The sequence below is a fragment of the Varroa jacobsoni genome, unplaced genomic scaffold (genome assembly GCF_002532875.2).
Source record: "Varroa jacobsoni isolate VJ856 unplaced genomic scaffold, vjacob_1.0 contig02463, whole genome shotgun sequence".
NCBI classification, from domain to species: Eukaryota; Metazoa; Arthropoda; class Arachnida; order Mesostigmata; family Varroidae; genus Varroa; species Varroa jacobsoni.
Genome location: NW_019214819.1, coordinates 1 through 52,636, shown reverse-complemented (window position 1 = coordinate 52,636; position 52,636 = coordinate 1). Strand labels below are relative to the sequence as shown.

General features: G+C 40.4%; 2 protein-coding genes and 1 long non-coding RNA gene across 5 annotated transcripts; 1 reads left to right on the top strand and 2 right to left on the bottom strand.

Moving 5' to 3' along the window:
* Window positions 1-4,953: 4,953 nt before the first annotated feature.
* Window positions 4,954-10,322, bottom strand: LOC147751849 (uncharacterized). Of its 2 annotated transcripts, none has more exons than XM_086973325.1 (2): window positions 10,007-10,322; window positions 4,954-8,576 (listed from the first exon to the last, which is right to left on the bottom strand). In XM_086973325.1, the coding sequence occupies exon 2, from the start codon at window positions 8,541-8,543 to the stop codon at window positions 7,383-7,385; it is 1,161 nt and encodes a 386-aa protein (XP_086829451.1). In that variant the 5' UTR covers window positions 8,544-8,576; window positions 10,007-10,322; the 3' UTR covers window positions 4,954-7,382. The 2 variants fall into 2 exon arrangements, with proteins under 2 accessions (XP_086829451.1, XP_086829450.1); XM_086973324.1 differs by lacking the exon at window positions 10,007-10,322 and adding an exon at window positions 9,535-10,000.
* A 1,905-nt stretch (window positions 10,323-12,227) lies between these two features.
* LOC111272507 (uncharacterized) lies at window positions 12,228-16,676 on the bottom strand. The gene is made up of 2 exons (XR_002687558.2): window positions 16,372-16,676; window positions 12,228-12,770 (listed from the first exon to the last, which is right to left on the bottom strand). It is a non-coding gene; the product is annotated as an uncharacterized LOC111272507 (long non-coding RNA).
* A 127-nt stretch (window positions 16,677-16,803) lies between these two features.
* LOC111272506 (uncharacterized) lies at window positions 16,804-52,617 on the top strand. 2 transcript variants are annotated; one of them, XM_022854002.2, is made up of 21 exons: window positions 16,804-17,677; window positions 27,572-27,759; window positions 30,380-30,458; window positions 31,540-32,096; window positions 35,533-35,663; window positions 36,353-36,560; window positions 36,969-37,115; window positions 37,326-37,500; window positions 38,226-38,407; window positions 39,848-40,222; window positions 40,666-40,841; window positions 41,127-41,226; window positions 41,449-41,555; window positions 41,868-42,168; window positions 42,545-42,748; window positions 44,196-44,933; window positions 45,784-46,130; window positions 46,486-48,886; window positions 49,151-49,418; window positions 49,643-49,768; window positions 50,060-52,617. In XM_022854002.2, the coding sequence occupies exons 4-21, from the start codon at window positions 31,905-31,907 to the stop codon at window positions 50,077-50,079; spliced, it is 6,198 nt and encodes a 2,065-aa protein (XP_022709737.1). In that variant the 5' UTR covers window positions 16,804-17,677; window positions 27,572-27,759; window positions 30,380-30,458; window positions 31,540-31,904; the 3' UTR covers window positions 50,080-52,617. The 2 variants fall into 2 exon arrangements, with proteins under 2 accessions (XP_022709737.1, XP_022709736.1); XM_022854001.2 differs by lacking the exons at window positions 27,572-27,759; window positions 30,380-30,458.
* The last annotated feature ends 19 nt before the right edge of the window (window positions 52,618-52,636 follow it).

The window sequence follows — 52,636 nt, the reverse complement described above, 5'->3', positions numbered from 1 at the left end:
CGAACAAACTTAGTCGGACCGAAACCAGCAACAGCTTCATACGACGGGGCAATAAAGCATGAGTTCATCGGTCTGCCGTTCTGGAAGAAGAGTGACAGATGAGTTTTCACTTCGCGGCCGCTGATATCATATAGTGCAAAAATGCACCTCTTCTTCATCGGCCACGGTGAGAGCGAAGTGTTATTAGACATGGTCCTGACGAACACGTCGACATAACACTCATTGTCATGTTCGCTGATTTGACAGAAGAATCCGCAGGCGTATCCGCACACCTCCCAGGGCTCAACGTTACTCGTGATGGTCTTCTGTCTCGACTTCTCGTGTTCGTCTATGATCTTCTGCAAATCGACCCAGAAGTATTTCTTGGTTGCTACGCCAACCAGAGTGCGTAGTTGCAATTTCAGACTTAGCACCTCATCGCGTAAACTGTGAAGTAAGCTCTCCGCTCCAAACGGACCATCTATTGATCCTTTTGAGGCTACGTCAGTCACATTGTGAGACTCTGCAGACTCCCACAGATGCTCCTTTATTTGCTCGAGCGTCCCCTCCCTTCCGCAGGAACACACGAAACGCATCTGTCGAAGCAAACTTGGCTTTATCTCGATGAGATCAGTAGTGACTTTTTTTTTGCATTCGAGACAGAACGCCTTCAACCCTGCACCTTCTTCTTCCTCTTTATGAACAATTGCGCACCCAGTACAAAAGGCATGCCCGCATGCGCAGAGATACACTCGTGGAGAAAACATGTTGCAGGCATCACAAGGCGTCAAGCGACGGCCGAGACCGCCCAGCGGTTTTAGATGGACCCGACCGGGGCACAATGCAAAAGGTAGATCGCGCACGACCAGTTGGTCCTTCATCTCAATGAGGTCTGCAATCACTCTCCGTTTGCACTCGTTGCACATAACACGGAGTTGACCGTGTTCTTCCTGTTGAACGACAGCACATCCCACGCAATAGGCGTGCCCGCAGGCAGCAATATAGACACGTGGACAAAACATATTACATGCATCGCATGGTGTTAGTCGGCGGCCGACGCTGCCCACTTTTGAGTGGCTTTTTTCGGTTGAGGCAGGCATAGCGGCGCCAGGCAGGTGCTTGCTGGCCTACAACTGGAACAAACGAACGCTACGATCAGGCGGGAGTGTCATGTTTGTTGACACCGATGGCGACAATATGTCCCACATAATTATAATAATGACAATAAGTTAACTGTTAATTGTAGCCAATCATTCCCAAGCTGAAATAGGTATCTTAGTTGACTCGCTAACAAGTTGAAAGGTTTATTTTATGACTTTTCAAAACAAAAAATTCAAAACAGATGTTGGCCAGCATTTGCGGTTTGTGGATGGCCAGGTTTTTATAAGTGCGGTTAAAGAAGAGCCGCAACACGTAATATGTAGTTTCAAATAAATTAACAAGGGTACGTGTTGTTTGTATTCTATAAGTAACCAATGCTAACTCGGAAGTAATTACAGTAGGTGATTTTTGTTAAAAGCAATACACACAAAGGGAGAGAAAAACCCTGTGTTTTGCTAGGCTTTCATACAGTATTTAATCATGAATGCAGACAACACACGGCGGCACGCATCTCTCGAAAGCCTTTGTGAATATATCTTGAATATATGAATTGTTTTGACTCTAACGCTTCCATTCCTACAAATTTGTTAACAAATTATTAGAAATGACCATTGTTCTGTTATCGTTTCAAAATATATAGGAAATGATTTAGAATATCCACCACAGTAAAGAAGCTTCACCACATTAACGTACAAAAACATCACGGCACTGGCGTGCATCTCCAACAATACTTTCAATCTAACGACGATCGTGCATTTACGTTATTTAAAAAGAAACATCCTTCACAAGTATACATTTGCTGGGTAAACAGTTCCAAAAACCGTTGTTAGGCTAAAGCGAATAAACTCTTGTTAACTGTAGTAGGCTCAATGGTTACAGGAATTCGTAATGTTCCCCACGCAAGAAAATCACGATGAAGATCACCATGTCGCTGTTGAGCGCAGTCTGAAGAACTATTGTCGTTTACGATTTCATACCTGAGACATAGGCCATGCACCATGCGCCCGTGAAGCAGCTCGAAAGTTCTGGAAAGTTAAGTTGCTTTTTGCTTTGTGACAATTTCACCTTACAGCATACAGGAAGCTGAAGTTAGTTGTCACCACGGTATGGATTTGAAAGGTGCAAATAAATGCCTTATTGATGTATCCATCTAATCGCTTTGCAATGCGAACCGAATGGTCTTTTGCCCTGTCGCAATAGTGCATGGGACCGAACTGGGCCTATCCCAAATGTTGACATTTTAAAGAATGCATAAGAATACCATTTGTTTCGTAACAAGAGAGGAGCATTACTTGCAAAATTGATCACACCCCACTGAATCTGACGGAGATAGCCTCACACAGTGAAGATCCCTATCTTCGTTTAGTACTGCGATGTTTAAATTTTTCAAAGCAACACTAAACATTAGCATGGATTCCCATTTCTTGAGAATATCAATATCGCACTTACGCTCTAATCTTGTAATCAGATTTGTGTGCGTCGCGGCAGGGACGCTTCGTTGTATCAAAACAGATGAATAAGACAATACTGTGTGTATCCGATTCCGTGATTTCCCGAAACGAAGTTCAGGATATAGCGACAGCAACGTTTGCATTCCTTCGTTACTGCGTAAAGCACTATCAGGGTATTCAAGCGATCAGAAATCTCGATCGTAATCGAATACAGCGGAAGAGAGCAATAATCTGTCGACGGCCGTCATGGACTTTCAGCGCTCAAAAGAGTCAATTATTGACTAGGTTACACTTCGGGCGTGATCCAAGATAGGCAGCACAACAAACACTTAACCACAGCTTTAGAGAAGATATATACCGACCTATAACGTAGAACACCGCGAAACGAGTAGACTCTAAATCCTCCTTTAAATCGTCAAGGTTGTACTGATGGCAGTTTGATACGCAAGCGTGACGCCGCTAAATGTATTGTAACCCATGGCTAGCATATGGATAGCGCGAAGTTGACGTTGATTACCGTCTTTGTTTATGATTTATCCGTGTTCTGCAGACCATCGAAGCTCTCTGTGCCAATACAGTTACATATTTTTACTAAAGAATTTACTTTTTAATTATTAAGTATTTGTTAACTACCAATAAAATCAGAAGTGTGTGTGTGCACGCATGTTATTACCGATCGATTTACAGAAAGATCGGGTTGTGTTTACTAGTTGCAAAGATCGTGCTCAGCGCACGCAGTATATTGGCCACGCAGTATTTAGCAGGCCATGTCTTGCGTCTTGCTATCATGGTGCTCACATCGAAGTCTTTACTTGATGGTTCGGAATTAATTATACCTTATTTTCTCTTTTTTATTTATTTATTATCTTATTTATTTATTATATAGTCGCTGTTCTCAAACAGATAGCTTTGGTAGAGATTCGAATGCTAAATTATAGCTATTCGTGATAGAAAAGTTCCTCTTTTCAGTCAAGATGGGCATGAAAGTCCTGTCCTTGGATTTCAGTTGTCCACAATTTCAATCTATAATTATAGATTTACAAACAACTTCCCAATTAACATACCCATTTTCTGTGTGATGCCCCTTGCCTGCTACTTATTTTTGTATGAATGAATAAAATGTTCCAATGAACGAATTTCACGTCTTTTGTTCAAGAGGCGCATGCTGCAACTATCATATCTTGTAGCAAGTGCCTGCACACGAGATCTATTTATCCCGCACACTGATTATACAATGCCGATTAAACAGACGATTTCTAAAATTAAGTCGATTTTATCCAAACGTACTAGTCTAGATGCCATATTGGTTCTAGAAAATTCACATCTTAAAATCATCTAACACTTCCATGCAACGCGCGTAGCTCATTAAATACCAACGGTAGTAAACTTACAATATTAAAATTATCTAAATGACTTAGCACAATGTGTAGTAAATCTTATTAACTGTGAATAGAGTTCTTTTTGAATTCACTGGATGAGAAACGGTAAGCGAATCTAGGCTATGCATTAATAGCTCGAATAATTTCTATCTACGTAGTTTCCGCATTCAGACAATTGAGTTAGTGACGTTAGATCGCAAGCTCTGAGAGGACATCTACATAGAAAGCTGGCGGCGGTGGAAATCAGGTTTATGCTATCAGACAACGGGGTCGAAACGCATAAAACTATGGAAAATAAGGTAAAGATGCTCAACAAAATGGCTTTATGGAAATAAATCATTAGTTCGAATGGCATCGGATCCAATCGTTGATACAGGCGATTACAAAACGCATTATGGAAACTACCTTGGGCTACCTAATTAAGAAGCGTTCTATAAAACGACAACTGTAGGTGTTCGCAAAAAAGATAACCTTCAAGCCAAGATAAGCTAGCAATGATTTTACTAACGCGGTGTCGGATACACAGCAATAGCATTTTGACCGTAGTTTGGGAAAATATTTCCTATAGTTCAAGTTTTGTCCAGATGCCAAGCTACATTTTTCTGGTCAACCAGACTGAACGACTGTTACATTTAGATAGCCTGAATTGAAATACTGTAGTGACTGTAAGGTTCAATCGGCAATTGATCAAAATAAAAAAATTAATCAAAAAAAAAAAAAAAAAGTCTATTCATCCTGCTTTCTATTGTAATGTATAACACAGGTGTGAGTTACTGCAATATATATACACCACAGCACTGGTAGGCTGGGAATTTTTTAGGTCTTTGCCGGATGCAGGTGTTGAGAAATTTCATAGAATGGTTATCACTAGAAATGAGCAATATATATATGAGAATATATTTACATTCACACAAATATTTCTAATAAGACGATAATACTAATAGTGCGCTTATAATAGTGAATAACATTATATATATATATATATATACATATGGCTTCGATTTTGTTTGTTTCGGTATCAAAGGTTGTCATTAAAGGACAGATTTTTTTTCGTATTTTAAACCTATTTATTAGGCAGCGCAATATTGTCGAATGTGACCATATATACATTTTTAAATTGTCAACTTTTTACATATGTAGCACCAAACGACAACGCGGTAAGCTCAACGTTAGTGATCGCAAATCGGGGTGTGTACGTCACCGACACGATTACGATGTTGAGGCAATACGCGAATAACAACGATGATTAAGAAAAACGGCAGTCAAGAACAAAAGCACGAAAAACGTCATCATCACTATCTCGAGCATAGGACAACGGCTGCGAACAACCGCAGTAGGCGACCGCTCGATTCCTTGCTCGGACGACCGTTCGATAAATAGGTTATAGCCACAACTACTTGGTCAGCTCGGTCTCCTCCTCGACAGCACATATGATCTCCTCGCGTCATCCTTACCCACGGCGATGACATTCAGCGGCGCTCCTACTCGACTTCCAATACAACTACCTCAGCCGTCGTCGCCGCTGCGGTCAGTACTGTTCTGCTTTCGATCGGACCCATCGGCAGCACAAGGCAGAAGCAGGCACCCGCTGCCCGCCGGCCTGGCTGACAGCTCTCTCAGCCGACTCGCCCGCCGTCCGCTGGTCGTGCGTTGTCCGTCTGCCTAGGTAGCAGCTATCTTCGCTATCGCATAACAGCCAGCGACGCCGCTCTCCCTCTCCATTGTGACACTCGCCCAGCAGCTACCCGCGCGCCCTCGAGCGGCTGATCCCGGCTGCTGTACTTGGGTAGTCTCGTGGCGCGCCTGCGACGGTGGTTCGCTGCTTGCTTGTCCTCAAGAAGCAACAGAAAGCCAGGTTAGTGCCTCAGCGGAGCACGACGCTACTTTCTGTGCGTTTTCCTGTCTGTGCGCTGCTGTTAATCCTGACGACGACGACTGCGGCTGGATAGTATTCAACGACAAGAAAGCTATTTGACGACTACAATAGTGCGTGCGAGCGCGTGAATATCTCCTGCTTCCTTCGTTGGAACAGCGAGTGCCACGACAGACTGTCGAAAGCGCTGTAGATTCTGACTTTCTCCGTCTTGTGTTAGGGGCTGGTCGCCGCTGCATGCGAGTACTAATAGAAGTGGAGAAGATTCGCAGGAGTAGCACCAGAGGCGCAAGTTGGGACAAATCAAACATCAGGATTTATTGTTTGAGTAATTTAGTGGCTTTATGATTAGGTTAGTGCGTTGTTGTTGGTCCAGCAAGCGTACCAGGGCTGAGCGAGTTTAGCCCGACGTCGCCCCGATTGTGACGACGTTGGCCGTCTTTTTCGTAGTCGGCTACGAAAAGTTGAGCATAAAACGCCGACGACCGACAAAGATAGTAGAAGCCAAGGAAGAGAAAAGCATCAAATTCGTTTGCCGGACGGATTGTGCTGTCTTGCGTGCAACAGTTGCGACCCCGAGGGAAGATTTTCTCAATCTGCGCTTTAAGTAAAGAGGCATACGCAGAAGTCCCTTATGATAAATGGTTTCCATCGAGCTTCCACTGATCTGGCGTTGCAAGAGCTTGTGTGGTAGGTCTTCTACACCCATCATGATTCTCGGACTCTAATTGATGTCATTAGTTGGTAATAGTACAATACTAAGTATTAAAATTAAACTGGGAGAAAGGCTTCAACAGGAGGCTTGGAAATTTCTAGCGGGACGAAACAGATAAATCGCCTGAGAATAGACGACGTCCGTAGAGCGTAACGGCAACAGTACTAATTCCCTAGTAGTATTCGAAAAACATGCTGAAGAGAACGACCATCATTTTGCGAACGCTTAAGAAACGTTAGGGCTACAGGTCACGCAAGGCTTCACTAGAGAAATTACGAAGTAAAATGACACTTGCATCTACCACAAATCAACCTCGTGCTCCTGTCGAGGGAAGGCACATTTACTATAGTTTACTATAGTGATGGTCGGGATTGTATTATGAAGGTGCCCCTTAACCTCCAAAAAAAAAAGTCTAGGAATCGTCTCTAAAAAGAGAACAATATAATTAAATTGCTCGGCGGCTATAACGGAAATGGAAAATCATCTTCAGATGGAAAAAATAAAAAGATAACAATGCAATTAAAAAAATCGAAATTTTATATAAAAGCCTTATGTTAGGTGTTTTTGTATCATTAAGCATAACAAAAAAAGCCATTGTTACTTGTGTAATTAAATGATTGTTTTTAGGAGCAGAAACTAGTAACAAAACAAACCCGCAACTTCGTTAACCTCAAGCAAAAGTTCTAGCTATTCTATTATTTGACTTGATTTTTTGCTGACTTAAATCCAATTTGTTGTTGCAATTTGATTTCTTAATAATCACACAGATTCACATTACTTGATAATATTCCCAAATTTTCAACAATGTTGGCGAAACGCAAATTTTATTTGATTATCATTTGCCTGCACCTGATAATCGTTTTAGTTTCCATGTAGCAATATTCTTACGGTTCTTGAAGTTCTGCCGAAAAGCAGGCTCGTCCTTCAAAGAGTAATTCATCCGACCTGTCGCGAATATCGGCCACTCGAACAAACTTAGTCGGACCGAAACCAGCAACAGCTTCATACGACGGGGCAATAAAGCATGAGTTCATCGGTCTGCCGTTCTGGAAGAAGAGTGACAGATGAGTTTTCACTTCGCGGCCGCTGATATCATACAGTGCAAAAATGCACCTCTTCTTCATCGGCCACGGTGAGAGCGAAGTGTTATTAGACATGGTCCTGACGAACACGTCGACATAACACTCATTGTCATGTTCGCTGATTTGACAGAAGAATCCGCAGGCGTATCCGCACACCTCCCAGGGCTCAACGTTACTCGTGATGGTTTTCTGTCTCGACTTCTCGTGTTCGTCTATGATCTTCTGCAAATCGACCCAGAAGTATTTCTTGGTTGCTACGCCAACCAGAGTGCGTAGTTGCAATTTCAGACTTAGCACCTCATCGCGTAAACTGTGAAGTAAGCTCTCCGCTCCAAATGGACCATCTATTGATCCTTTTGAGGCTACGTCAGTCACATTGTGAGACTCTGCAGACTCCCACAGATGCTCCTTTATTTGCTCGAGTGTCCCCTCCCTTCCGCAGGAACACACGAAACGCATCTGTCGAAGCAAACTTGGCTTTATCTCGATGAGATCAGTAGTGACTTTTTTTTTGCACTCGAGACAGAACGCCTTCAACCCTGCACCTTCTTCTTCCTCTTTATGAACAATTGCGCACCCAGTACAAAAGGCATGCCCGCATGCGCAGAGATACACTCGTGGAGAAAACATGTTGCAGGCATCACAAGGCGTCAAGCGACGGCCGAGACCGCCCAGCGGTTTTAAATGGACCCGACCGGGGCACAATGCAAAAGGTAGATCGCGCACGACCAATTGGTCCTTCATCTCAATGAGGTCTGCAATCACTCTCCGTTTGCACTCGTTGCACATAACACGGAGTTGACCGTGTTCTTCCTGTTGAACGACAGCACATCCCACGCAATAGGCGTGTCCGCAGGCAGCAATATAGACACGTGGACAAAACATATTACATGCATCGCATGGTGTTAGTCGGCGGCCGACGCTGCCCACTTTTGGGTGGCTTTTTTCGGTTGAGGCAGGCATAGCGGCGCCAGGCGGGTGCTTGCTGGCCTGCAACTGGAACAAACGAACGCTACGATCAGGCAGGAGTGTCATGTTTGTTGACACCGATGGCGACAATATGTCCCACATAATTATAATAATGACACCAAGCTAACTTAATTGTAGCCAATCATTCTCAAGCTGAAATAGGTATCTTAGTTGACTCGCTAACAAGTTGACTAACAAGAAAGATTTATTTTATGACTTTTCAAAACAAAAATTTCAAAACAGATGTTGGCCAGCATTTGCGGTTTGTGGATGGCCAGGTTTTTATAAGTATGGTTAAGGAAGAGCCGCAACACGTAATATGTAGTTTCAAATAAATTAACAAGGGTACATGTTGTTTGTATTCTATAAGTAACCAATGCTAACTCGGAAGTAATTACAGTAGGTGATTTTTGTTAAAAGCAATACACACAAAGGGAGAGAAAAACCCTGTGTTTTGCCAGGCTTTCATACAGTGTTTAATCATGAATCCAGACAACAACGGCGGCACGCATCTCTCGAAAGCCTTTGTGAATATATCTTGAATATATGAATTGACTCTAACGCTCCCATTCCTACAAATTTGTTAACAAATTATTAGAAATGATCATTGTTCTGTTATCGTTTCGAAATATATAGGAATTGATTTAGAATATCCACCACAGTATAGAAGCTTCACTACATTAACGCACAAAAACATCGCGGCACTGGCGTGCATCTTCAACAACAATACTTTCAATCTAAAGACGATCGTGCATTTACGTTATTTAAAAAGAAACATCCTTCACAAGTATACATTTGCTGGGGTAAACAGTTCCAAAAACCGTTGTTAGGCCAAAGCGAATAAACTCTTGTTAACTGTAGTAGGCTCAATGGTTACGGGAATTCGTAATGTGCCCCACGCAAGAAAATCACGATGAAGATCACCATGTCGTTGAGAAACTGTTGAGCGCAGTCTGAAGACCTATTGTCGTTTACGATTTTATACCTGAGACATAGGCCATACACCATGCGCCCGTGAAGAAGCTCGAAAGTTCTGGAAAGTTAAGTTGCTTTTTGCTTTGTGACAATTTCACTTTACAGCATACAGGAAGCTGAAGTTAGTTGTCACCACGGTATGGATTTGAAAGGTGCAAATAAATGCCTTATTGATCTATCCATCTAATCGCTTTGCAATGCGAACCGAATGGTTTTTTGCCCTGTCGCAATAGTGCATGGGACCGAACTGGGCCTATCCCAAATGTTGACATCTTAAAGAATGCATAAGAATTCCATTTGTTTCGTAACAAGAGAAGAGCATTACTTGCAAAATTGATCACACCCCACTGAATCTGACGGAGATAGCCTCACACAGTGAAGATCCCTATCTTCGTTTAGTCGTGAGATGTTTAAATTTTTCAAAGCAACACTAAACATTAGCATGGATTCCCATTTCTTGAGAATATCAATATCGCACTTACGCTCTAATCTTGTAATCAGATTTGTGTGCGTCGCGGCAGGGACGCTTCGTTGTATCAAAACAGATGAATAAGACAATACTGTGTGTATTCGATTCCGTGATTTCCCGAAACGAAGTTCAGGATATAGCCATAGCAACGTTTGCATTCCTTCGTTACTGCGTAAAGCACTATCAGGGTATTCAAGCGATCAGAAATCTCGATCGTAATCGAATACAGCGGAAGAGAGCAATAATCTGTCAACGGCCATCATGGACTTTCAGCGCTCAACAGAGTCAATTATTGACTAGGTTACACTTCGGGCGTGATCCAAGATGGGCAGCACAACAAACACTTAACCACAGCTTTAGAGAAGATATATACCGACCTATAACGTAGAACACCGCGAAACGAGTAGACTCTAAATCCTCTTTTAAATCGTCAAGGTTGTACTGATGGCAGTTTGATACGCAAGCTTGACGCCGCTAAATGTATTGTAACCCATGGCTAGCATATGGATAGCGCGAAGTTGACGTTGATTACCGTCTTTGTTTATAATTTATCCGTGTTCTGCAGACTATCGAAGCTCTCTGTGCCAATACAGTTACATATTTTTACTAAAGAATTTACTTCTTAATTATTAAGTATTTGCTAACTACCAATAAAATCAGAAGTGTGTGTGTGTGCACGCATGTTATTACCGATCGATTTACAGAAAGATCGGGTTGTGTTTACTAATTGCAAAGATCGTGCTCCGCGCACGCAGTATATTGGCCACGCAGTATTTAGCAGGCCATGTCTTGCGTCTTACTATCATGGTGCTCACATCGAAGTCTTTACTTGATGGTTCGGAATTAATTATACCTTATTTTATGTTTGCTGTTGTCAAACAAATAGGTTTGGTAGAGATTCGAATGCTAAATTATAGCTATTCGTGATAAAAAAGTTCCTCTTTTCACTCAAGATGGGCATGAAAGTCCTGTCCTTGGATTTCAGTTGTCCACAATTTTAATCTATAATTATAGATTTACAAACAATTTCCTAATTAACATACCCATTTTCTGTGTGATGCCCCTTGCCTGCTACTTATTTTTGTATGAATGAGTAAAATGTTCCAATGAACGAATTTCACGTCTTTTGTTCAAGAGGCGCATGCTGCAACTATCATATCTTGTAGCAAGTGCCTGCACACGAGATCTATTTATCCCGCACACTGATTATACAACGCCGATTAAAATAGACGATTTCTAAAATTAAGTCGATCTTATCCAAACGTACAAGTCTAGATGCCATATTGGTTCTAGAAAATTCACCTCTAAAAATCATCTAACAATTCCATGCAACGCGCGTGGCTCATTAAATGCCAACGGTAGTAACATTACAATATTAAAATTATCTAAATGACTTAGCACAATGTGTAGTAAATCTTATTAACTGTGAATAGAGTTCTTTTTGAATTCACTGGATGAGAAACGGTAAGCGAATCCAGGCTATGCGTTAATAGCTCGAAGAATTTCTATCTACGTAGTTTCCGCATTCAGACAATTGAGTTAGTGACGTTAGATCGCAAGTTCTGAGAGGACATCTACATAGAAAGCTGGCGGCGGTGGAAATCAGGTTTATGCTATCAGACAACAGGGTCGAAACGCATAAAACTATGGAAACATAAGGTAAAGATGCTCAACAAAATGGCTTTATGGAAATAAATCATTAGTTCGAATGGCATCGGATCCAATCGTTGATACAGGCGATTACAGAACGCATTATCGAAACTACCTTGGGCTATCTAATTAAGAAGCGTTCTATAAAACGACAACTGTAAATGTTCGAAAAAAAGATAACCTTCAAGCCAAGATAAACTAGCAATGATTTTACTAACGCTGTATTGTCTACGATACACAGCAATAGCATTTCGACCATAGTTTGGGAAAATATTTCCTATAGTTCAAGTTTTGTCCAGATGCCAAGCTACAACATTTTTCTGGTCAACCAGACCGAACGACTGTTACATTTAGATAGCCTGAATTGAAATACTGTAGTGACTGTAAGGTTCAATCGGCAATTAATCAAAATCAAAAAATTAATCAAAAAAAAAATGCTTTTTATTCTAATGTATAAGACAGGTGTGAGTTACCGCAATATATATACCACAGCACTGGTAGGCTGGCAATTTTTTAGGTTTTTGCCGGATGCAGGTGTTGAGAAATTTCATAGAATGGTTATCACTAGAAATGAGCAAAACGAATATCTTTACATCCACACAAATATTTCTATTAAGACGATAATACTAATAGTGCGCTTATAATAGTGAATAACATTATATATATATATATATATATATACATATGGCTTCGATTTTGTTTGTTTCGGTACTCTATAAGAAGAGCATCGTTAAGCTCGTTCTGAAGATGTCGACGTAACGAATCAAAGGTTGTCATTAAAGGATAGATTTTTTTTCGTATTTTAAACCTATTTAGGCATCGCAATATTGTCGAATGTGACCATATATACATTTTTAAATCGTCAGCTTTTTACACATGTAGCACCAAACGACAACGCGGTAAGTTTAACGTTAGTGATCGCAAATCGGGGTGTGTACTCCCCGTGAAATCAAGCCATAACAAAAGAAAATTTGCTGTACTGTTCGAGTATCATAGGAGGTATAACTTTATTGATCATTAGGATGGGGGTTATTGTTGCTGAGGGCCAATAGAACCCATTGATGATAGTGAGGTCGGTGACATCCAGTGGCTCCTTGTGGCTTCGTATCCCTGCAACGCGATTCTGTCTACAATTCAGTTAGTTGAAATTCAGCCGTTGTCGGTGGATGAACGTAAAAAGAACTTTCTGTTAGCATCGAATTGTTAAATTGTGAGCTTCTATCGGCTTCGAAGATCTGTGGTGTCGCTAGTTGTATGTTAACAATACAAGGGATGCTGGCGTAAGAGCGTATTTATTGATTGTTTATGATTAGTATTGTTTACTCATATATAATATATTTATAAGTTGGAGAGGCTTGCTTTTGTGTTATTCGGTGTTGCGAGCCCATAACGCTGTTCAAGCTTAGAAGGAATCAAAATACCTTGATGGCTGGTTGCTCTTGCCTTAATAAGTGAAACCGTAATACATAAAATCGCAACGCATTCAGATAATAACGAACCGATCATTTTATCAAGTTCATGAAGTAATAATATGTTCACTTACCGTATCCACACCATATCGACATACTATTTCGGCTATTGGCTAAAGGTAACGACAAACTAAATTTGGCAGATTTAATTAAAAATGAAACATCTTCCAATATATATATATATATAATAGGATCATGTTTACTGTAGTTCGTTTTACCTATTGTCTCACCATGTAGGTTCAAATAGAGACAAACCTTATAAACTTCGCATTAGGCGAAGGCGTCTTCAGGAATCGATTATTCACTTATTTAGGCTGGATTGAAATTTTTTTTATTAGGATCTATGCAAGTAATAGGGGCATTCCAGGTGCATACATTTAACCTGATAGTCTTAAGTCTTAGGACATTGATCTTAGGTCTAGGAAAAGACACAGAAAGCGCCACAAAATGCCTGAAGGACACTTAAAGGAAATACTTCCTTTGTTCCATGGATAAACTTATCTTTTTCCGTAACACCAAAAGTAGCTGAAGAGTAGTTGTATTCTGCAAAGCGGTGATCGATCGGAAGATTTTTTTAAGTAGCTTTCTGGCTCAAAAAGTACTAATCTGGGGTCTGGACGGGGGGAGGGGGGAGCCAATTCTTTTTTGACGTTTCAATTAATACCCAGTCCTTGGCTATTTGAATAAGCTGCGTAACTGATGTGTTTCTTCCTAAAAAAAAAATGTTGTTAGAAATATTTGTTTTATTATAAAACACCGAAGGTTGCCTCATTTATTTTTTACTTGTCTTCACTGACACTATTTCATTAGTGGATCTCATTTTTAGAAACAAAAGAAGGACAAAAAAGATTTTACGAAGTATGAACGAGTCGTATCCAAAATCATCTTTATGCTTGTTCTAAAGAAATGCGTTAATCAGCATTATAGTGTTTTATGAAGGGCGACTAATTAAATATTGATAATTTTACATCCACTATCACCGTTAGTCGCTTCAGATTTATCGGCGATTAACTAAGATTTATTTTGTTGGCAAATGCAATAGCATAAGGTATTTTGGGACACCCTGAACAATTGAAAGAAGGCAAAATACCTTATGCTATTACGCGTCTATTTGATACTACTTGAAGTCAAACATGCGTCCTTCAGTGCTGAGCTGCTTCTGGAAAAAAAGCATCATAACGCGAATATTCAAACAGCCAGGTTTGAGAATATGAGAAGTTCAGCGTGCGAGATTACTAGTAGCGCGTTTAGTAAATGTAGGGATAGACAAGAACCGTTGCCGATGTCACAACGATGTCATGGAGAATTATCCCTGGGCTAACTCTCTGATCACAGCCTGAATAGCGACTGCTGATCCGTAACATAGCTGAGATAGTTTTATAGTTCATATTAAGTTTGTTTCAGTGGTCAAATATAAAGTAATGTGGGCAACTAACAAGATGCTGGGAATGGTCTTTAGCTTGCTTGATCTTCAAATAATTTCAAATAAGTACAGTTGCATTTAATATCAAAGTCAGCACGCGCAGACTTAACTGCTTCTGTGGTCGAGTAAGTGGTCAAGTAAGGTTTCATCTATGATGTCGTGCTACTACGCAAGAGCGTACTCATACATGCACACATCGACACACACTGTCTACGTGCATTTTCGTTTCCCCAAACCCCCCTGAATTTCTAAGACACGCCTCCAGCGGGCGGTAGTTGCATCGAAATCCTCTAGATGGCACCACGATGCTTTGGCTTAGGTAGCCTACTTACTATTAGGGCTGATTGATGAGAAAAGGGAAATATTTCATACATACGCAATGCACATATCATGATCATTGACTTTTAGGGCAACAATATTTAACACGCGATTACTTGTAATCTTTATCATTTCCATATGGATGTCAATCGAACCCGAATTTGCGCTGAAAGCTCCCTGCCTTCCTTTCTCGGAATCTATAGAACATGATATCATAATTAGCCAATATGTGTAAATTAACTGTGTTTGAAGAATTAGTATGTTGACAAGTCTATTTTATTTGGTTTCCATTAAGTAGGTGTCAAATAGTACACTGCCGTTCATGAACATTTTATAAGAGGCCGCAACTGACTCGCGAATTCGGTCCTCGGCTCCCTCTATTCCCAATACTCGTTCTATTCTCAGCTCAATACTTGTAGCTACTCATTCGAATTAAACAAAAAAAAAAAGTCGATATTTCAAGTTTTACGTTATTTTCAGTTTACAATCAAAGTGTTAATTCAATGCGCGGTCGTTAATTCAGTTTGGTAGCTTAAGCCTGAAACTGTTAATGCAGAAGATTGCTTAAATTACAACAGTAACCTATGTGACGACACTATGTACGTACTTTGAAATGAATTATCAGCCATTTTTGACCGATATATGCTCAAGGCGACTTTGTAACGTAGGTGTTTAATTTAAAATGTTTATTGTTATTTATATTTACTTTTATATCAATATGGCTTGATAAATGTGTGTATAAACGGGATATATTGCGCAATGTATGTATCTGCGTGGTTTGCTCACGCCGACCAAATTACGACTTGGACACTCTCAGACGCGTGATTACACACCCTCGTGTTTCTGTTTATCTATCTTCCGACTTTCTTTCTGTGAGTGTGCGTGTGTTCAATTATGGTCAGCCGTAAATGGATATATTGGCTGCTGATAGAGGAGAGGTGGGTCTGCAACGCTCTGTTTGTAATCAAGCTTCTGGCTCTTTGTTTATATATCAGCCGATGCCACTCGTTTTTCTTACGCGCCATCTCTGCCGCTGTCATTGGTGTAGCAGTAGCTGCAGTGGGTCTACTAGCACGGACGACGCTGCTGAGCAGCGTGACTAGTACTTAGACATAGACGCGCTGCTGATCTGTGCTGCTTTTTAAGCTGACAGAAGATACAGTTTTTTTTTGCGTCTCCGTCTTTCCATCTTTTCACTTTACCCTCCGGCCATCTTTGCAATGTTCCTTTCTAACTAGATGGTCATTACGGGAGCACTCTAGCTACAGCTAGTGTTCGAACAACTTCTATATTTAAACAGCAAGTGCCACGAGCGGCGTTGTTACCGACGCCGTTTTGGCTAACGTTGCCCCTCACCGTCACCGACACGATTACGATGTTGGGGCAATACGCGAATAACAACGATGATTAAGAAAAACGGCAGTCAAGAACAAAAGCACGAAAAACGTCATCATCACTATCTCGAGCATAGGACGACGGCTGCGAACAACCGCAGTAGGCGACCGCTCTATTACTTACTCGGACGGCCGTTCGATAAATAGGTCATAGCCACAACTACTTGGTCAGCTCGGTCTCCTCTTCGACAGCACATATGATCTCCTCGCGTCATCCCTTACCCACGGCGATGACATTCAGCGGCGCTCCCAATACAACTACCTCAGCCGTCGTCGCTGCTGCGGTCGGTACTGTTCTGCTCTCGATCGGACCCATCGGCAGCACAAGGCAGAAGCAGGCACCCGTTGCCCGCCGGCCTGGCTGACAGCTTTCTCAGCCGACTCGCCCGCCGTCCGCTGTTCGTGCGTTGTCCGTCTGCCTAGGTAGCAGCTATCTTCGCTATCGCATAACAGTCAGCGACGCCGCTCTCCCTCTCCATTGTGACACTCGCCTAGCAGCTACCCGCGCGCCCTCGAGCGGCTGATCCCGGCTGCTGTACTTGGGTAGTCTCGTGGCGCGCCTGCGACGGTGGTTCGCTGCTTGCTTGTCCTCAAGAAGCAGCAGAAAGCCAGGTTAGTGCCTCAGCGGAGCACGACGCTACTTTCTGTGCGTTTTCCTGTCTGTGCGCTGCTGTTAATCCTGACGTTTATGCTGACGACGACGACTGCGGCTGGATAGTATTCAACGACAAAAAAGCTATTTGACGACTACAATAGTGCGTGCGAGCGCGTGAATATCTCCTGCTTCCTTCGTTGGAACGGCGAGTGCCACGACAGACTGTCGAAAGCGCTGTAAATTTTGACTTTCTCCGTCTTGTGTTAGGGGCTGGTCGTCGCTGCATGCGAGTACTAACAGAAGTGGAGAAGATTCGCAGGAGTAGCACCAGAGGTGCAAGTTGGGACAAATCAAACATCCGGATCTATTGTTTGAGTCACTTAGTGGCTTTATGATTAGGTTAGTGCGTTGTTGTTGGTCCAGCAAGCGTACCAGGGCTGAGCGAGTTTAGTCGCCCCGACGTCGTCCCGATTGTGACGACGTTGGCCGTCTTTTTCGTAGTCGGCTACGAAAAGTTAAGCATAAAACGCTACCGACGACCGACAAAGATAGAGAAGCCAAGGAAGAGAAAAGCATCGAATTCGTTTGCTGGACGGATTGTGCTGTCTTGCGTGCAACAGTTGCGACCCCGAGGGAAAATTTTCTCAATCTGCGCTTTAAGTAAAGAGGCATACGCAGAAGTCCCTTATGATAAATGGTTTCCATCGAGCTTCCACTGATCTGGCAGATCAAAAATCCTGTTCTGATATTTTTTCGTCAGCAACAACAACAGGAGTAGAAGCAGGAAACGGTGTGACATACATTCGACCAACACGAATAGATGAACTTCATCAAGGTACGTGAATCTCTTACCTTCTTGCAATTGCTTATATTCAACATCCTGTGCTCCCATCTAACGCTTCGTATTCCTGTTTGATACAGCTAACTGAAAAAAATCGAAGTGGTACGAGATCCTAACGCTAGTTGGGAAAAGGCGTTGTGTTATAACTATACAGATTATTCCTTGTTCTTTGGTAGAATCGACTTCACTGCTGTTAGGCACGCGGTGTTTACGTGCAGCCCACACATCATAATGATGATGGTGGTTTCTGTGTGTCCGTGTGTTCAACTCTATCGGGATTGGCGTCAGTGTATGTAAGAGATGACTGAGTCTATGTGAGAGACTTAACCGGAACAGGTCCGAACTCTCGCTGTGCTGTTGCCGCTGCAGTTAGAACTGTCAAGGCCGATGGCCTTGGTCGGCCACCCAGGGGAATTGGCCGCCCGGAACGAGGGTTACTTAAAGGTCGGAAGGGAATCGGGGAGGAGGAGGAGGATCTTCTCGTCTGTGTATCGGCCCGCGTTTATTATGTTCCATTCCAGCTAATTGAGTGGCTAGCCGCATATTTACACAGAGAAACATTTTTACAATTTTATACGTGTTTACCGATTTGGCTGGCAAATAGATTGCTAGCAGCACTTACCTACGACGATGCGAGGTCATGAACGCTGTCACGTTTTACTTGGAAAAATATGAATCGAGGATGAAACAGGATGCGATTATGTAGGGATCCTTTCTTAGAAAACTAAAAATCCATAAATATCTAACTACCTAGACGCATACCAAGTTTGCTTACTACGTTGCTAAGATTTGCGTATGCTACTGCCATTTCCTAATGCTATATATATATATATCATTAGGAAATATATATATGTCTTGTTTAATGTAGTACTAGCGTGTTTTTGCCAATCTGCTTCTTTAATAGAAGCTAACTTGGCAGCACAGTTGCTGACTGTAGGATCGATTAGACGTTCGTGCTCCACACTGCGAACATCCAAACGGAACAGAGGATACAAAATTTGTCATTTCTTCGCTAGGCTGCTGCTATTGCCACCATTACTATTTGGCTACTTGATAACTTTAGTAACTTTTGTGATGAATTTTGAAGGGGTTCATTTAAAATAAAAAGTATGTGTGGCGTATAGAATTGATATTGAAAAGGTCGCTTCGGCTATCAGCGACTGGTCGGCTGGTCAAACCTTGAATGAAGATTAAGACTCGATGGGTTATCATCAATATGAAACCAAGTGCGAACAAGTCCGGAAGTCATTAGTATCACCCCTCTTCGTTTCTTGTTTTATGGTTACAGCGGTCTTAATGTTATTGTTTCATTGGTCCAGAGCCCGTCGTGACTAGAATTGGTTGTGTTCAATGCGAAGCCCATACCATGTCAAGCATAATGTAGGAAAGAATTTTAGCAAATTTTAGGTGTGAATTTATGCGTACCTTTGTACTTTATATGTACCAGAATCCAGTAGAAGTTATATGCTACTTGTTTTTGGTGCTACAGAGAGTGTCATCACCATATATATCTACCTTAATGGCCGATATGCGCGATGATATTGTTTTTCTGTCAGCGGAAAACGGAGAGTCATCGTTTAAAAAATTTAAGAATACGTAAGCACACACGGGGCATATGGGCAACCTTATCAAATTTATGGGTCGTTCAACTTCTGTGCCAACGTCTGCTATCATACGAATAGTGTAAGCACAAGGCAGACGTGAGAACGCACACAGAGAAAATCAGTTATTGGAAAAAAAATAGTTGAAAGTTCTTATTTACTGCATTCGATTGTGTTTGTATAAAGCCGATTGTTTTTCTTCAATATACCGTACTAAGATTATATATATATCTCGTTTGTTAGGCGCGGCTCTCTTATATATATATCTCGTTTGTTAGGCGCGGCTCTCTGACCATTTATCCCCGACAAACATCGGTAACTCAGCGACCACAATATGCATTTGAACTGGTTAAGATCATTTGGGTTTTAGGCGACAATTTAGTAAATGCCTTGTTCTATATGTGTGTGTGTGTGTGTATGGACACTCTTTGAATTTAGTAAACGTAAAAAAACGCTGTCACGTTCTTACGTGGTGTGTGTTACATAAGACGTAAGAGCACAAATATTCGCTGGCACTCATACTAATCGTTCGCCAGTTGATACTAATAGTCATATGACTATTAGATAAGCTTAATACTACAAAGCGAGCTAGGAGTACAGGTCGAGAGTTGTTCTCTTTATATCACTGTTTATCCAGATATACGTTTGCTATAAAGTCTTAAAAAATAAGCAAAAAAATATTTTGTTATAAATTCAACTATTCAATTCGCTTTATTAATGTTATACCCAACCTGATTTATGTACAGTATAAATCAATAGCTATTCTGTTGTTTTACCTAATTTGTTATATTTTTACAGATTCTGTCCGAATACAAACGAATTTGATCCGCATTACATATAGCATGACATAATCTATAATATAATTGCAGACCTACGCGTTGGAAGTTTCGTGGTTGAAATTTTTCTGAGGGCTGCGGCTCCAAGTATCGTGATCTTGTTTCAATGACTCGATATTATTTTGATCCATTTAATCACTTTATTAGCAACGTTTATTTCGTTACAGCTGCCCTACTAAGGAAAATACATTCAAGGCCTAAGGCTAGTGGACGCTGTGATCTAATCATTTGCGCGTAGAATCAGCTTTGAAGCACACAAGTCATTTTAACTGTGAATTAATTGTATTAATTAGATTAATCTGAATCAATTAGAAATCAACAGTGAATCACTGTAGAAGGAATTTCGTTAAATTTTTGCAATTTTTCCAAACTGCAAAGAATACTCTTTTCCACTGCGACGACGTTGCTTTCTGCAACTCCCCAAACCAAAAATGGGAAGCAAGAGCATTCCGCACCACACAGATCTGTCACAGAATTTTTTAGTAGTTCTTTTTCGAGCTTAAGTTGCCAGAAAGCGCTTTAGTTTTTATAAATGTTTCCGTAATTCTGTGTAGCTATTTCTGCACCCTTCCAAAACGCTTTGCGCGTCGCTTTGTCTATAACGCGACTATTAGTACAAATATTCAAAATGGTTCTCAACAAATTCCAAATAAAGTTCTATACGGGAGGTAGGCTTCTTTCCGTGAAAGTATAACTACATGAAAATGTGTGCGTGCTACGTATGCCTATAGCTATCACTTTGTTGGCTTCTGGACTGATTTAGTTGTTTTGAGCATAGGAGTCATTACATTATTTTGTATCTTAGGGACCATTCAACGAGTTCCGCCAAAGTGCATTAACTAAAATCAAATAGGTACCTAATTACAAGTATCCCTGTTGTAATAAACATCATCGTTAAAGTCGCTCGGACCAGCCTTAGCTATTAAACAAAACATGTACAGAATTTTCGACTCTAGTATAACCTTCAGTTGCCTTTCATATAAAGAAAATTGGAATCTACATTGAATAAAATTTATTCAATCTTTTTCTACTTTACTAAGCACCAGTACCTACATGGAACATATCTTCCTTAACAATAGATATAAAGTTGTTACTAACTTTAGACGTAACTAAGACGTAGCGTACACGTTTTTAATGTTATAACGGTTTAGCGTTAAACTTAACTTTAAGCTAAAGGGGATAACCAACGCTTAATGTATAACCGCATGAAATTATTAAAAAATACCATTACCCGGTCTTACTTTGCGACAGTTTGAAATCACTAAATCATTCATAGAAGGTAAAAACAGGAGCTTGGTATATGCAGTATGACATAATACCATGGCTACATTATTCAAAATAAGCATTTTAACCTCAGCCAACCACTCGCGACATAAATCTATGATAATGGGATAATCTATGATGATGGACGATACGAAAATATCAGTGTACGATTTCCATGCACCAATACACGTGTGTATGCACCTGTTCAGGATTGCCCATGGCAGCCTACCAGACTTAGCCAAATATTAGTTCGAATCCGTTATGGCCAATGCAGAGACGTGGAAAGGGTTCAAAACCCATCTATCCAAGCGGCTTTTGCGTGAAGCACCACCTCACACGTCAACACATTGTGCGCGGGTTCGAAGACATGATAAGTGCCTGTACGCATTTACCTCAAAAAAACGTTTTGTGTTGGAGCGCGTCAAACTCCCGGAAGTTCAAGGCATTTATAGAAGACGAACTAATCGTACCTCTGCGACGAGTTCGTGAACTATTTTACTGCAGCGTCACCGCGTGATTTCGCGGCTTTTGCAAAGCTTGGATGTCACTACTGAACTCAGCGAGGTATTACTGAAAGCGGTCCTACTCTCTTCGTCTGAAAGAGCTCAGCGTTACACTCAACACAGGTGCAGGTATTCCTAAGTACACGTCGACGATCTTCTGCGTGAAGTCAAAACGAAGATTGTACTGTTGCGGACTGCGCGAGCACAGGCTGTGTCTGCAGTCATACTTTACTATTTTGGAAAGACTTGCATTTGAAAAACTGTAAAGCGGGTACTATAGCGCCTTCATATCGATTCCGGTATATATATGTTCGTCAGGTGCTGGCTCGCTGTATAGGTTTCTGAATTTTGATGCCTAAAACGCATGTATTTTGACATCAGCTCTTATGCGAGATTAACTTACATTTATGAAGGCGATGGGTTATCATGAACAGTAAGGTGCGTACCCTCAGACGTAAGTGTCGTTAAGAGTCAGATTGAGCATACAAAGGCAGACTTTCAAGGAAGAACAAGCCCAGAGCGCGGATGGTCCTATATGTATGCTGGGATACATCGCGGCCGAGTGTTATGCTGCGCGTTGAGTCTTGTTTTAATCCTACAAATCCACATCTACATGTGTATATATATATATATATATATAATTCATTTAATTTGCGTGCGACCTTAAAAATAAACGTCTTGTGCATTTAGGTAGTTATGAAGTTTTGTGTTTAAACTGAAGCTTTGTGCTGAATTCATCATGTGGGGTACATGGACCCAATACTATCGCCGACTACACATTCAGAAAGTAGTTCGCTCTTTAGGTGATTTTAGCATTGAAAATAAGGCATGTGCAAGTCGTCTTTTATTATCTTAATCAGAACTCACGTTGTAACTTTTGCCGGGTTACATAAAACATGGGAGTGGATGATGAAAAGTAGATGATCTAAGTAACGTGTACCACGACAGATCATGGTCAAAGCGTAGCAGTGCCCGTTAAGCGAGAGCGAAAGCGGGTCCCCATCCAAAGAATGTCGCGCTTTAAATTTGGTTGAACAGCCGGGTATGCTATTCTATAAGCTTCTTTTAAATAACTAGATCATTACCGCATGTACTGTGAAGAGCTCAGTTGTTACAATGTATTCGTAATAATAAACGTCGGCTTATGACCAGTAAAATGATTCCTATATTGTTACATTATAGCAACGCCCCGATGCATACATCTTTAGTGATTCATTGAAAAAATTTTAATATTTGGCGTTACCCAGCGTATAATCCTGATATTGCTCCTTCCAGTCATCATTTTCCGATGTTTGCGGAACTCTTTAAATGGAAGGAATCGAAATTAAGAAACGATAATCATGTTTACGCAAAACAAGGTATCAGCTTTTAGAACAGTGACATCGAAAAAATTATTAAAAATGTGCGAGGCTAATTGGTAAAAGTTTGTACATCATTAACCAATCATATAATTAGTCTAATTAGAGAAAAATGTTCTTTTAAAAAAAATTAGATGAGAATTTATTGTGAAATTACGGGTCAATTCAATACTATCCGATTTCTTCATGCGCAACGAATCATCACAATAGACCTAAAGGTCTACGTTACTGCCGATTTCACAAAAAGATTTCCGTTGGAAGAACAGAAGTACCTTTAGTGGGGTTTGGATCTAAGGGGCCTGAAAACCCACCAAAATGGTGCAAAATGTAATTTTTCATAATCCAGGAGCTTTGATGCAGAGATTGGCGACTATTCTCGAAAAGAGAGTGTTCAATGCCTATTGGATAGTACAGCTCATATTCAACGTCCAATATCTTTTTGGGCTCCTTAAACGTACTGACGGTCGTAAATCCTTTTGTTTTGAAGATTTTTGGCCTGACGATAGTCCAAAATTTGATTCCGCTGAGTTGTTTATATCGTGCGTGTTTGAGCGGTAATGGCGAGTTTACAATCAGCAAAATCACTTGTGGCAGTGTTATTATCAAGCTATTTGCGAATTAATAAGGGATATTGTGATAATGATTAGCGAGCAGCCTCAAATAAAAGACGTAATTAAAATAATCGGAAGTTACACTGAAAAAACATGACCATCGAAAATGAAATTTTAAGTTCAAGAAAAGTTTTGTTGGAATGTCTGCGTTTGTAATTTATCACGTTGACTAGAATCGATGGGTTTCTCTCCGGAATGGTGCTCTGAGGTTGTTTAGGTCTAAGTCTAAGCTGATACAGTACGATCGTTTAATATCCAGATTCCTTCTTCTGCACCGTCCGTTTTTATTGCTGTTATTCATGTTGAGTCCTATATACAGGCAGGTTTTTGGAAAATTACCGGTGGTACCGAGGCCTTTATTTTTTGAAACGCCTCGGTACCATTGACAGCTGAGTGTCAGCAATTAAAGGTTTTTTTTTTATAATATAATATTAAGTACGATTAAGTACGATTCTTCTACCACAAAGAATCTATTGAAGCATATAGTACTGGGCTTGTTATCTGTGTCTACAGAGTTTAGTTGCTAGGTATCGATGTTGTCGAAGTACAAACGCTGAATTTGGACAAGCCATGTTATGCTCTTATGGAATGATCATGTCTGTGAGTGAAGTTTGCCGCAGTTGAAACTAATATGAGCGTTGCGTTGTCTGTCGAGAGTGGTACGTGTCGTTTAGTCCTTATAAGTGATCAATGGTATCGATCTGTGGGGTTGGCCTTCAAGAAATCTATTCAACGGTTGTGCCCATCGGGTGCTGCAGTGTTTAAATAGATCATGGACTCGAATAATTCGCGCACCCATTGGTCGATACATTATATTAATAACATAGGCACCACGGATTCATATTGAGTTGCCACTAAATCCACATATAAGTTGAACTGGCGACATCAAGTAGCAAACACGATAAATCATAAAGCCTTATGTGACTTGCAGATCTTGCACCTTTGTTACAGAGTAAAGAAAAGCGAGACTACGAGAAACATTTACCCACAGTTTTTCCAAAAAGACGTGTCCTTTGCTATAATTTGTCTTCTTATGTTATAAGTATAACAGAGCCTCATAAAATTTAACTCTGTCTTTATGAATTGATGAGTGCATTATAACTTTGCTACTATTAGCTTGTTTACTTTCTTATTCCTACTGTTATGATAGTAAAAATAAAAAATACGCAGTTGTTCTGCTTTCCTATCTGTTTAGATAAGATTATCAGTTGCAAGGGAACGAAGGGGAATCGTGTTGATAGCTATGAGATAAAAGATATCTACTGTGGTGATACAATCTGCGCGATATACCAGTGGAAGGATCTCGCCAGAGATTATCTACATTGAATACTTTTCTTATCTACAAGGTAACACTAATCGATACGAATCCTATCGTGTATTTTAAACATTCAATTTCAATTTTTATGTCATTGATGTAATCGCGTTGAGTGATCTAATTAAGTCAGATCGAACACGGCGATCGCACACAGGAAGTTAGATCGAAATTTTCTACACAAAAAAATACATAAAAACAAAAGATAACCATTTATGAGCACGCATGCGTGAACCATTTCATGTACTGAACACAGACCAAACGCTCTGCTTGTTTTTGGGAAGGTAAGCGTACAAATTAAATGCCATAAATCGTTGTTACGTATTGTTATTATAATTTCGCAAGCACCATTGCGTAAAATTTCTCGGCTCTAACGAATTAATTGCTGACTAATTTCTTTAAGCTTAACAACATTTCAATGAAGATCGTCAACAGAGAAACGGGGTAATTGTGTTCCCGTCACCAAAAACAATGTGTCCTCTTTTTTTTACACGTGTCTATCGTACATTAAACAAAGTTAAACGAAGAAGCAGCAGGACTCAAGGAATGGAACGACAACACAGCTGTTTTGTGATCGAGCAATTCTGGTCGTTGAAAAAGCTAATTGATAATGGCTTGTATATTTCACTTGTGTAAGTGAAACTTCAAAGTTGATTGGTAAAGTAACTTCAAAGACATCGTTGATGAAATGATTAAAGTAAGTCATCTCCATGTCCCTATTTAGAATATTTTTTGCACCTCGCACGTTTTGAATACAAATATATAAAAATATTTAATCGTTGAGTCGCGTATGTGCCGTAAACAACTTAACGTATTTACTAAGCAAACTCGAGCCGTTCGTTGACAGGTCTGAGTATCTTTTCATATACCACCATACAGTGATAGGAAGCGGTAATTTACAGAACATTAAAAAAAAGTTCCTTTCTTTTTTTGCCAATAATTATAGTTGTCAAACATTGGTTTCTACTGTGAGTTAGCGTGCTCACGTATCTCTCTTTATTCGATTTGACCAAAATAGAAGATAGTCACAGGTGTATTATCCAGACCCATAGAGGAATCGTATCTAGATATATCACTATATCCCCATACGTCCGTTCATTAGTCACGATAATTGAGCAATATCTATTTATAGCGTACATGTTGCCGATATAAGACGTATTCAAAATACATCTCAAAATACTTGCAATGCCAAAAACTGTTGGTTAGTACATGTAGGATCTGTTGAAGTATTCTTATATTTAAGTACTGAAAAACATTGGAAGTAAAAAGTACGATGCTGCGGTTAGTGATTTTGTAGAGATTTCTAACCGCGGTAGTTATAAACGTACCGGTTATTTAAATAGGGTACAATAGCACAGCATTTTTAGCCAAAATTATTAACCAAATCTTGAGCGCATTCTTATAAGTTATCTAATTTATCTAAATATATTTAGTATATCAATAATTATACTTCTATTTTGATAAAATACACTAGATTGCTATTCAATCTGCTCGAGAGCGGCTTCTTACGTGCTGCGGGTACCTACAGACTTGCACGCTCATTTCTAGTTCTAATAGCGTACATATAGATCGATATTATATGTAACGTAATTTATTTTTGTTCTCTAAAATGACGCAAAGATTATAAAGCCGATGTTTTCTATAGTGAGACTATGATGAAAAAGGCCAAAACATCAATTGCTAGCAAACTCACAAAGCATTCTTCCCATATATTCCTTGTTTATATCTAAACTCTGTAATTAATATCGTAAGTTAGATGCTAACTTTTTTTTTAACTATTTAAAGTATTTTCCCTGTAAAATTTTCCAACAACGTATTTTTCAACTACAGTTCGCATGCCAAATGAAAAATGATGCTAAACTGTTGTCTGCTAAGTGTATAGTGTACTTCAAACGACTTTTTTCAAGAATGTTTATTTTTCGAGAGAAAAAGAGATTAGATAGAAATCATTCTTTTATATCATCATTATTATCGACATGCTAAAATACATTATTGAAGGATCTCCCGAAAACAGTGTCCACATCGTTTGTACATTTTTTTAGTGGTTATGTAACGAAGTAATCGAGTCTGTCTAGATCATTGTGGGACTCTGTGTAGATCATTGCTCAGCCTAATTATCCGTAAATTAAGCTGAGCAGGTATTATACATCTATATGGGGCAAACAAGTTGAGTGGCGACAACAGCTCGAACAGTAATAATACTAACCTAGGTTGTGGCTGGACAGTATCCACTATGGAGTAAAGTCGGAATCTGTGTGAATTTTAGCTACCGCATGACGACAAGCCCGCACAGTATGTTTTTTTTGGAAAGAATTAGTTCTCCTGTTTTCAATGTATTGATATGTTAAAATTTTCAAAAACGCGATGCTATTATTATCGGCATTAAACGGCTTTTATCCAATAGGTTGATGCTGTTCATTGACACCGCAGATCTGATTGGTGACCTGATGATGGCCTGGACAAACGATGGCCTTGCGATATAATCAGGCGCCTCATGTCCTGTTGTGAACAAGACTGTAGTAATGTTGCGGGCATTTAGTATGGAGGAGCATGGATTAATCTGAAGCCCAAACAGCTATTGAAATCCTGTCGGTAAGCACGAATTAAAGTGGCCGGAAGTCGGTCTCATTTCCCTGCCAAAATCATCCGATAACTATTTTATAAGCATTATAGTCTCAAGAAAAAAGCTTAGGTTTCTAATATTAGTGTGTATAGAACAGCGAGGACTAACAAAGCATAAATGCTAAGTTCAGGTACATAGCTTATATGGCCGTGTGCATTATCGAACCCACCAATCGAATATGTTCAAATCCAATAAGCCAGACACTACGAACATATTTAACATAAGGTATTAGTCATTTTATTATAGATTAATGATAGGTATTTTATGGGTTGTATCAAATATACGTAGAGCGTAATACGTATTTTCTGTCCACCATTGAATGCTATCCCGCCTGCAATGTATGAAAGTCCTTTAGAAAGATCTAGTTGATTTCGGCGATTATTTCCTGCGGACATCTTAACTGCACCCCAAATCTTTGGCGTAATAAAGCCCGCTTACTTAATTACGAATTTCCTTAGCTGCTCCTACGAAAAAATTGTAAACATTGCTTAGGTATTACTGTGCCAATCGCCATCGGAATGTTAAGTCGTATTGATGAAATTGTATTGAAGCTAACTCGGATCATCATAGATGCGTTGGCGTACGCCTTATCACATGACAACGACCTAATAATGCAGAATTATCGTTGTCCAAGATGACATTTGCAATGTCTCGCAAATGATATCCTTCCGCAGTCTGTTTGGGGCGCTGTTACCATTATCGCCATCAACCACAATGCCCACTAACAGCAAAGTCAACTGGTACCGCCTTGATGGTGTCCGATTTCCTGTGACTGACCTGATGAACAAATAAAGGCTCTTTTAACCTTACCCCCTAGTGTTCTCGCCGTATTTCTATCCAGCCGGTCTAACCGTTCCTCTAGCTCACTCGACATGTACGTGCGTATAAGATCGTAGCAGGAGCAGTTCGTTTGCTGTCAGATTCACCGTAGTCTCCGTCGACTCCTTCGAGAGCGGAATGGAATGGTGACCACGTTTTCAAGTCAAAGTAGTTGGCCACTGACAGCGTAACCCAGCACTGACGAGACAGTTAAGAAAAACTAACATGTAGTCGAATGAGACCTCTTTTTGCACAGTGATAACTTAAGCATCATCATAGCGAGCAAATGATGACACAGGAAGTCATTGTACTCGATCATGGCGTTACCCTCCATGCGCTCATACATTATGTGCATTATTTTCTGATTTTTGATGATATAATAATAACCTGATAATGATCTTCTAATAAATCGTTAATAAATCGTCTAATAAATCGAGCCCCTAAGTGTCGTATGAATTGAATGAGTTCTCAAAGAATCATCATCGATGCAATCATTAAGATTTCAATACTAAAATTTCCTATTCAATTCAGCCTTCTAAAATGGTGCGAGAAATGGTGGGCAAGACGCCACAAAACCAAACATGCCCGAAGTGTACATGCTCGTCGAAAGTCAACGAGGATCACAAAACGTTTCGACGCAACTCATAGAAACTATTGTAGATCTTTATCTGTCTCACGATCACAATTTTTGGTTTCAAAGACATGAAAGTGCCTACATAGTACTTTGCATTAACTAGGCTGCGTAAATCATTTCTTAAAGGCTTTTAGAGTAGTGCAAATATAATATTAAGGGTATAGGTGTGCGTGAAGGTGTCAGAGGCGGTAAAAGCTAATTGCTATGTCATAGACCACACTCAGGACTGTTTATCTTTTCGGTGTTTTTGATCGTGCCATAATGGAGTGGATATTGAGCGCAAAAGAAGCCATTTGGTCCTATGACAAGCAGCCAACAGCAGCAGCAACAACAACAACAACCGTGTTGATTTGTTGATGTCATTTTAATGATTGCACGTTTTTGTTGCGGCGGCCCTTCACAGACCCTGTGATCGTAATCCTTGTCATAAAGATCGTTCTTATTCAGAGTGTTGTTTTCCTATTTTCGACGTAATCAAGCATTATGAATGAGAAAAACGTACACACAAGCTTAGTGTTAGTGACTACACAGGCAAAATTCGTAATAAGCGCGCGATAACGCTAAGTCGGCCGGTTCAACTGAGTTGCATATCGGACACTGAGGCACTCAGTGTATTGGTAATTGTAAATTTATTCGTTCTACTAATTTCGATTTTCGAAATACTGCTGCTGCTGCTAAACAGATGAGTCAGTGACTGCTGTTAAATTTGTTACCAAACTACTATCATGTCAAAGTATTTTATGGATGTAAACTCGCACGAACAACCATGCTTTTGCTTTTAACCTTGTTTACTTGAGGCGGCTAGGTTCTCAAGCGCGCCTAGATACCTGCATTCCAATTTGTACGGCCATCGTCGTTCTAATGGTAGGCTAATCAGTGGCTACTAGCATTACAATCTTAAGAGGTGAGAAAAAAAGAAGATAATCATAACAGAAGCAGTAACCAGACGGATCAATTGCAGATAAGACAAGCATGGATAGACAGAAACGACAGGCGTCGAATTAATTACTTAAGGCCTCAATAGTTTCACGTATTCGTTTGCTCCACTTAGCGATAATATCAGTCTAATAATATCTGAAATACTGATACAATTTGATATCTATTTGCTAGCCCATTCCATATTTGTTTTTCATGAGGTTTGCTCTCCATTTCTGCCACGTGAGGAACTCTGCTGATCTGGGGCAACCAAAAAATGCTTAAGACGATTATCTCCAGGTAATTCCGCGCACTACCGATCAGGGTAATGTATATTCGGCGTACGACAAAATAGTAGAAAACGAGCGCACTAAATGTGATGAGTTGGCTGTGTAGACCTTGTATTAAAAGTATGCTAACGTCAATATTATATATTGTTTGTGTCGACGCATATAATACTATGCAACCCTTGATATTTGAGCGAACACAGCCGGTAGTAATTGAAGGCCTGTCATTCGGGCTCTATAAATTTGAGGCTTCTTTGAATACGAGTTTCGAATGTTTTCTAGCATCTATTATTGAACGGGGATTCGTACGTTAAACATACTAAATACTGACTTTAATCTCTCTTGGATGGGGTCGTGTAGAATAATTTCGAATAAAGAAAAATTCGAATGGATCAATGAATGAGCGAAGTCACTTGTTGCCTATACCTACTACTATATCTATTTACTATATATATATAATTAGAAGCTATGCTCCCCAAATAATAATATTTAATAACTAGAACATTCATAGATCGGCTAGTTATGAATAGTACTTATTTCAGATTTTTCAGAGCTTTCTATAATGTAGACTATCAATCAGATAGCATTAATAAATCTGTGCACTGAACAGTGGTTCATAGTAATTTTTTTTACATTCATTTCGGCGCTATGCTATTCAAGGGGCATAGAAAAATGTAAAAATGTACAATTTACATTTTTCTATGCTGTATGTACAATGTATTCAACAAATTTATTATAATTATTGCTATTCTATGTAATCGGGAAGTCTATTACCAAAAGACGCGATTATCTAACTCAATTTCCCTCAGCTCAAACAAATTCCTTCACGCTGTGCATGTGAATATGTGCATGATGAAAACGGACGTACCATCGTCGGTTCAACAGTCATGTATTATGAGTTCTCGACAAGGGGAAAGCCATATTACGTAGAGTCGTGTACCACATATCACTAGAGTTAAGCATATAGTATTCACATTACTCAAGTGAAAATAATTTAATATTCAGTCTATGTATATCCATATACGATGAAGATGATGATGATTTTCCGCTGCGTTATTTTAATGGTAGGATTCGGATTGTCGTTTCGATTTCAGGAGTAACGTCGTCGGTCGCGGAATAACCAGGAGGTTATAGCTGGTTGCTGCTGTCGCCACACCGTTTACTCGTCAAATCTATAGTAGTCTGCCTGCCTTTCTTCCTATAGAATTATTTGCTACCATATACTAAATCAATTCAGTGATTCGTTAGCGCAGTAGAAGACGACCATTCGCTTTGGCCTGTTGGCAGCACGTGTTGTCGCCACTGTCGCCGCGGTCATCGGGAGAGACGAGAGACAAACAAAGGGAGATACCAGCTCTGATCGACGTCGTGCGTGGCATCACAACCTTCAGTTATATCCGTATAATTGGACTTCATAGAATCCTCGACATCAGCGAACAACCTTATTATTCCAGTCGATATGGAAAGGGAAATCAAATCTCCAAAATGCCAGGTGGACGCCAATACAGCAGCAGAATTAATAGTCCAGCAGGATCAACTGAACGGGTTCACCGCTATACCTCCAAAACGCGGCCTTTACAATCCTGAAAATGAACGCGAAGCCTGTGGCGTCGGATTTATCGTCTCGATCGATGGTATTCACACTCACAAGGTAAGAAAAATGCCGGAAGTTGGTTTTAAAGAACATCGTGTTCGTCTATTCGAATATAAGACATTCGAAAAGCGGCCGATTATATTGAAGCGTTTTGAAAAGAAAGAACAATGGATCGATTTTTCATTACATTTGGCTGTAGAGTAAATAAATCATAGCATATCAGACAGCATAATGGTACGTTGCTAAGAACGCTGTTCGTTATGTGTCGGTACTTTATGTATAATAGAGGAACATCGATACGTTTCGGTGTTCCGTCAACACGACAGTTTATTACTGTATAGTTTTCCTACGGCTAGTCACATTTCATATCATTCGTATCATATCTGACGCTGCAAAGCAACAGACCATTTGAAATCGTTTTCCGTCAGCCCGGGTGTAGGATGGGTATCATTTCTTAACGAAGCACTATACACTGTTGTGCCATTAGGGGCAACGGCAGGACAGCTAAATAGAGTCCTACGCCTTTCGCCGCTGATTGTCTCATTTTACGGAGTTATAATTAAGGTAATTGCGATGATTATGCTCGTACCTGGTTATGAACAAATGGCTCATAGTACGGCACATGAGATTTTCCAATCGGAGAAACACGCAAATTACCAACCGGCTCTACAGGTCAACAATATCATAGAAGGAAGTGGAGACTATTTGTTGCTGTTTCATGTAGTATGCAATCAATGATATATGTGAACCTTTGATGATACAATAGTATATTTTTGCTTACTCTGTTGCCAATCTTTTTTAAATTGTTCTGCCCCTCGAATACCTCTGAGACAGTATATACATATGTCGTAAATATATACGTCCATAAAAAGCAGTGCTGTGAAGATCTGGCCAGAATGGAAGCTAGGTATTGAAATTGAGCTACTAAGTGAGGCCTTAAGATGCGCTGCCTCTACTGTGGAGGTAAGGAAAGAAACGGCACTCAATCATCTACCGCTAAAGGTGCTTTACGCCTACGGCCATTAGGACGTAAAGGCTATCTATAGTACGTAGATCACTGTGAAAATACGTCGACTGTTACTTTCATCGTTACTACATCGCCATTTTCTTCTGAATTCTCACCTACTAATATACCTTTTGTCTCATAGCACCCAGTTACACTGGATGTTTTAGAGCATGTAGCAGATATTCTATGAGGTAATAGAACTAGAATTCTAGGAGGTAATAGAAGCAAAATATGCCTTATTAGATTTAGATGGGAAGCCGAAGGCTAGTAAATCCGTAAAGGATAAAAAGTCTATGCGACAACTACCACTCAAATAATAAATAGTGATGTAATAAATTGCTACAACCGAGGACTGGAAGGAGGAAGTATGCTGGAGTAGATGAAACAATATTCTGCTGTACGTTCTTCAGTCATTGGGTTGGCAATACGTGTAGTAGTAAGTTGAATCAGAGTGATTTTGAGCCTATTACGCTTGCTATTTCAACTTTAAAACAGAATTATAGCCTTGGATATAGAAGCTGTACTTATTTAACATTGCTTTCGATCGAATCATCGAATAATCAAAGTAGTCGAGCTTTGACTGTAGGAAGTGCAGAGTCGACTAATTAGTGGGGATTCAAAAAGCACTCGATTTTTCTGTTAAACTGCATGCTAGTATCATGACAGGTATTTGAAACAATGACGATTGTCCATAGCGCTTTTTGAAACAGATGAAAACCTTTAGAGATGGTACAACCACCGCGGTCAGGTAGTAGCGGTCCTTCTGCAGGGCCCTAAATTTCGTGGGGAGAAGAACTATCGAATTCATTCAAACTGCTGTTTGTTGGAACACGTCAAAAAGGATGCGCAGCCAAAACTGGTTCTTGGCCGTATAGCTGGTACTCGTGCTTGTATTATTATCTTACTATAATCCTAGCTATTTTCATCACGTCTAATCTTGAAAGTCCTCCTTCTCAGTTCCGAAAAACAACGTATTTGTCAAGCCGATGATCGTTAACTCATTTTTAGATGTCTGCGTTCAGCAGTAATATGTGTAGGCTATGTGCCTGCGTCCCACGATCCTTTTGCAAAAGATGTTTTCTTTTACCGGTCCTCTAGCTTTGCCGAGCTGCTGTGCACCGTCTCTATAGGTTAGGTAGGAGAATACTCAATGGAAATGATCATTTAAGCTTCGCTTCGAAAGCCACGATGTTCGACACATCAGCTATTGCATCGATAGCGTAGATGTGCATAGGAACGAGTTGGTAATGGGTTATACCAATGCGAAATGCGCGGCTATCAGTAGAACAGAAATGCAAGAGTACGTGTGCGTACGTTTCGGGGAGTAGAGTCATCGGCGCAGGTCAAAAACGCTCTTAAACTCACAAACTGGTTTACGGAAGAAGCCTTTCGAACATGTGCTGAAGCCTCGATCTACTGTTGTTCTTCAGTAGCAAATATCCCCAGGTTTTCAAGTGCAAAATGCCCAAGGACCAGACGGCATAGTAATCCTATCGCTAGCAATGACGCATACAATGATTTGCACGAGTACTTAGAGTAAAAGTATTAACATTTCGTGTTACTAAAACAGTATTTCCTGAAAAATAATAATCATCATGATTTTATTTATGTGAATAAAATAGTTACAAATAAATAATCACTGAACAATTTATGACACATCAGTAATATTTTCATGTGAGATCATGATTTCCTCAATCGCTTGAACAATTGATCGTCAGGGATGCCCTGCCTGGCTGTACATATGATTAAAAATAAATAAATAAAATATGAATATAGTAGTTCACAAGCCCGTAAAAGCAAAGGGGTACGAAGGATTCTATGATCTATGGACACATATTATCCATAGCGTCGTTAGTTGTTCTTTCGACAAGTTGATATAGTCATTGCCACCCCCGAGTCGTTATTTGAGTCATAAAATGACGCGAGCTCGTGAGGAGTTGTCTGATCATTCATAGGCAGATTGTTGCTATTACCAGTGATGATCACTCAGGAACCTGAAATGTGACAGATCGCAACTAGAATCTATTTAAACTATTTAAAATCATTGACTACTAGTCGCATCGCTCAGAATTGCTCTTTTTAAACGTAGGGAAGCTATAAGAAAAATATATATTCGTCAATGATAAATGACCTAAGTATTACTAATGCGCGATTAAATACACAGTATATTTTTCGACGGAACGAAAGCTTATCAGCCTAAACAGTTGCTGCTTATCTAAGTATAAATTGTTTACACAGAACAGCTGAACGATTTGTAGAAAACATCGTGCCGCATGCTGCCTAGGCTGTAGGCCTAGTCTAGGCCCTAGTCTAGGCCGTAATAGGTTGTCGAACTATCTTCAAGGTTACATTTGACGCTTATTAGCCAAAAGATATTCTCCTACCTAAATGCGTGCTGCTACTAGAGCTCGTTTAAAACTGTTTTCTCCTAACAGATGTAGTGAATAAACTTTACATACTTAGTGTACATATTTATCATTTTCACAGCTCATCTCGGATGCTGAAATCATGTCACGCCGTATGGAACATCGCGGAGCGTGTTCCTGTGACAATAATACGGGTGATGGTGCAGGTGTGATGGTCGGCCTCCCACACGCTTTCTATAAAAAAGTGCTCAAGTGAGTACAAGAAGGAAATTCATATTTTTATAATATAAATTTGCATTTTACTTTTTATAAGTTTAATTTAAAATCACAGACTACACTTAATGGAACGCCAGGATCATTTTCGAAATCTGTCTTTAAGAAGGCATAAACGCGTAGTTACTAGAAAAATAGCGATTAAAAATCATGTTCCAGATTTCATGTTTAGCAACAATTACGCCCCACAGTTAGCATGCACCTAGCATCGAATGGGTAGATCGTGCTTTTTATAAATACGATTAAAAACATCCTGGCTTGGTTAATAAAGATTCGATTATATATATTAGGTAAGCTTAGTTCACCGAAACTGATTAATATAACTTAAAGCACCGAGCTGCCTGGTTTCTCGCACATTAAACTTCCTTAGTTATTCAGAGACGTTTCAGAGAGGATTTAGACCTGAGATTTCCCTATGTTGCTCAGACAAGTATGAAGCTTTATTCTGCCCGTCAAAATCTGTGTGAGTTACCTGAAACAGCGGATTCATTGCCCGTAATAAATAAGTTCTGATAACGGATAGAACGTTACAGCTAGTCTCGCTACCCTATACGGGTCGATAGACTTTACGCAGTACACTGGCCCATTAAGCAATAAAGGTACTGTGATAAAGCATATAATTTAGTTCAACCCAGTAATAATAATTGTAATGGATGATATTCCTGAAGGGAGGAGTTAGATATTGACCTTCCCGAAAAGGGTAAGTATGCGACAGGCGTGATCTATATGGAAAGTATTCGGTCGGTGGAAACGGAGAAGGCATTCGAGAAGGAAGCTGAAGAGGATGGCCTGAAAGTTCTCTGCTGGAGGACAGTTCCAACCGACTCGACGTTCCTCGGAAATGTCGCCAGAGCTACAGAGCCCTTCATGCGTCAGGTACAGATACAATATAAAGGCTTGTCTATCTTCAGCCAAGTAAAGCAATTGAAGTTAAATACAATGAACCCCGTTATTGATTTGCTTGCAAGCGAACTCCGTCCAATCGATCTTATGCTTGCTTTTGTGTTTCTTTACCGGATGGCTTCGACGTATGTATATTAAGTTATCTAGCATCAATTTATAAATATACAGAGCAGCAATTCAATCATGGTTCACGTCTGCCTTGCTTCAGCTGTCCTTCGTCCTTACATTTCATTTTTCTAACACTACACAACGGGTCACGATGGACTTATTAATAAATAGCTGGCGATTTTATGACGGTTGAATAATATAATGTTTTCAATTAGGATAGTGGTCCTAATTATGTGTTTTTTTTTTCTGTCGGTGTGTTATTTGTGATCGTAGGTGTTTGTGGTACCTGCGCAGGCACAGGACGAGCAACGCTTTAAGCTCGATTGCTTTGTGTTGCGTAAGGCATCGACTCACAAAATTCCTGCGACCGGGCTTAGATTCTACATCTGCTCGTTAAATATTGACACAGTTGTTTACAAGGTACGTTCCAGGTCATATATAAACAGATATATGTAGTTAGATTGGGATCAGCTAACTGGTCAGTATAGTCACACAGGGAACATTAACTGCAATCGTGTTTATAAGTCAACGATGATATAACACTATTTGTGTTAAGACACGGTCATTCATCGAGGCTAAGTTGTGAAAAAATATTCGAGTTTCTAGATTTTTGTATTACCATACTTACAGGGTCAATTAACTTCCACGCAGTTGTGGAAATACTTTCTCGATCTGCAACGACCAGAGTTCGAGACATACCTAGCACTCGTCCACGCTCGCTTCTCAACCAATACTTTTCCCTCATGGGAACGAGCCCATCCCCTTCGAATGTTAGCTCATAATGGAGAGATCAACACGCTTAGAGGTATGTCAGATCATGTTCACCATATCAGACAGCATCTGTTCCTCTACATCGTTCGTCCCACGACACGACTTAAAGAGATGCTTTACGTTTTCTTGTGACCTCTAAGAACTGAAGCATCCAAGTTCGGGCTTCAAGGAATAACAATGTCTTGAGTGCGGTAGTGACCAACAGGCATAGCCGAAGGTGTAAAAAAAAATTATATATACATAAAAAAAGTAAAAGATATAAAAAGATCGCCTCACATACGCGCTAAATACTGCTAATTATGGGTGACGCATCACAGACTTTTAGTTTTCTCTCTGTTTCGCTCGCTTTCTCGCGCACACACATATATATATATACATACTACACCAACAATACGAATGAACTGTCTATGCATATAGCTGCACTTAACTCTGTGGCGGCTATACGGTGAGTGCGATAAATTTAGAATCTGAAGAAAAAAGGAACAATTCAGGTTATTATGTAGTTTTGTCTTGTGATGACAAGAACTCCTATTCAATTTGTATATGCTTTTTTTAAGAATAGCTTATTATAATATCATGCTAGAATAAGTATACAGTAATAATTAACACTACTCAGGCGGTTATGTCTCAATACGTATGACGATAGGAACTATTCTACAGTTATTACAGCTATTACGGTTTTCATAAAAACTGGGTAAAGTGTACGGACCTTCAAATGGATTGTTGTTATTACCAAAGTTGCTTTTTTTTCTGGTTTAGGCAATGTTAACCTGATGCGTGCCCGGGAGGGTGTCATGAACACTGATATTTTTGGACAAAAGCTGGCCGATTTGTATCCCGTCGTAGAGCCAAATCTCAGTGACTCTGGCTCGGTTGATACTGTCCTGGAATTCCTTGTCATGGCAGGCCAGAGATCACTGCCCGAAGCCGTCATGACTATGGTAAAACTACCCCCATATTTGTATATACGTGAGAGGAAAAGCTTCTTACGGTTGAAACGTCCTCATTTCGCATCTGTTGAGACAACATACGATATCAAAATGATTGCAATGGGAAACTTTAACTGTGTAAGGCATGTGTAACAGGGGCATTTTGCCACCATTCCTAAGCGTACTACAGAATACTCATTTGAAGAGCCAAAATAGTAATATTGTAGCTATTACATTTTGGACGTACATTACCGCTATAAGATTAAAACAGTTCCATAGGAATTGTAAAAATGGTATGAAGATGCTCCTGTATTATAACGGTTAAATCCGCTTTTTATTGCAATAATTGTGCGTTTTCTGGTATTTGGACAGAACCTCCCCACCTGTCATATGGGTGCCCCAATGAAAGCGGAAATAATTCATTTCAAATGAAATGTTGAAACTTTGATTTTATCATAACGTAGATGTATGAGCGGAATATCACAGCAAATAAAGAAACTATGTTGATTGGGTAGTTGATCAACGACAAACGAACGCCTCTTGCGATGAGGCTCATCTTCATGTTGGGGGCTTCCTCAACAGATTACGTTTGGACTAGGGAAAATCCGCCTGTGTTTCACTGGAAAGATATGCACCCTAAACTTGCTACTGTTATGCGCCGATTTTGGGCTGAAAACATCATTGGATTGTTTTCCTTCGAAATTGCTATCAAAAATGCACAACAGCCAATGGCGCGCGGCGTCGGGGCGCGACCCAGTTTTTTCGTCTTGAGTATACAAAATGAGTTTCGAAGGCATGCGGTCCAAACAAGACAACTTCACTTTCCAGGATCGCATAAAACTAGCATTACTATAGGGCATTATAAAAATAGCACTATTGCACGAAGCATCATCACCTGGTCGCGTGCTCTCCTTTTTAGACGACTGGAATTGGCCACCTAGATTACGCGATATATCGCCAGTGGACTTTCGTGATTGAACCTTTGAATATTAAAATGTTTTTAAGGTTTATATTCACGTCTCCACCTTTAAGGCGGAGACTAAACGTTGCGTTAACTAACGAAATCCAGTCATAGTGATTTCTAATCGCGATGAAAAATTCGCGTCAAAATAATGTGAATATGCCAGCAAAGAAAGAAAAACAGTTAACTATACGTGTTGTTTGTCATCTATAATATCCATATGTATGAAAAAAACACGTCGGTATTAAAGAAAACAGATATCTGAGTTTAACTCTCGTTGGACAATCGTATGTGTAGTTCATTTTTTTTTGTATTTGTATATTCATAGAAAAAGCGCCGCCAAGGTAAAATCATTTTATCGGCTACTTTTAGCTACTTGCCCATGAGGCGGAATGGCCATTGACCCAAAACGCACAAATAAGAATCTAACTTCAATGAGAAGGATAACAAAACGTAGCTGTTGATTGTACGTGCGCTCTTTAAATACCCAGGTGCCTGAAGCTTGGCACAATGATACGCAAATGTCTGAGGAGAAAAAAGAGTTCTACCGCTGGAGTGCATGCGCAATGGAGCCATGGGATGGACCAGCGCTGCTCACTTTTACCGATGGCCGCTATGTCGGGGCTGTGCTTGACCGCAATGGACTCCGACCCGCTCGATACTACGTGACCAGGGATAACTATATGATCATGGCCAGTGAAGTTGGTGTCTTGGACATTCCTGCTGATAACATCATGCAAAAAGGAAGACTAAGACCGGGCAGAATGCTTTTGGTGGATACAGAGGAACACCAACTCACCAAAGACGAAGAACTCAAGCTTCAAATTGCCCGTTTAAGGCCATTAAAGGAGTGGCTAAAGGAACTGGTAAGCTACAAGGTGAAAGTTTTACATAACTCGAAATGTTCTTATTTTTGTTCTAGTTCTAGGACAGCGTTGAACTGTTGGGACTATATAATTTAAGTTGAGTATTGGCTATTTCAAGGACCATTAGTGAGATCGTGCTTTAGCTGTTTGTGACGGCTCATTTTTTTCAATCAGCAAATTAATATTTTTGCAGAACAGACCTCTCTTTGAGTATTTTATAGCCCAATTGGTAAGGTATCCAACACTAGGTCTAAGATTACAAAATAATAGCGTATTTCGTCTACAGCTGGAGTAACTTCACTTACGAGTGGTAATTCGTTCCCTGTAACTAATTGGTTTTACAGAATTTCAGTTCTTGGCGTAAGGTCATTTAATTGTAGCCTGAACAGCACACTAGCATACAGAGATATCTGTGATATTTTTTTTCTCTCGCTAAAATACAGTTTACTATGGAGGACCTTCACCGAGAGCAGGGCCGCGTAGGTCAGCCGATCAGTGTCGTCGTGGATAAACAAGGCAATGAAGATTCGTTCAACGTGTTTAGTGATAAACGTCTTGGCCTATTCGGTTACACGATTGAGACTATTAACATGCTACTCCTACCGATGATCCAGGATAGGTACGTGGTCATCGACCCATTTTCTAATCATTGATGACAGCTGTTCTAATACATATAGATTTATACGTCATCATTAGATGATATAAATAAATCTAGTCCTAATTAACACTAAACGGTTGTCGGGTATACGATTGTAGGTAAATAACGCCTCTTTAGGTTATCACCAGGTTTGGAGCAATTGGATTGCCGAAAATGTTTTCGTAGAGCTTACGCTAGGGTTATATAGACATGTTCCTATTACAAACGCTTAATTCAAATACGTGTTAACGTGCTCGTTAATTGCAGCAAAGAAGCACTGGGTTCTATGGGCAATGATGCTGCATTTGCATGCCTCTCAAAATTTCAACCCCTTATCTACGATTACTTCAAGCAGCTATTCGCACAGGTGATTTATGAAATACTAAATAGAAAAGTATTTGAGTTCTTATAATGTTTCTTGTGTTTACTGTATATTTTTTTAAAATAAACAATTTTAACATTTACCATAACAGCGACTAATCGTTTGTTTGGTAACGCTAAGGTCTTTGTTAGATCCCTTAACAAACTGAAAGTCTGGGATTTTTTGGTTGAATTTACTTTTATACGTTTTGTGCAAATTCGCGAGTAGGTAACCAATCCCCCAATGGACCCATTTCGTGAAAAAATTGTCATATCGCTCGCGTGCCCCATCGGACCAGAGGCAAACATCCTCCAGCCGTCTAGTCTGCAGTGCCGGTAAATAGAAAATAGTATTTTATAAGCAAAAAAATTCGGTTTCCCTCATTTTTAGCATTAGTAGCAGCCTGTACTGCGCTACCTGCAGTCAGAGCCTAATAAGCCGCCCTATCCTAATCAAACCCTTCGTAGGTGCCTACCCACTCCTCTCAGTATTTGCAGTCTGATGCAATGCATGTCATTTCGCTAGATTCTGCTAGTAGTTAGGACCGTGGCTAAAGGGTTCGATTAATTTGTACGCTCTATTTTAAACATGCGACTCATATTTTGGAAAAATAATATCTAATTTTAATTTTCTTTTCTCTTTTTTAGTCGACTCTGGCTGGATCATCCCATCATATCGACAAAAGACATGACAACGTTGAAAGCAATATCTCATAAAGGGTGGAAGACAAAGGTTATCGATATGGTGTTTCCGGTAGCACAAGGCCCCGATGGGCTGTTGCGCGCTCTTGACCGCATCTGCTCTGAAGCGTGCCAAGCAGCCAAAGATGGCTGTTCACTGGTTATTCTATCGGACAAAAAGGCAGGAAAGGACTTCGTTCCCGTTAGCGCCGCTCTTGCTGCCGGAGCTACCCACCACCATTTGATTAACGAGCGACAAAGGATGAAGGTTTGGGGCCAGGAAAATTAATCTTCTGTTCAAATTAACGGCATCCTTTTCAAGATGCTTACAGGCATCAAGTGTTTCTCCTAGAGATCTTCCATTTTAGTGTGATAGATGCGATATCTAACTGCTGCAGTTGTAGTGTTATCCGCTAAATGCGTCTGCTTTCTTGTCTTTTGTTCCGCATCGGTATCAAGCAATTCTAATGTTAACTGGACCCGAGGAAAAACCAGTAATGTTAAGGATCATTTATTTAAAACCAAAGCCTTAGAATAGCTATGATAAACATTGGAGTTAAGTCTAACCTTTATAGATTTTTCTAAAAATTTGAGCGCTTGTCAATTGATTATCAGTAGGGTTGATACGTTGAATACAATTACAGGTTGGCCTTGTTATTGAAACCGGAGAAGCGCGTGAAGTACATCACATGTGTGTCCTGATGGGTTACGGAGCCGATGCTGTTTGTCCCTACCTAGTATATGAGCTGATGGCCCAGCTGAGGGTTGATGGAATCCTGGATGTGGAATTCACTGATGACCGCATTTATCAAGCCTATTCAAAGGCCATGTATACTGGCATATCCAAGGTGAGAAATCCAAATTAAGTTCAAATAAATATCTAAATAAATAAAAAATTATTTAATAGAAACCCAGTCATGCGTAACGATATGTGCTTCTGAGGAATCGCCATGTTTAGGCAAAACTTTCAGTCAACGTCTTGAAACCATTAGCTCTTTTTTTTTTGCTTTCACTATGTAGGCATTCTTGAAAGCTTATGCTTGAAAGCTTGAAGCTTACAAACTTCCATTTTAGCCTTCTTTCTTTCTAAGTGAATTTTTCTTCGTTTAGAAGCAAATAAAACTAATATTTAGTTTTATTTGCTTCGATATATATATATATATATATATATAAGAAATATAAATAAAAATAACTAGAGTTATTGTTTTAAAAATACTGAAAAAAGCATTGCTTTCGTTTCTTGTTTATAACAAACTACTCTTAAAGCCGTTACCGACAAACTGGTCTCATTTCTAACATTGTCTACCAATCTTTAACTTACATTCGCAATATGTTGATAATGAAGTGTTTTAGAATAAAATCGAAATAATCGGTGGAAAAGTCTTTTGATTCGTTTTAGTAGTATTAATATTTAAGCTTACGTTATAATTGAAATATTAGGTTGGAAAGAAGGCTTTTTTCACTGAAGAGAGAACACCACATTTTTTATTCCCGTAAGAATGAGTTATTTGTTATATATTCCCAGTCAGTGTTCACAACTTTCCTTAGCGTTGCCACCATGTACCCCCGTCTCGCTAGAAAGCAGCGGGTTTTGTCTCAAAGAAGCTTTCCAGCCTTGGTTTGATACGTATTGAAGGTTCTGTGCTAAAAATTTATCATGTGACCACATGAAGCTATAATGGACGAGATGTTTGGGATGTTCGTGTGTGCATTTAAGAGTATGAGGTTTCGAAGTTTGAAGTTTTTCTCCAAATGCAAGGAACCTGAGGTGGTTAGCAATGGTCGTTTAACTGCAGTTTGCCTTTTCGGCTAGTTTTCAAGTTGCGCGCCAACCATCTTCCTTCAAAAGTGCCTTTCGGGTAGTCATTATTAAACCCAGACTGTAAGCTGACGGGAATATATTGTGATTTTTAGATACCGTTTTCGAACTCGGAAAATCTTCCTAAGCAGTTTTTTGGGATAGCCTCCTTAACATGCACAAAGCAAGTGTCCTGGGCTATTTTGGCATTATCTTGGCTACGATGAAATATATAGTTCAGAAGATGTTGAACATGCACCTCGAGCATCATTTTTGAGGAGTTAGCTCGAATTGAACTTGTGCCCACAACGTAGTACAACATGCCCATAGAGAAAAAAAAAACACTTTCATACCGGAAGTAAATAATTAGGAAAAAAAAAAGTAGGGAAACTTTCTTTCTAACTTAATATATGGGATATAACCTATGCGTTGGCATGTTTAAGAATGATAGCGATGGGAGAGATCGCATTGAGTAACAAACGGTATCTCATTTTTAGGTTATGGCGAAGATGGGTATTGCCACCCTACAGTCATACAAAGGCGCGCAAATTTTCGAGATTGTTGGACTCGCTCAAGAAGTTGTTGACAAATGCTTTAAGAATAGCGCTTCCCGGATCAGCGGCTGTACGTTCCGCCATCTGGCTGATGACACGTTCGACCGATACTACCTTGAGTATACTGACAAACGATACGACTCACTTGTTCTTCGCAATCCTGGTCAGTATCATTGGCGTGCCGGTGGTGAAAGCCACGTAAATGATCCGCTTTCTGTGGCTAACTTACAGGAGGCAGGCAAGACAAACTCACATGAATCGTATGACAGGTTTGTCGAAAGCACAATGAAATCTGTTCGCCAGTGTACCCTTCGTGGCCAGTTTGACCTGGTGCCCGCCAAGAACCCAATAGATGTTTCTCTTGTGGAACCGGCTTCTGCGATCGTGCGCCGTTTCTGTACCGGTGCTATGTCATTTGGTTCGATTTCGATCGAGGCGCATACTACATTGGCCATTGCCATGAACCGAGTAGGCGGCAAATCAAATACAGGTGAAGGAGGTGAGAATGCTAATCGCTGGGCCCATCAAAAACCTGATGAGAACAAACGATCAGCCATCAAACAAGTCGCTTCCGGCCGATTTGGTGTGACAGCGTCCTATCTCGCTAACAGCGACGAACTTCAGATTAAGATGGCCCAAGGAGCAAAACCTGGAGAGGGTGGAGAACTTCCTGGATTTAAGGTAAGCTATCGTTGATTTCTTACAGCGTGTGGTGGCACAGTTACGTATACCATTATTAGGTAGGGAGTTGTCGTATTATGTATTATAATTTATTTAGTTTACTATTACGTTCCAGATTCAAAGCAAATCTCAAGAAATTAGTCACTTTCGGTTTATTCAGCATTTTACTACGGTATTTCTTACAGCTGCTCGTGCCTGGATTTATAGTCAGCGATGACCAAGGAGATTAAACTGGAACTTCCAGATATTTTTCAACTTCATTGGTTTTGAATTGAGCGAATCTTGGACTAACAATCGGCGAACTCCAATACTAGCTTTCAATTCCGTTGAAGACAGAGTAAACTCAATTTCGAAATGAATCAAGCCGACAAAATTTGCAGTCAGATCGAGGTTACGCATAATTGATTTAGCTCTTTTTCTGATCAGATCGCTCAGAGCCATAACTCAATATGTTACCTGTGATGATTTCTAAGAGGTTTGATTCATGTTAATATGTGAAAGCACAGATAACCAGCTTCACCGTACACGTTTTTTAGACGGATTTTTTTAATAGTAGATTAGACGGCTGCGTACTCACTTTTGCTGTTTAGCCAAAGGTTTCTATTTCACTGTTTCACCTTTTACATGCTATGTGTGGATTAAAATGCCATCTAGTTATTATAACTAGATGAGATAGATAACTAGATAAGAAGGGACCCCAAAAGCTTTTATAGAACTGTTCTTTTAAATTGAGATTTTGCTTATCATTCCATTTTATAAGACTATACTGTCACTATTGCTGTCACTTCTAGAATATATGTAATCTATATATTAATTAACTTAACTAGTTCCTAATTGTCCCCTCCCGTAGGTATCGAAAGAAATTGCAGCGACGCGTCATAGCATCCCGGGTGTGGGATTAATTTCCCCTCCACCTCACCATGATATTTACTCGATAGAAGATCTCGCTGAGCTAATCTATGACCTGAAATGTTCCAATCCCAAAGCGCGGATTTCTGTGAAACTCGTATCTGAAGATGGTGTTGGTGTTGTGGCCTCTGGCGTGGCGAAAGGTAAAGCTGAACACATTACTATATCGGGCCACGATGGAGGCACGGGCGCCTCAAGCTGGACCGGAATTAAAGGTGCTGGATTACCATGGGAACTCGGAATAGCTGAGACCCATCAGACGCTCGTTCAAAACGACCTCCGATCTCGGTAATTAACAAATAAATTTGCAAACAACAACATTCTCACATTCTGAATTTATTCTACCCAAGGGAGTCCGTGTTATCTAAACTAATTTTAAGTAGTTCAATATCTGATATACAGTATCAGTAATCTACCCTTATAGATAGCTAAGTTTTTTAGATTTCTCATTTTGAAGTAGATCTTCTCGGGTGGCAGGTGGCCAGCCTATCAACGCGTTATCCCAAAGGACGCACTATTGGCAACCTGATTTTGGCATCAATATGTGAATTGCGAGGACGAATTCGTTTTAACACCGTGTGAAATCATTTTGAAGTAATACGTATGCACAAAGTTATATCTTGTCGTGTGTTTTGTATTTTAGTGTGGTGCTACAAGCCGATGGGCAGATTCGCACTGGGTTCGACGTTATGGTTGCTGCTATCCTAGGAGCTGATGAATTTGGCTTTTCAACAGCACCGCTCATCGTCTTGGGCTGTACAATGATGCGAAAGTGTCATCTAAACACATGCCCTGTGGGTATTGCCACACAGGACCCCGAGCTACGCAAGAAGTTTACTGGAAAGCCCGAGCACGTAGTGAATTACCTATTTTTGCTGGCGGAGGAGATTCGCAAGTACCTGGCTAAAATGGGGCTTACTTCACTTCAAGAAGCAATAGGTCGCACGGATCTTCTTAAAATATATGAAGGCGTAGACCGCAACCCTCGTGGGTCGTACTTAGATCTTTCACCAATTCTGCTTAGTGCGCTGAGCATGCGACCTGGCACAAATATCAAAGGAGGGTCAATCAGACAGGACTTCGAGCTTGGCAAGCGCATGGACAATCTCCTCATAAAGCAAACTCAAGCAGTCATTGATGGTCGATCAAAGGAGGCCACAATTCACATGGATATTACTAATGAGGATCGGGCCTTTGCGACCACTTTGTCCTACCATATTGCTGCCAAGTACGATGACGCTGGTCTGCCCGATGGTTCGAAGATTAACATCTTCCTTAAGGGTTCAGCCGGTCAATCCTTCTGTGCGTTCCTCTGTCGGGGTGTGTATGTCACTTTGGAAGGAGATGCCAACGATTATGTTGGAAAGGGTCTCTCTGGTGGCGAATTAACTATTGTTCCACCTAGTAATGTTCAAGAGCAATTCCGCAGCGAGGAAAATGTCATCGCAGGCAACGTTTGCCTGTATGGGGCTACGGCAGGTAAGGCCTTCTTCCGTGGAGGTGCTGCCGAACGTTTCGCTGTACGAAACTCTGGTGCGACCGCTGTGATTGAGTTCATCGGCGACCACGGCTGTGAGTACATGACTGGTGGACATGTCATGGTGCTCGGCCTTACGGGACGAAATTTTGCCGCAGGTATGTCCGGTGGTATCGCCTACATACTAGATGTAGATGGCAAGTTTCATACACGATGCAACACTGAAATGTGTGACCTTCTCCCGGTTGACACAGATGAAGATATGACGTTTGTCAAAAACTTTATGCAGGAATTCATTGATAAAACTGGCTCAGAAGTGGCAAAGACGCTACTTTCCCAATGGCCCATATCAGCTGAGAAGTTCGTAAAGGTATTTCCACACGAGTATCAGCGCGCTCTGAAACAAATGGCTGAGGAAGCTCAATCCATGAAAAAAGTCGAACAGGCACCTGCGATCAAAGATATTGAAGATGTGGCTGGAAAGCTGGACAAAATACGGGGATTCATGAAATACACGCGTGAAGCACACCCCTACCGAAATGCTGAAGTCCGCATGAATGATTACAAGGAAATCTATAATTATAGTCACGTACGCAATAGCCTGAAAACACAAGCTGCACGTTGCATGGAATGTGGCGTACCGTTTTGTCAATCTTCCCATGGTTGTCCATTGGGTAACATCATTCCTAAATGGAATGACCTTGTCTTCCAAGGAAATTGGCAGGAAGCCCTCAATCAGCTTCTTCAGACCAACAACTTCCCTGAATTCACCGGCCGCGTGTGCCCCGCACCCTGCGAGGGGGCATGTGTCTTGGGAATTAATGAGCCACCAGTCACAATCAAGAATATAGAGTGTGCAATTATCGATAAAGGATTCGAGATGGGATGGATGGTGCCGCATCTGCCGCCGGTACGTTCAGGCAAAAAGGTGGCAATTATCGGGTCTGGTCCCTCCGGTTTGGCGGCAGCTGCACAACTCAATAAAGCCGGTCATTTGGTCACTGTGTATGAGAGAAATACCCGTGTAGGTGGTCTGCTACGATACGGTATTCCAACCATGAAACTGGGGAAGGATATAGTTGACAGACGAGTAAAGCTAATGGAAGACGAGGGAATCAAGTTTGCTTGTAACAAGGATATCGGTAAAGATATTAGCGGTATAGAGTTAATGTCTCAAAATGATGCCATCGTCATTACAACGGGGTCGACCTCGCCTAGGGATTTGGTTATTCCAGGTAGGCAACTAGAGGGCATCCACTATGCTATGAGCTTCCTTGAGAAATCGCAAAAACAACTGGCGGGAGACGATCTGCCAATTATTGACGCTAAGAATAAGAATGTGATTGTGATTGGAGGAGGTGACACCGGAGTGGATTGTATTGCCACCTCGCTACGTCAGCAGGCGAAGAGTATCATCACGTTCGAGATTCTGCCACAACCGCCTGACAACCGTGCGGACAATAACCCATGGCCTCAGTGGCCTCGCATCATGCGCGTAGATTACGGCCACGAGGAAGTGCGACTGAGGTACGGAAAGGATCCCAGACATTTCTCCATCCTGTCGAAGGTACGCGCGTAGTCCTTTTTTTCTGCTAAGATTATTTTGGTGCTTCAGCTGTTGCGGTTCGCAGTGGCGTCTAAAATATGTCTTCCGAGTAGAAACCTTTTTTTCATTGAAAAGCAGACTATGAAGGTTCGGATTCCAGATGGTTAGTCAGAAGTTCATAAATTGTTTGGTGTTACAACATACGCATGTTGACTGTAACAAACGCAAATCTTAGTGTATATTTTTGTATATTATGTAAGTATATGATTGCAAAATATTTTTCAGGAGTTCATCGATGACGGCAAAGGCAACGTAGCAGGAATCCGCACAGTCAATGTGAACTGGGCTAAGAACGAAATGGGTCGATGGATGATGACCGAAGAAGTAGGATCCGAACAAGAGTTCAAAGCTGATCTTGTACTGTTGGCCATGGGATTTCTAGGACCCGAAAAGTATCTGATTGAACAACTAGGACTTGCTCAAGATCCGCGTTCCAATATTGACACCAAAGGCAAATTTGCTACTTCGATACCGAAAGTATTCGCAGCTGGAGGTATGTTGAGTATACGAACGAACTTATTTCTAAGCGAATGATTTTGAATCTGCGTCTTGTTGGATTGTAATCGAACTGTGTAATCATTACAGCACATACAAAAAAAAACGCTCTAATCATTTGACCGTACGTTGCAAAAAAAAAAAACCGGAAAGTTTCGTATAGTGCTTGTTGAGGACTTATTTTGGTGGTACAAACGGTCCATATATGTCTTTGTTTTACAGACTGCCGTCGAGGTCAATCGCTAGTCGTTCATGCCATCAATGAAGGTCGCCAATGCGCTCGTGAGGTTGACCAATTTCTCAATGCGGGTGTGTCAACCCTGTCAGGACCTGGTGGTGTTTTATTCGGTAGGAGAGACCTTCTAGCGTTTCGTTTCATTTCTGTTAGCATGAAGTTTGAAAAGATGCTGAATCCGCAAGATTGTGCGGAGGGTTGTTTTGGGTATTGTAAAATGTACACATACGATGATTTCGAAATAATCACTGCTTCCGCTCTCAGTCGCTCAGCTAGAGAACAATATTGATAATAGGTCGTCACCAAAATCTCCTCAGTGTCTTTTTAGAGTAACCCAGTTTACTGTCGTTAAACAAAGTCATGAAGAAGACGTGGATAATAAAATGGCTATTAACCTTTTGTAGGTATCCGGCAGGATAGCTAAAATAAGACATCCGGACTAAAATTCATCAAGCTGAAGTCTTAAAGCATCAATCAAGTTTAAGTCTACAACTGCAGGGTTAAGATTAACATCGAAAGCTAGGATAAACCTGAGGTTACAACCATGCGACTGTGAATTTCATGAAGGAAGTCTGATAAATCTGGAAGCAGCAGAGCTTTTCTGTAAATTGTGTGTAAGAAAAAGGATCGGAGTTCGCGATCCTTCACAGCTGCGTATTGCGAGTTGAGAACGAAATGTCAACTCTGTCACCTTTGCTAAAAGCTCCCACTCGGTGTGCGCAACAGCGACAAACAAGAAGCTACGACGAATTGTTCTAGTATTAAAAGCACGCATTAACATACATACACACGTATTGGGATACACAGTGACATTGTTTCGAAGCCCTATTTGATTCAAGTCGAAAATCTGTAGCCCCTGGGTACGGGAATAGTAACCTCTCTTGGACCTGTTCAGCTATAAATAAGTTTCTCAGACAACTCAACAATGCAGGACATATATGTAGGCCCGACCCAGCAACAAGAATCTACTGGCTAAATAGAAAAGCGAAACACCAGCGGCAGCGCAAAAAACAATGGACTTGTTTTAAGGGAACCGCCAAAGTCCACACGTTATTTCATACCAGAGAAATATAATTTAAAATCGAAATCTAATTTCAGAGCTAATAACGACCCCGTGTTGTTCTAATGCCTTTAGTTTTTAGCTTTTCAAAGTCGACTGATTCTAGCAGATGCACAGTGGAGAACAATGACAACATCATTTGACCGTCCTGCGCTCAATTGAGGTCGCAGTCTTAACAATTAAACAGGTTTGAAGAGTGGAGATATCTAAGGATAACTTGTCATCTTAGCATCTGGCAAAAGAAAGCTTAATATCACAGAAGAAGCCGAAGGCCATTTGCCATTGATCAAGTTTTATTGACACCATAGACAGCCAGCCCAAATTAGAAATGAGGACGGTCAGAACGGAAGTAAAACCCTAACGTGACTAATCAAGTTTCCATTTTCGGGAGTCGATTTGTTTTTATGATGCCAAGCTCATAAATGTTTAGGATGGTAAACGGTGAACTGTCAGTGAATATACACCATCAAAGTTGTTACTTTGCCGAGTAAAGTTGGCGCTGAAGTGTTGGCTGAGGGGTGGGCGCCCAGTCCCGAGTCTTTCTCGCCTCAGAAATGACAGCGAATCAAAAGAAGCTCTGAAAGCGCGCGAAAACTTAAACGAGATTTGTTCTTTCCGTGGGGGCTTTCTTCGGACCGGCGAAGGGAAGACAGGCCCGCGTGGGACGCGCACTACGAGGTGAAATATACTAATATTAATCAGGGTCGGTTATTGATTTATCTAGTAATGGTGATGGCGATCATGATACATTAGAGATAATAGCCCTATTACTAATACATAATGATGAATAGGAATTATTTAGCATTACAAGTAAGATAATTAGTTGATAATAACATAATTTATAACGATAAATCAGTCTCGTGATTCGTTACTATCGTAGATTATTAGATGGTACGTTCGTAGATCGGTCGGTCGGTCGGTCGGTCGGTCTAGTTGATCCATCGTCAGGTGTTCAAAATGACGTTTTACCTATTTTATTATTATATATTTATTACAAAAAGTGCAGACATATACACATTGAGTGTACAACAATTTTTAATTACGGTTAATTAGATTATCTATGACGAAAAAGTACTGTAGAATATTTAAGTAGCTGGATAGTTTTGTGTACAAACGAATGCTGATGATGGTATGTGCTTATTTTAGACGACTAGAAAGCAATGCTAAGTTGCTATGCTTTTGTTACCGATGGTGCTTACTGTAAGGCGCGCATACCGTTTCGTTCACAGGCCGCAATTAACAGCCCAGGGATAACCTTCTGTGTGGTCAACAATGCAGGCCACAGGGGTCTTGGTGTAACAGCCTTAACGAGTTTTTCTTGAGAAAATAAGCCAGGCCAGCGACAAAGCATCTTATTTTTGTATTTCGATCTGCTCTCTGACAGGCATACACAGAAACATGTGGTCACAATGTCCGAGCTAACCATAGCACAAAGACAAAAACAAGCTCCTCAAACTTTCGTTGCTTTTATCAGGTCGTAACGCCCTTTCAATCATATCAAAATGTTCATATTTTTTAAGATATCCGCTAAGCCTAATTCAATGACTAAAAGTATCTAGACGGTTTACCTGAGGTGATGTTGAGTTTTAGTAGCAACAAGGATCAGCTTATATCATGTCAATTTTTGATGGTTTTTCCGGGGTGTCGAATGCTTCGAGAGACAGAGTAAAGCATTCAACCTTCTTGAAACGGTCCATTCAAGTTGGCCTATTATTGTTACTACTAATACTGCAACCATCACTATTATGTAATCTTGAAGACGCCTTAAACGAGAAAATAACCTAGATTTTTAGGTACAGCTATGTCAAAACAATGGTATATACATACAGGTACAAGTGGATAGAACGAGTAGAATAAAACATCACATAACAGTATATCGTGTTGGTGTCGTCCGGCCGACAACTGCTGTGAATTGTTAATC

What these genes read in the sequence shown, in the direction of transcription:
- LOC111272506 (XM_022854001.2), top strand. Translation starts at nt 31,905, where the DNA reads ATGGAAAGGGAAATCAAATCTCCAAAATGCCAGGTGGACGCCAATACA. An exon ending in TGTATACTGGCATATCCAAG is followed by an intron (nt 42,749 to 44,195) that starts GTGAGAAATCCA and finishes TCTCATTTTTAG; the next exon opens with GTTATGGCGAAGATGGGTAT. An exon ending in GAGAACTTCCTGGATTTAAG is followed by an intron (nt 44,934 to 45,783) that starts GTAAGCTATCGT and finishes CCCCTCCCGTAG; the next exon opens with GTATCGAAAGAAATTGCAGC.